Here is a 72,089-nt window from a genome sequence, read left to right on the forward strand (position 1 = left end):
CATAATTAAGTATTCTGGCCCTCCGTTTGATTTTGTTTCAATATAATCTTTGAGCTACTGGATAAACGATTTTAATCGTTTCACTGAATTTAAATTATGCCAAAACTTCTTGTGATTTTTCATCAGTTAAGATTTGCTTTCGAATTCATTGGGCGGGCCTCGCATCACTCTTGAAACGCTATTTTTACCTTTATTCAGCTTTGATGAGATTGGTAATAAAGCTCTCTGTAATTTTGTGGGAACTTCTTAATAAAACCTCTGAATCATCCACTACAACCTTGCTCGGGAGACACCGGTAAATGTCTAAGGCATAATGTACAAAACTTCTAAATTTTTCCCTGTTGATGTTCCATATCTTCTTCCCTAGGGATAAATGTTTGTTACTAACGCTCAGACAATCGGCCATTGACTGCCTATCACACTTGCTAAGCAAAAATATTTTGCAATATTCACAGCTATAATTTCTTTTTTTCCTTATTCGGTCTAAAATAGGTCCTTGTCTAAAGCCTCGTTAATAAGCGTCTTGCATAAAGAGTATGCAAAACGTAAGTTCCAGTTTAACTTAAAGACGTACGATTGTGAGAAAATAATTAAACTAAAGCACTTACTTCGTGTCGTATAGTCGTAAATGTATAGAGGACATTAAATATGAAACGAAGGACAAAATTATTTCTGGAACACACATTCATTTGGACTTCTTTGGTCATTGATGCTGTAATAGGCATTTTCACTGATTCCCTTATCTACGTTAATTGATGTTATTTAGGACATTACCATAATTTATAGCCAAGTGGCGGTCCAGTAGCACACTTGCATTCATGTTCATCCAAGTGTTCTAATGCTTTTAGCATAAAGTGATAGCTGGCACTGTAAAGATGATAAGTTGTGATCCAAAAATGGCGTCTCCCCTCCCCCCTCTGATGCAGTGTGCTCCTACTGGTCCTTTCCCCACCATCAATCCCCTTAGTGATCCCAGCATCCTGAGAGGGACGAAGCATTTTCAGTCCGTACCTCGCTCAAGCAACACCAACAGCAGCAGTAAATTCAGGCCATATTCGCAAATTTTCGGCAGAATAAGGCCCTAGCTTAGTTTTCGCAAATGTTCGAAAGAGTATCGCATCCAACGCTGTTTCCTGCAACATGCGACACTGTTCACGGTTTCGCAGAAAATTTTGCCGATTTTTAAGAAAACTCTTAAATGCAGGTTTCGTTGCCAATTTATCAGATTGTTTCCAGCTTTTGAGAACATATATATAAACGTGGTTTTCGTTTCTGTTTTCTCTTGGTTTTTAAGAAGATACATGTAGACATGGGTTCCATGGTAATTTTACCGATTTTTTTTAAGAAGACGCACCAAATACAGCATTCGTGGACATTTCACTGATTTTCTTAGAAGTTGTATGTGAATTAGCGTTTATAAACACCAACACTATAAATACCCTGCAGGCACCTTAATGCATGGCGCTATTTACAGTTTTGGGGTAATTCTTTAGATTTTTCTTTACTGTGAATGTTAAAAAAATTTCACAGTCTGTTTTCTGCAAGCACCCCATTGTTAAGTATACATTGATCATCCGGAACATTATGACCACCAGCCTAATAGCTGGTATGTCCACCATTGCTACAGATAACAGCGGCGATGCGTCGTGGCATGGAGCCAATGAGGCCTTGATAGGTCACTGGAGGGAGTTGGCACATCTGCACACACAAGAGCTCTGACGCCACGTTTAGTCACATGCCAGATGTGTTCGATCAGGTCGTGCAACCAGCAACCAGCAAATCAACTGGAACTTCCCACTGTGTTCCCAGCCTTATGATATGGCGCATTATCTTGTCGAAAAATGCCACTTCCATTGGAAAACATGATTTCATGAAGGGATGTATGTGGTCTGCAACAAGTGTTGGATATTTCTTGACAATCATGATGCCAATCACGAGCTCCACTGGACCCACTGATACCCACGTGAATGTTTCCCAGAGCGTAATGCAACTGCCACCAGCTTGTCTCCATCCTGCAGTACAGGTGTCAAGGAGCTGTTTCCCTGGAGGACGACAGATTCGCGCCCTCGCAATGCTCTGCCATTGCACCAACGCCCAGTACCGATGATCAAGTGCCCGTTTCAGTAATAGTTGCTGGCATCGTGGTGTTAACAGGGGCACATGCGTTGGTCATCGGCTGCAGAGACCCAGCGTTAGGAGTGTTCAGTGCATGGTGTGTTCAGATACACAAGTACACTGCCCACCATTAAAGTCTGAAGTTAGTTCCATCACAGTTCGCCACCTGTCCTGTTTTATCAGTCTGCCCAGCCTATGACATCCAACACCTGTAATGAGGGACGACTGCCTAAGCCCATGACATATGCACATGGTGTCACATTGGTTTTGCCACATGTTGAAGATATTCACCACAGCGCTCATCAAACACCTGGTAAGACATGCAGTTCCCGAGATACTCATGCCAAGCCTCTGATCCATCACAATCTCCCCTAGGTCAAACTCAGACAGATCACAAACCTTCCCTTTCTGCACATGGATAGCAGACTTACTGATCCTACATACACCATGCATGTGTCTGACTAGCAGCGATTCCTCACCAGGTGAGGCTGCTATCATCTGTATGGATTTATATCGATAGTAAGTCAGTGAAACTTCCTGGCTGATTAAAACTGTGTGCCCCACCGAGACTCGAACTCGGGACCTTTGCCTTTCGCGGGCAAGTTCTCTACCAACTGAACTACCGAAGCACGACTCACGCCCGGTACTCACAGCTCTCATTCTGGAAACATCCGCCAGGCTGTGGCTAAGCCATGTCTCCGCAATATCCTTTCTTTCAGGAGTGCTATTTCTGCAAGGTTCGCAGGAGAGCTTCTGTAAAGTTTGGAAGGTAGGAGACGAGGTACAGGCAGAAGTAAAGCTGTGAGTACCGGGCGTAAGTCGTGCTTCGGTAGCTCAGTTGGTAGAGCACTTGCCTGCGAAAGGCAAAGGTCCCGTGTTCGAGTCTCGGTCGGGCACACAGTTTTAATCTGCCAGGAAGTTTCATATCAGCGCACACTCCGCTGCAGAGTGAAAATCTCATTCAGTAAGTCAGTGGTCATAATGCTCTGGCTGATCAGTATAGTTACACAAATTTATTTCGCAGTAGTCCACAAAAGCCATATTTTTTGACACATGTAAAAAAGCAGGCGTAAAGCAATCACCTGTAAGAAATTATGCAGATCTACTAAAAATCCTCCCTTCATCAACTGGACAGACGTGTGGGACTGTGCTGTCGACAACAGTCCTCTGTGTACTATAACCAGTCCCCACCCCACCTCCCAGCCACTCACCACATGCAGACCTGCCTCTGCAGGCTGCAAGTTGCAGTGGCATCATTTCTTCAAACAAACTTTGAAAGTAATTACGAAACTAATTCAGCCACAGGGCGAATCTGCAACATGCAATTTGTATTCTACAGACTCTCTCTGGTCAAACGTTTCTCGAGACCTAATGATAATAACAACAATAGTAACACTGTTGTAGCATTGGAGAAACAGATTTCGCCTCCTAAGAGTAATGCATGTTATTATTATTAACAAGAGGAGCAAACATTTTACATTAACTCATGGCTCTGAGCACTATGTGACTTAACATCTGAGGTCCCCTAGAACTTCGAACTATTTAAACCTAACTAACCTAAGGACATTACACCCATCCATGCCCGAGGCACGATTCGAACCTGCGACCGTAACGGTCGCGTGGTTCCAGACTGAAGCACCTACATTAACTCATGTTATTTGCTATTTTCAGCAGTAAAGACGACCCAATAATCTTTGCTGCTACATGAATGTCGTGAACGATCTCTTTGTCTGCTTATATGGAGCAGGTTACATTATGTTCTGACCAGCTACCAGCCCTCACGTACATTTATGGTGTTAAGGCTTCTGGCAGTGGTGCAGAGAATGTTTAGTCATTTTGCGGTGCAATACTTATATTTATTTACTTTCAGGTAACTATTAGACCGTGGGCTGATCCCCCAGAGGTCTTCTTGCAGTTCACAGTTGCGTTTTTCCTTTACCTAATTAGACATGACTGTTTTAAGGAGTATGACTAAATGCAAGTTTTTCAAATTTATTTAACTTCAGTACAATGGTCAAACCATACTCGCATCAAATTACAGAAAGTTTACATGGCTAGTTTTGGTGAAGCTCTGTCATCGTTGTCAAACGTAACAAGTACAAAGTAAGCCTGCTATTAATTATGAGAATACGAAATATAAGAAACATCTAACCACAATACCTTAGTCATAGGAAGCAACACTATGAATTTATCATGTTACATTAAATCTCTTTATGTAGTAATGCCCAAAGTAGCAACATTATTGGAATTGATTGCTGTGAAGCCTTTACCTATACAGAATATTAAAATCCTATAGCCCGCATCACATAGGATGGCACTTCTGTGCATAGAGGCGGAGTGATAAGGAAGCGTAGAGGTATGAGAACTGACCATGCGTGGCAGCGGGGAGTGGGCAAACAAAGTCCAAGTTGCTGAAATGTGTTGTTGAAGACAACAGCCAGGCTCATATTTTGCCTGTGGCACGTAGTATTGTGTGTTCAAATCTATGAGGGGAATAGGAGCTTTCAAATTCTCATTTGAAATGCTGTAAATGATCCCCCTCGCCTGCTTGTGAAGCACTTCACATTTATTGCTGTCACGTGACCTTTTTTTAATCTCACTTTTAACATTTACAGATATGCATTCGTAGCTATACTCATACAAGACAAAAAGGAAACAAAAAACTGGCAGTTGAATGAATAATTCGGTTGTCGCGAAGTACGGCAACAGGGCAACATTTATGGGCTGTCTAGCTGTAATTCGCTGCTAGCCACTCGAAAAGAGAATGAATGCCAGTGGCGAGTGGAGGGGGATGCGCAGAGCGGCTGAAAATTGGGCCGCCTTACTACAAGACGCGCACTTAACGTCATATATGTTGGATTAGGATCGACGTTGTCCGACTACTTACATAACGAACATGACAATTGAAAATTCATGCCTTATTAATCTTAGCAGCTCTGGTGGATTTCTGAAATATATATATCCGAAGTATGATGCCGAAACTGTTAACTGAAGTATCAGATGAAATTAATGAAATAACAACATCTATGCATCAATACTGCATATTACTATCTGTATATATTGTCTGCAAACCAATTAGTTAAATCTGAGAAAAAAATCTCCACATCTCAAAGTCTTAAAGCTGAAAATACATCCCTTGTAACCTTGAACGCAGCACTCAATATCACTATCTCCAAGATACAACCGTTTGCTTGCACGACACATATACAGTCAAACTTAACAAATATATGATCAATACGATGGACGCAGCTCTCACAGCGCTCAGTAGCACTGTATCCAAGAAATAACTGTTTCCTTGGACGACATATATACAGCCGAGGTTACGATATGACTCAAGAATACGATATGATAACCTAATACAGACACACTTTGTTAGTAAACTTTGAGAATAGTAAACGCCTTCACAGTGAAGACTTGGGAACTATGACGCCCACTGCTTAGGTCATGGGTCTCTAAAAGCAGTATTTGCTGACTTTGCCCCACTGATTGAACAGATTTTTTACTACCCCTCTCCTCAAACGTTGCAGAGAAAAGAATTATTTTGTTGCGGAGGAAACTCCAATTACTAGTTACAGTCATTTCGTGAGATACGTGTGGTAGCGAGTAATATCTTGCTCACAACACAAGAACAACTACTTCTTACAGCAGTCATCGATCACATGCATGTCTTCCTGCAAATCGCTACTGGTGATGCAGCCATCCTGTATAGACAAAAACCTTAGATGTCTAAGACCACATTCCACAAGCCAGTGCATTTTGGGTCTATGCGATAGCAATATTACCGATCGCTATTTAACGAATTGTAGGTCGGATGTGTACTGTGTTTACCTGGTATGCACGCAGTCCACCACAAATTTATTAGAATATTCACACACTATGTAATTAAATCCCGTAGCCCCGTGAGTAGACAACATTCCATTAGAACTATTGACAGCCTTGGGAGAGCCAGTCCTGACAAAACTCTACCATCTGGTGAGCAAGATGTATGAGACAGGCGAAATACCCTCAGACTTAAAGAAGAACATAATAATGCCAATCCCAAAGAAAGCAGGTGTTGACAAATGTGAAAATTACCGAACTATCAGTTTAATAAGCCACTGCTGCAAAATACTAACACAAATTCTTTACAGACGAATGGAAAAACTGGTAGAAGCCGACCTCGGGGAAGATCAGTTTGGATTCCGTAGAAAGTTGGAACAAGTGAGGCAATACTGCCCCTACGATTTATCTTCGAAAATAGATTAAGAAAACGTAAACCTACGTTTCTAGCATTTGTAGACTTAGAGAAAGCTTTTGACAATGTTGACTGGAATACTCTCTTTCAAATTCTGAAGGTGGCAGTGGTAAAATACAGGCAGCAAAAGGCTATTTACAATTTGTACAAAAACCAGAGGGCAGTTATAAGAGTCGAGGGACATGAAAGGGAAGCAGTGGTTGGGAAGAGAGTGAGACAGGGTTGTAGCTTCTCCCCGATGTTATTCAATCTGTATATTGAGCAAGCAGTAAAGTAAACAAAAGAAAAATTTGGAGGAGGAATTAAAATCCACGAAGAAGAAATAAAAACTTAGAGGTTCGCCGATGACATTGTAATTCTGTCAAAGACAGCAAAGGACTAGGAAGAGCAGTTGAATGGAATGGACAGTGTTTTGAAAGGAGGATATAAGATGAACATCAACAAAAGCAAAATGAGGATACTGTGTAAGTAGGCTGTTTAGGTTTTCTTATTGGTAACGCCACATAGCGCTCTGTATGAAAAATCACTGGCTGTGCTGTGCGCAGTCTGTGGCTAGTTTGCATTGTTGTCTGCCATTGTAGTGTCGGGCAGCGGCAGCTGGATGCTAACAGCGCGTAGCGTTGCGCAGTTGGAGGTGAGCCGCCAGCAGTGGTGGACGTGGGGAGAGAGATGGCGGAGTTTTGAAATTTGTAAGAATTGGTGTCATGAACTGATATATATATTATGACTATTAAGGTAAATACATTGTTTGTTCTCTATTAAAATCTTTCATTTGCTAACTGTGCCTCAGTAGTTAGTGACTTCCGTAGTTTGAATCTTTTAGTTAGCTGGCGGTAGTGGCGCTCGCTGTATTGCAGTAGTTCGAGTAACGAAGATTTTTGTGAGGTAAGTGATTTTTGAAACATATAGGTTAATGTTAGTCAGGGGCCATTCTCTTGTAGGGATTATTGAAAGTCAGATTGCGTTGCGCTAAAAACTATTGTGTGTCAGTTTAAGCACATTCGTGTATAATTGTTCAAAGAGGACGTTTCACATAGACCAGTCGTGTATAAATTTTTCAAAGGGGACGTTTCATATGTCGACCCTTAGCCGAGGATACCTCACTGGAATCTTCTGATTTTTTTTTTCTTGTAGTTTGCGTAGTTAGTGTAACCTTTGTTTATTGATAGCGCGTAATCATAGAGAGAATTTCCTTTGTAGTTGCAGTCTTTCATTTTTGTACAGTAAAACAGTTTTGGCATGCATGTAGTTTTTGCACGAAGTATTTCGCAGCTGCGCTTGCAATTAACTAGTTATTATTTTCAGTGCTATGTTAATGTGTTCTCTTATTTTTGTTCTTCAAATTGTGTTTTTCTGTGTTATCGTGTAAAATATTGTGACAATAATGGCGTGTGAAAAACTTAATACTAGGCTCCAAAGTAAACTGAGAAATGACAGTGAACAGACGACACAGTGTTGTTATTTGTACATTCTTGCTTGTTAGTTGCACGATTACATAACGACTATAAGGCTTACATTCTTAGAATATATATTGTTAATGAGATTTTAATGCAACAATTTGGTTTACTTGAAAAGACATTCTTTATTTGAAGTACTTTCTGTGAGATTAAAGATGAGTTAGCATTTGGTTTCTTTGATAGCTACACGATTATATCACGACGCTAGTAATGAGTGACAATTTATATTGTTGCTTTTGCGGTGTTTCTCTTTTATATCTGCACAGTTGTTTTTTTTAATTATTCTGGAAAGTAAAACATGTTTTAGTAGTAACTTTTGTGGTATAGCTACAATTAGACAGCCTTTATTGTAGCACAACAATACGTTACATTATAGTACTTTCTTGATCACGGTAAGGTATGTAATAACTACTATATCTATACGGAAAGCATTTCACTTTCGTTTATGATGAGGTAAGTACATTGACTTCAGCAGAACTTTGCTTACAGAGGACGATAGCTACGACAGTTCCACAGAATTATCTTACAACAAGACGCACAGTTTAGCGCTACAGTACACGTATTTGAGTGATTAATTTTGTACTGAAAACATTTATTTTTAAAGATATTTGAAGTACAATGATACAAGGGTTTTCCGTGATACATTTCATTCCATTGCTGTAATCTGTAACTCCTGAGGATATAATTACATTAATCCTCAGGGGGGTACACGCTCACTTTGTGTACCATGTGTTTGGCAAGCACAAGGAGCCCTAGCTAATATGGTATTTACTTATACAACTTTACACATCGGTACCATATTTCTCTAAAACATAAATTACATAGCTATCTGGTCATTTAACTGAGAGAGACAAACATTTATTTTACTACATCAGTGACAGATGTTTACGTAATTACACCGTTGGATAACTTCACACTTATGAAATTGTATTTTGTCTGTACTTTGTGAACTGTTCATACATTTTCGGAACCATTGTGATACTATGAGAGCTTTGAATGACATAATTGGGTATGAGATCATGATTTTTAAAGTACGGTTGAGGTAGATGACACTTTTGACATGAGCAGAGAATTTTTTTTTAGTTTTTGAAATTATTGGAGGAAGCTACGACGATTTTGAGAATTGAACTGAGGTGTTATGATGTTGTTATTACGATGACTATGTGTATTATGCTGTTGTGGTTTGTTTATGATCAATAAGCTGATGCTATATGAGGAATTTGATTATGCTACTTATTTATTATGATTAAATATTGAAGATGTGTCTACGAATATGTATATGTGTAATAAAGCAAGGAATAATGAGTAGTCGTTAGGGACTCTGGTTTGTGAAAAAGGATGTTGGAAACCGAGAATCGTACTTTAAGTGTTATGAAATGTGTGTATATGCGTGAATGTATCACTATGGTGGCGAAAATTTTTTGGACACTATTATATTTATAGGATTTTATTTTCTACACATTTGCAACGGAGAGCCATTAGTGTGTGCCTTTCAGAGGCACAGGTAAAAAAAAAAAGGGGGGGGGCCATTATCCTCGCTATTGACATTCCTTCGTAGAAAGCACCGCAAATACGACACGCTCATTACTGAGAAAGATACTTACATCTGACATCTGATTATAACAAACGTCTTTCCACGAGAGTTGAGAGAATTCTACTAACTTATGAAATGTCACATGACTATTGAATGATATTTTTATGCTTTGTCCATAGTTGCTTATTTCATTTGATATCTGTTTTCCAGCTGTGTTGCAGCATTGGTTTTATAATATTAAATGCATTTGCTAATGTGAACACTTTCTGTCGACATATCTATTAAATAATAATTTTATGATCCACGTTCTTCAAAAAGGAGCGCTTGGAGAGGAAAAAACAATAAGGAGGGATTAATAACAATTACTGCATACACAATTTTCTTTTCAACAACTTGGTAATATCTTTTGCAGAATTAGTTTTGTGGTGCACCACTTTAATTACATATACTTTAAGATGTGAATGGATATTGTCCGTATCTGCATTGTTGTCTTTAGTGTACATTTTTTTCTGCTTGAGCTTTGTCATGTTTAGGTATAAGTTATAGCATTTGCTGCGGCTGTTTGCCATTCATAGTGCTACTGAATGTCACTTTGTATTACTAGGTTAAGCCAATTTTATTACTGATTTATTTTTCTTGTTTGGTGCGCATTGCCTTATATTAGTTGTAATATTGCTGCCTTTTTTTGCCAATTTCCATTTTTTTTATCATTGCTGTTTGTGTAAATTGTTTTGTGCTGCTGCATTGCCTCTTCCCTTAGTTAAGCATCTGAGCTCAGTAGATTTAAGTTAGCTTAAGAGGGGGTGACCTATATAAGAGAATGAGTTGCGATGGATTTGAAGAAATGCACTGAGAGGTTATATGAGAAAAGTACAGAAAGCAGGTATAGATAGGACTTTTTGGAAATAATGAAGAACGAAGGGAGATCTCCGAGAAGTAAAGAAAGTTATGTTTGCAAAATACAGCAGTAAAACAAACCCTGCCCTTTCCTTGTGTTATCCCACTATGTGTTTGTGTACCCTTGTGTATTTGTTTTCTTCCTGTCTCTGTGTGCTGTTTCACAGAAATTTTTCTCTTCTAATACTAAGTTACATTCACTATGATGAGGAATACTGTTATCCTCAAATATAATTTGAATTAATAACGTGTTATTTACTTTGTAAAGATGTTTACACATTATTTATTCTGTTTTGTTTTAATGCTCATGTGTGAAGTTGATGTTTCAAAAGTTATTCTGATCTTTTATGTATGTACTTATAATTTTTTAACACTGATGTATTTGCTATTTCGATTCTTTTGTAAAGCCTGTACTACTGCAAATGTTATCTGTATTGTTATGTTCTTTAGTGATATATTTTGTAGCTTTGTTATTGTATTCTTATGTTATAAAATTGTAATTGACACCAGTTCATCAAATTAAGTAACTTGTAAATTACATTTCACTGCACACGTTTCTGTTGGTCATAGTATATGGACAATATGTGAGAAGTAGGGACTGATAGTGTTTGCACGTGTGTTAATAATTCAGCAAGGGACTGGATAACAGCATTGCTGGTTCTAAGGACATTTCAAAAACAATTTTTGTGAGTGCACAAGTGGTGGTTATGGACTTGCTATATTATCCACAAGACTCTTCAATGGTGATTGTGCGCCTGCACAGTCAAACAGATGGCTGCTGGCCATCTCTACAAGGACTACAGTGGGTCTACACCTTTGATGACCAACCAATACCATTATTTCTACAAGGACTGCAATGGGTCTGCACCTCTGGTGGCCCACCAATACCGTAATCTCTACCAGGACTACAATGGGTCTACTCTATGTTGACCTACCTACCAATATTCTTCAAAACTTCGACTGACTCTGCTGTGGGTTTGCTCTGTTGTGGCCCATTACCTCTCTGCATGTCAAGAGTCGGCACTGTCTTTCCGTTGGAAGGACAACACTCCTTCTTCAAGACTGCGTGGAAATCCACTACTTCCATGTGCATTTTCTTGTACTACTCAGACTTTGAGAAGAACACTGCAATATTACTTTGATGAATGATCAGGACTGTCTTTATGGACTGTGAGAAAATTTTAGCTTTTGACCAACATTGTATCGATAAGTGTGTACATTTCATTTCTTTGTTATTGTAATTATGAAAAAAAATTCAAATCTGTATTGGCCACTGCCCAAAACAATTTGTAAAAATTTTTTGTGGGGAGCATGGGGGCTATGTAAGTAGGCTGTTTAGGTTTTCTTATTGGTAACGCCACATAGCGCTCTGTATGAAAAATCACTGGCTGTGCTGTGCGCAGTCTGTGGCTAGTTGGCACTGTTGTCTGCCATTTTAGTGTCGGGCAGCGGCAGCTGGATGCTAACAGCGCGTAGCGTTGCGCAGTTGGAGGTGAGCCGCCAGCAGTGGTGGACGTTGGGAGAGAGATGGCAGAGTTTTGAAATTTGTAAGAATTGGTGTCATGAACTGATATATATATTATGACTATTAAGGTAAATACATTGTTTGCTCTCTATTAAAATCTTTCATTTGCTAACTGTGCCTCAGTAGTTAGTGACTTCTGTAGTTTGAATCTTTTAGTTAGCTGGCGGTAGTGGCGCTCGCTGTATTGCAGTAGTTCGAGTAACGAAGATTTTTGTGAGGTAAGTGATTTGTGAAACATATAGGTTAATGTTAGTCAGGGGCCATTCTCTTGTAGGGATTATTGAAAGTCAGATTGCGTTGTGCTAAAAACTATTGTGTGTCAGTTTAAGCACATTCGTGTATAATTGTTCAAAGAGGACGTTTCACATAGACCAGTCGTGTACAATTTTTCTAAGGGGACGTTACAAATGGAATGTAGTCGAATTAAGTCGGTTGATGCAGAGGGAATTAGATTAGGTAATGAGACGCTTAAAGTAGTAAATGAGTATTGCTATTTGGGGAGCAAAATAACAGATGATGTCGAAGTAAAGAGGATATAAAATTTAAACTGGACATGGCAAGGAAAGCATTTCTGAAGAAGAGAAATTTATTAACATCGAGTATAGATTTAAGTGTCAGGAAGTCATTTCTGAAAGTATTCATATGGAGTGTAGCCATGTATGGAAGTGAAACATGGGCGATAAATAGTTTAGACAAGAAGAGAATAAAAAGTTTCGAAATGTAGTGCTACAGAAGAATGCTGAAGATTAGATGGGTAGATCACGTAACTAATGAGGAGGTATTGAATCGAATTGGAGAGTAGAGAAATTTGTGGCACAACTTGACTAGAAGAAGGGATCGGTTGGTAGGACATGTTCTGATGCATCAAGGGATCACCAATTTAGTACTGGAGGGCAGTGTGGAGGGTAAAAATCGCAGAGGGAGACCAAGAGATGAATACACTACACAGATTCAGAAGGATGTAGGTTCCATTAGGTACTGGAAGATGAAGAACCTTGCTTTGGATAGAGTAGCATGGAGAGCTGCATCAAACCAGTCTCTGGACAACAACAACAACATGTGATCAAAAGTATCCGGACAGACCCAAAAACATACGTTTTTCATATTAGATGTTTTGTGCTGCCACCTACTGCCAGGTCCACCATATCAGCGACCTCAGTCGTTTGAGAGCAGAATGCAACGCTCCGCAGAACTCACGGACTTCGAACGTGGTCAGGGGATTGGGTCTCACTTGTGTCACATGTCTGTACACGAGATTTACACACTCCTAACATCCCTAGGTGTATTGTTTCCGATGTGATATTGAAGTGGAAACGTGAGGCGACACACCCAGTGTACAGGCCGACATCATCTGTTGACTGACACAGACCACCAACAGTTGAAGAGGATCGTACTGCGTAATAGGCACACACCCATCCAGGCCATCACACAGGAATTCCAAACTGCTTCAGGATCCACTGCCAGTACTATGACAGTTAGGCGGTAGGTGGGAAAACTTGGGTTTCATGGTCAAACGGCTGCTGATAAGCCACGCATCACGCTGGAAAATGCCAAACGATGCCTCGCTTGGTGTAATAAGCGCAAACATGGGGCTATTGCACAATGGAAAAAGTTGTGTGGAGTGAAGAATCACGGTACACATTGTGGCGATCCGATGGCAGGGTGTGGGTATGGTGAATGCCCGGTGAACGTCATCTACCAGCGTGTCTAGTGCCAACAATAAAATTCGGAGGCGGCGGTGTTATAGAGTGTTAGCGTTTCTCATGTTGCTGTTTTGCGAGGCACTATCACAGCACAAGCCTACATTTTTGTTTTAAGTACCTTATTGCTTCCCACTGTTGAAGAGAAATTCGGGGATGGCGATTGTATCTTTCAACACGATCGAGAACCTGTTCATAATGCACAGCCTGTGACGGAGTGGTTACACGACAATAACATCCCTGTAATGGGCTGGCTTGCACAGACAGCTGACCTGAATCCTAAAGAACACTCTTGGAATATTTGGAACGCTGACTTCGTGTCAGGCCTCACCGACCGACTTCGATACCTCTCCTCAGTGCAGCACTCCTTGAAGAATGGGCGGCCATTCCCCAAGAAACCTTCAAGCACCTGACTGAACATATGCCTGTGAGAGTGGAAGCTGTCATCAAGGCTAAGGGTGGGCCAACACCATATTGAATTCCAGCATTACCTATGAAGATCGCCACGAAAGATTAAGTAATTTTCAGCCAGGTGTCCGGATAGTTTTGATCACATAGTGTGTGTTACCTGGCAGTGCATCAAGCGAAAGTTGCTTTCGTCCTTAACTTTTGCTCACCAGTGAATTTCTGGGATGAGCGTACCCTGCTGAATACATCATCAACATCATGCTGTAGTAGTTACATGACTTCGGCATAGCGCGATATGTCTACAATCCATGTAATATTTAAACTAAATATTATATGCATCTCTCCTGTATTAGCATTTGTTTGTTTGTAACTGCTATGGTGTACTATTGTTTCTATATAGGTATAATACCAATTAGTGGGCCTTTATATGTTGAAATACATCGAGACACAGTGAAACAAAGACACCAGTATCATTTGGCTTATTGTTGTGTTTATATGACCCTGAATTTATTATTCGAGAGACAGATAGGTGCGAGAGAGAGAGAGAGAGAGAGAGAGAGAGAGAGAGAGAGAGAGAGAGAGAGAGTCACTTAGTGATTTACATACATAATTCGATTCACGGCACTAAGAGAAATTAGAAAAGAACATTACACATATTGCGAGATCATTTTAGAGCTTTGGTGAATCATTCCTTCAGATTATTGTCTTCACCTTTTGATTAGTATGTTAGTAAATAAGATGCCATCTAACTCTTAAATAAGCTTCATTTTGCTCATTCTCCTATGTTTTTGTCACACTGACCTTTTCTTTGGCGGATGACACTGCAGGACCTTAATAAATTTTTATGTTATATGACTTTATAATGCACTTTATCAACGCATTCATTTCGTCCACGTGACGTTCGTTCTGGAATGTAGTGGACACCTGTACATAAAATGTCCCAAATAAACAGCTCAGCTTAAAATTTTGAATATTACTGGTTGATTGATCAAAAAATTGAGATAAATTAATAAAGAATTTTTTTTTTTTAAATTGACAAGCATATCGCATAAATTATAAAATTTTTGAAGCCATAACTCCAAATTTGTTTTTCTCGGGACCTTTTCAGCTGCAGCGGCGTACCTGGAAGCTATTTCACAGTACCGCCGCAGCATAATTTACTGGAGCAGAGACGCAGAAATATGATCAAGAGCAAAACAAAACAAAAAATAGAAATCTTAGTAACAGCAACATTTCGCTGTGACAGTTATCGCAAACAAACGAAATGCGCTTTAATCTCGCTCTTAAAGTCTTCATCTAAGTGTATTCCAGATACAAAATTTAAATTATTAAAATGCTTATGAAATCACGTGTACAAAATACGCAATAGATCTAAGCAGAGTCTATCATAGTTATCAGCAAAGAAATGACATTTAAAAACAGCAGAGCGCTTACGGACAAACGTTCCGCCACATCGAAAACAGGTGCCTGGGAGACAATACCATGGAGGTAAAAAAAGGATGGAGGTGGCATTACCTCACAAACTGGAAACCGATATCCGCCACCTCAGTTAGCCGACAACATTAGGTCCACCGCATTTACACCCCCATCGTTCATCGCGGTGACAATTTCCTGTGACTTCACTCTGACTCTGCCATATTAATAGCACAAATACACTTTCAACAACAGAGGATTTTTTAAAATTCCCTTCCTGGCACTATGTTATTCATGTAAGCCCTATAAATTTTAGAATATAAAACAGAATTTAAAACAGCACACAACAGAAATAATGAACAAGAAGCACTCGTAAACAATAGTCTTCTAATGTTTTGGGCTCCTTTAAATGGCGGCAGGCAAACCCACTCTGGCTTCAAAACAACATACAGTGGAAGCCCGTAGTGCCACTTTTATTCTTGTTTTACCTCCCTGGGCAACACATATGTTGACAAAAATCCAATTCTGCTAATTTACGTTTATTCCAGAGATACAGCTACTCCATGACGTTAATGAGACGACAAAAGCCTGTGAGTAATGTTATATTCGGTGACTCAGCGTTGTTCTTAGAGATTTCCAGTGAAGCGGATACGTATTAGTCGATTCATAGAAAGAGTTTCTCATGTTTATCTCTGATACCGTCTATATTCGAAAATGGGAAACAAAATAACTGCTTTCTTCCAGCGAGTGTGTGATTATCCGATAAAGAGAAAGCCCATATGTTTCCTGAGACAGGAAGATTACTCCTCAACAGGTAAGCATCGACCGCTTGCATATCTTCACTAACAACGCAACATGCTTTTAGTCGTTTCGAACAATTGAGTAGGTGTACACTTGATAACAAAGTTAGTTTTCTTCTTTCAATGTGTATAATCTCAATAAAATTTTGGTATAAATTTTTTTGTTCACGGTGCTTATGAATACAGGGTAAACCAGAAATTGCGGACAAAATTTCGGAAATTGTTCAGTTATATTTTCTGAATATTTTGATAAAACGGATCCGTGATCTGTTACAAATTAATTGCATTTTTTACACACATACTTAGCTGTTTATTTCTGATTTGACACGATTTCTAATGATAAGATTAACCTGGAACTTAGAGCAGTAGTTAAATTGCTGCAAATGAAAGGATTATCAATTATAAAAATAATGTTGTTTCTTACAATTTTTTGGCTGTTTTTGTAATGTGGCAAGCTTTTTCAGGATGAAGTTAGCGAGGCGCGTAAGTCCATATGCTATTCATGGTTTTGGTTTGTCTTATAATTTGTTTTTCTTCAAAGGTGACGTTTTTGAGTCGTTGGGTCTAGTTGTTAGCGGTGGGTCACTCTTGTAGCAGGTGTTTCCTTGATGATGTAGCTCATAGTAATGGCTTAGTTAAGTCGTTGAGTTTTTAGTATATATTGGTTACTTTTTTATAATTATTGAGTTGTTAATTTTCGTTTGTATTGCGATTTCAATTTGTTTATATGTTTTTTATTTCTGTTTATTGCGGAGGATATTGTTTTTGTTTCTCCGATTAAGTAGTTGTTTTCTAGGGGTGTGTGTGGTATCCCTGTTTTCGTTTCAGCTATACGTCAAGCGAAGAATGCTACTGCAACTGTACGATTTTTTCTGGTTTATTTTAGAGGCAATCGTTGTTTCAATTTTTGGTTGCATAGCTTTTCTGTTTGGGGGGGGGGGGGGGGGGGGCTGACGTACCTCTGTCTCCGACAGACATACGGTGTATACAGGTCAAGAGAAATATTTGATTCTAATTGCATTTTTTCGGTGTTTTTTCTGAAGGAACTTGCGCATTTTTTCGATCTTATAATGCCTTTGCTGTGGAGATGTCTGGTAGTTGTCTTCATTCGAGTTACGTAGGTCCAGAGTACCCTGCGATTCTAATTTCTGTTCCATATTTCGTAGTTTTATTATGGAGGAATTACTTTGTGTTATTATGCGAATAAGTCGAGTCTGGTGCTCGTGGGTCCTAGAGGTGTCTTCGTTTGACTGTGTAGGTCAGACAAATTATTCGATTCCAATTGTGTATTTTCTCAATATTCTCTTTCCGTTTACATTCGCGTGCCCTATTTTTGATCTCTTGGTTGCTCTGCAATTATCTTCATTAACCTTTTCTTTAACTCCCTCATTCCTGTGGTTGTCCCGTTAATTTTATTTTCTTTGCTAATTGATAAACTGTGTATTTTTTTACGTCTTTTGTTTACGAACAGAATTGTCTGTCTTGTCACCGCCGTTTTGAAGAATGTAATTGGCCTGTTACTACATGTTGTCTGTGGTTGCCTTAGTAACTAAAGTAAACGATCCTCTTTACGTGTAATATGAAGTGATTGATCAAAGGAGACAAATGTAATCGGACTTTACTATGGAGTTAGAAAAAAAAGGGAGATGGTGCTACAGACTACTGTACTTTGTTTTGAAGACGAAGTGTACGAGGAGTGGGGAGGGGGAGGGGAAGGCCTGTCACCAACTTATACAGCCAAAAACATTAACAGACTACTGTTTACAATTGCTTCTTATTCATTTTTCTCAACAACTGTTTTAAATACTAAAAATTACATGAAGTACAAAGTGTCAGGAAGGTAATTTCGAACGTTTTTCTGCTCTTGAAAGCGTATTTGCTCTAGTAATCAGCCACATTTGACCTCGTAATGTAATTTGTTTTTTGTTGATATATTTTGAATAAGAGAAGGAAGTGATGTGAAAAGCATACTTTCGTAATCCATTTAATTCCGCTTTTACTATATTTGTATCGATAGCAAATGAATTTGGAGCTCCGAAACCAATGCTTGGTAGCTTATTGGCCTGCTTCTTGTTAGTTACGCTTTTCAGCTCTCTTATCCTACACACAACTTTTTTAATGTTCACGTTTGTAAAAGAAACTTACCTACGTGTTCTCTCCTAATCCATAAACGTGTGCAAAGATGATATATCGTTTCATGTCTATGTCAGCAAAGTAAGCAGTTACTGAAATGTCAAAGAAAAAGAACTGCTTGGAAATATACCTTTATACGGAACAAAGTTCTTGTTTATTAAATTGTCAGTACATTAGTTTTACTGTGCGTCTTCTCGCTTCGAAATATTACCTATGAGCGTCATTCCGTGTGTGGCCAATAATAGCAATTTACAAGGTTAAAACACGATATAATTTTTTACAACATGTTCCAGCACTCCGTAATGCTATAAATGTGATTGAGGGAATGCACTAAAGCGCTTAGACCGTGAAAAATGGATGTTTTGTTTATGATGTATGTAAGTCAATTTTTAGTAAAGGTAGCCTAATCTGCGTAACATGGAGGCCTACATTTTCAACAGTAGCCTATTCGCTTTTTTTCTTGGAATATTTCTTGTCAGTAACTCTGCCACTCTTTCAAGAATAACCAAACATATCACTATTGGAATCTACACGCACTTTCATCATACGCTTCTTTTTACTTCTAAATTTAATTTTGAGATTTTCAGAGTGTGTAAGTCTGTACCATGCTTTGTGATATACCAACAGTTAGTTTCACATTCAGCGTATCATTTGCATGATAAATCGTAATGCTATGGAACGGGTCATTTTATATGAAGATCATTTTTTTGTAAATATGCCTCCATGCTGAGCATTATTATTTTTTTGTTTATTAAAGACAGACAGATGTTAGTAATTTCAACCTGTCACTATCCACATAGTACAGTAATAGATAGTCTTCTCCGGAATAGAACGAGTTATCAAAGAGAAATGTTTTCCGTTTAGTGTCAAATTTTTATTTCCTGTCTTTCAGGCAATTTGTGTCACTGGGTAAGTGATCAAAACTTTTCGCGGCTGAATTGCGAATCCCTGTTTGTGCTACAGACGGCCATAAGTGGCATAATGAACAGCACTTTTTGCTTCTGGTACTGTAATTTTGTACATCATTGTGCCTGTTGAAGGGCAGTGGATTCTTTACAACAAGCCTCATGAGGCAATAACTATACTGTGAAGCGCACAGAATGCTACTCACACTCCGAGCTGCAGGCAGGCACGACGAAAAGATTGTTCACATAAGTTTCCGGCCGAAGCCTCCTCAGAAAGGAACCACGCAACTCACAAACACATGACCGCTAAGTCTGCCTCTTGTAGCCAGAATCTTTTTTTAAAGAAAGGAAATGTGAAAAATGAATAATTACACTGATTTGATTGCATGGAACTTCTGAACGTTTCTAGAGTGAAATTTAGAATTCAGATTTGAACTCATGTTTCCTCAGAAATTACATTTCACGAATTTCAGTTATGTACAGTTTTCCGAAAACCCTTGTTTTCGATACTTGCAAATTTATGTTTATTTTTAAGTCTAATTTTGTGTGTTATTTTGCCTTGAGATTTGCCAGCGTTGTACGGCCTTGAAGCAGTGAGTTCCAGTGATTACTTCAAAATGTCGCAATGTGGGCGCAAAAACAGTCCTGACAATTTGTGTTACGTGTGCGGACGAAGCAGCGACGGAACGTAACTACATTTTTGGAGAAAGCATATTGTACTTACTCTGGCGTACAGCTTGGCGAACAGAACTAACTGCGATTGCGGCTGCTTGAGCTCAGTCCGCTGTGGATGGAGGCTAAGCAGGGACTGCTATTCTTCCTATCAGCTTGATGGTCGATTTGTAAGGTACCTCTCGTTATGGACTGGCCTAAAACTGAAACTGGAACATAAGATACAAGATAGCTATCAAGCTAGCGATTACAAAGCCGAAAGGGAGCTGGAAAGGCCTCTCCCTTACCGTCTGGTATTCCTTCTGCACCAACTTGACGGAGATCTCGATGATATAACCCCAGTCGGCGTCGGCGAAGATAAGATGGGCGTTGATAATCCTGAGTTCCTTCCTGGAGATGACGTCACGCATGACCCCATAATTTCTGGTGAGATTGTACCACTTCTAGGTAGCGGAACGCTCGGAAACGGCACGAGGGGTAACGCAGCGTTTCCACTACAGTGGAAAATTTCCCTTTTTAGGGAAATTGCGAGGTTCAAAGGGGGAAAAAGGCAAATAGTTCATGGACGCAGGAAAATGCCGTGCAACAGCATACAATCTAACCCAATATTTATTTATTTATTTCTTAACCTAAAAATTATCAATCTACACTCCTGGAAATGGAAAAAAGAACACATTGACACCGGTGTGTCAGACCCACCATACTTGCTCCGGACACTGCGAGAGGGCTGTACAAGCAATGATCACGCGCACGGCACAGCGGACACACCAGGAACCGCGGTGTTGGCCGTCGAATGGCGCTAGCTGCGCAGCATTTGTGCACCGCCGCCGTCAGTGTCAGCCAGTTTGCCGTGGCATACGGAGCTCCATCGCAGTCTTTAACACTGGTAGCATGCCGCGACAGCGTGGACGTGAACCGTATGTGCAGTTGACGGACTTTGAGCGAGGACGTATAGTGGGCATGCGGGAGGCCGGGTGGACGTACCGCCGAATTGCTCAACACGTGGGGCGTGAGGTCTCCACAGTACATCGATGTTGTCGCCAGTGGTCGGCGGAAGGTGCACGTGCCCTTCGACCTAGGACCGGACCGCAGCGACTCACGGATGCACGCCAAGACCGTAGGATCCTACGCAGTGCCGTAGGGGACCGCACTGCCACTTCCCAGCAAATTAGGGACACTGTTGCTCCTGGGGTATCGCCGAGGACCATTCGCAACCGTCTCCATGAAGCTGGGCTACGGTCCCGCACACCGTTATGCCGTCTTCCGCTCACGCCCCAACATCGTGCAGCCCGCCTCCAGTGGTGTCGCGACAGGCGTGAATGGAGGGACGAATGGAGACGTGTCGTCTTCAGCGATGAGAGTCGCTTCTGCCTTGGTGCCAATGATGGTCGTATGCGTGTTTGGCGCCGTGCAGGTGAGCGCCACAATCAGGACTGCATACGACCGAGGCACACAGGGCCAACACCCGGCATCATGGTGTGGGGAGCGATCTCCTACACTGGCCGTACACCTCTGGTGATCGTCGAGGGGACACTGAATAGTGCACGGTACATCCAAACCGTCATCGAGCCCATCGTTCTACCATTCCTAGACCGGCAAGGGAACTTGCTGTTCCAACTGGACAATGCACGTCCGCATGTATCCCGTGCCACCCAACGTGCTCTAGAAGGTGTAAGTCAACTACCCTGCCCAGTAAGATCTCCGCATCTGTTCCCCATTGAGCATGTTTGGGACTGGATGAAGCGTCGTCTCACGCGGTCTGCACGTCCAGCACGAACGCTGGTCCAACTCAGGCGCCAGGTGGAAATGGCATGGCAAGCCGTTCCACAGGACTACATCCAGCATCTCTACGATCGTCTCCATGGGAGAATAGCAGCCTGCATTGCTGCGAAAGGTGGATATACACTGTACTAGTGCTGACATTGTGCATGCTCTGTTGCCTGTGTCTATGTGCCTGTGGTTGTGTCAGTGTGATCATGTGATGTATCTGACCCCAGGAATGTGTCAATAAAGTTTCCCCTTCCTGGGACAATGAATTCAAGGTGTTCTTATTTCAATTTCCAGGAGTGTACTTAATTGAAAAGAGATATGACAGTGGTAGCTAAAGTACATGTCAATACCATATGTATTGTAGCCGACAATGCAGTTCCCAGTTATGTTATAGAATAGTAGAGCGGTCTGAATAGTTGATAATGAGTTCATCAATGTAGTACCGCTCGGTAGTAATCGCTGTACGTCATAATCGTTCGTTCCTCCACTGTTGCCAATCTTTGCGATGTACAGAGATTGATACCGAGTATTTCAGTTTTCGCTCGAACTCTGTAGCATGAAAAGTAAGTTTCCGCTTCTGTACACGGTGCTTCTGACGCATGCCTTGAAAGACAGGATGCTTCTTCCTCCCTCCTCTCAAAACCTCTTGAGGTGATATCACGTGTCCGAACTTTATTGCAGCATTGTCAAATAATGCCAGATATAATTTGCCCCTCTCTAAATATACCACATCGTGCTATGTCGGCACAAGTTGGAAGACTAAGGGTTGTCTGTCGTCTGTTTCCGATTGCTGACAGCATTAACGATCTGTAATATATACTTGCTGAGAATAGACCGGGAAGGCTTTCTTCCCCGTACTAACAATAGTAACAACCTCTAAGACCCTCCATAGATATTGGAAACGCCAAACAAAGTGCTTCGTTCTCAAAAGCTCTCGGGTGACGTCGGATCTTGTCGGAAACGTTCTAACACAAAAGTGTCAATGATCACTTAACAATTTACATATGATAATAAATTAAAATGGATACCGGACTGGAACGAATTTTAATTAGAGAATTCAGTATACGGGAGACTGCAGAGTACATTGACACTCTCCCTTAGTTCCCTAGTCCTCCTCTGCAAGAATGAGTACTGCTCTACATAATTGTCAGAGCTTCTGTGGAGATAGATTTGGTGGCGGTGCAGTTGTCGTATACACTATGTGATCAATAGTATCCGCATACCCCCAAAAACATGTGTTTTTCATATTAGGTGCTTTGTACTGCCACCCACTGACATATCAGCGACCTCAGTAGTCATTAGACATCGTGAGAGAGCACAGTGGGGCGCTCCGCGGAACTCTCGGACTTGGTGAACGTGGTCAGGTGATCGCGTGTCACTTGTGTCATACGTCTGTACGCGAGATTTCCACACCCCTAAACATCCCTAGGTCCTCTGTTTCCGATGTGATATTGAAGTGGAAACGTAAAGGGACACGTACAGCACAAAAGCGTACATGCCAACCTCGTATTTTGACTAACAGAGACCGCTGACAGTTGAAGAGAGTCGTAATGTGTAGTAGACAGACATGTATCCAGACCATCACACAGGAATCCCAAACAGCATCAATGTCCACTAAAAGAACTACGACAGTTAGGCGGGAGGTCAGAAAACTTGGATTTCATGGTCGAGCGGCTGTTCACACGCCACACATCACTCCAGTAAATGCCAAACGACGCGTCACTTGGTATAAGGAGCATAAACATTGGACAATTGAATAGTGGGAAAACGTTATGTGGAGCGACTATCACGGTACACAACGTGGCGATCCTATGGCAGGGTATAGGTACGGCGAATGCCCGGTGAACGTCATCTGCCAGCGTGTGTAGTAGAAACAGTAAAATTCTGAGGCCGTAGTGTTATGGTGTGGTTGTGTTTTTGATGTAGAAAGGCTTGCATCCCTTGTCGTTTTGCGTGGCACTATCACAGCACAGGCCTACACTGATGATTTAAGCACCTTCTTGCTTCCCACTGTTGAAGAGCAATTCGGGGATAGCGATTGCATCTTTCAACACGATCGAGCACCTGTTCATAATGCATGGCCAGCGGCGGAGTAGTTACACGACAATAACATTACTGTAATCGACTGGCCTGCAAAGAGTGCTGACCTAAATCCTATAGAACACCTTTGGAATGTTTTGGAACGCCGACTTCGTGACAGGTCTCAACGACCGACATCGATACCTCTCCTCAGTGTGGTACTCCGTGAAGAATGCGCTGCCATTTCACAAGAAACCATCCAGCACCTGATTGGACGTATGCCTGCGAGAGTGGAAGCTGTTACGGCTAAAGGTGAGCCAACTCCATATTGAATTCCAACTTTACCGATGGAGGGCGCCACGAACTTGTAAGGCACATTCAGCCAGGTGTCCGGATACTTTTGATCACATAGTCTATGACTGCTTCTTTTGTGAATTAGACGGATGCTGTGAAACTTTAATGCGGCGTCTGGATTTTACTTCTTTACAACGTAGGCCTATGTACATGCTAAATTTTCTAATTACATCTAACTCCTTAGCAGGTGGTTGAAAATAGAAAGGATCTGCCAATTTCCACTACACAGACTGCAATAAGCGCATTTTCATGACAGGTAAAATTCAATTTCTAGAAACATTTACAAATTAAAAGCCTCATATAATTATATGTAATTTAGCGTAAATGGACACTGCACTGCGTGACTCCGTCAAAGAACTGATAGACGGAGCTTCTCAAGATACACAGTTCACCATAGTCTCATAATATTACATAAAAATAGCATTTCAACTAACAGTGTACGGTTTAAATTTATAAATATAAATATTTTCCTTGTAAGGTTGTCCACAACCCTCTCTATTATTTTATTAATTTAACACATACATAATTAATATTCATATGATGTGTTAATACACATGTGGTGCCATGTATGAAGCAGCAGTGTAACTCATATCATTATCTCAGAAGATGTTTTCTTCCGCTACTGCTATTATTTGCACCTCTCAACTTAAATATTTTCACGAGGTGTTAATATATTATGCTCATTGTAGTGGTCATTCTCTACTTTAGAAAACGACGCAAATGTTAGCCTGGTTTTATTTATCTTTTATTAATCATTCTTGTAACAACGAATATTCATCTCGCTTGTTCTTCTTCTTTATCATGAGTACTAATGCATTGATTTCAAATATGTGCAATACAGAGTATTTTATTTCACATCTGTGTTGTAATACTTAAACATCTGCATCGGTCAACATCTGCTCGATGAGTATGCCATTGGTATCCTTATTTTGCCTCCTGGTTAGCTCAGTTATACCTGGATCAGTGTAATAAATTGATTCAAATTTAGGCATGGAAAGGTGTGTTGTTGTCAGTTCATCATTACCCACATGACCACAGCAGCAGTAGCTGTTCAGTTCACTATTAAATTATTTAATATGTTTTCTGTTAATGAAAAAGTGCTCATAGCTCCTAAGATACGCTCTATAGAGCCCATGCTCACTGTATGTTGTTTTTCTTGTTTTAGTCCATACTACAACCTCCCAAAATGTGTACAACAAAGAGCATGGAGTAGAAGAGATTTGTTTCACAGTATCTAGGATGAAGAAATTATAATAGCTCTTAAGATGTGCATTTTAGAGCTCATGTTTACTTGATTTATTGCTTTGAATGGTCTTTGCTGTCAAATCCCTGCATATAGAGCATTCCTTTTGGGGTACCTTGTAGAAGAATGTTGAAAATTAGGTAAAATACTAAATAATAACGAAGTTCTCTGCAGAATCGGTGTGGAAAATGTGTCAAGAAGAAGAAACAGGCTGATAGGACATGTTTTGGGACATCAATAAATAACTTCTGCGTTACTTGAGGGAGCTGTTGGTAAAACCTGTAGGGACCGACAGAGACTAGGTCATATACGTCAGTTACCTGAGGATGTAGGTTGGAAGTGCCACTTGAGATGAAGAAGTTGGCACTGGACAGGTAGTATTGGCGTTCCGCATGAAACCAGCGAGAAGATTGATGACAAAAAGGTGTACTGTCCTTCTCTTTGTATCTTCCCTCACTTCCACCAGTTTGTTGGTTCTACTTGCGGACTTACGATCCATGTTGGATTTGTTATTGATGGCAGTTAACGTCAGCTTAGGAATGTGTGCTTTTACTTGGCTAGAATGTTAGCGGTCGGGGCTTGAGCCCATCCATGTGGCCAAGCCGTCGCAAAATACAGTGTGTTAATTACAGCGTGTAATCCATATAATTCCTTCACATACTCAAAAATCTTTCATTTCAAGCAACGTTACTCTCTGAAAGGTAGTTGTGATATTGGGAAATGGATGTAAGCCCACCAGACAGAAAATTAGCCACTCCTAGAAAATCATTACACACATCATGTAATACTGTGTAATTCTGCCCTGGGAAAGGATAGCCATCTTGATTTCGTTAGGAAGAGAGTCCTCAAGGTTTTGCAGTTATATCGTATCCAGATTAAGCCACTTGTTTACGATTTGATAGTGAAATTCCACCAAACTGCGGAGATGCTGATGTTGGTGTTTTACCTGCTGTTCCAACATGCCCCAGAGATTTTCTATGGGCTTCAAGCCAGGTGATTTTGTAGGCCAGTCAAGATATAATAGTGTGGGGGAGCGTTTATAAAACCAGTCTACTTTGCTTATTTTCATTCGCTTATGTCATATAGTCTTATAACGTGGGGTAACTCTTCCCATTCTAAAAGGCTATATTTGTGGCTGATAAATGGGCAGCTCAGTCAATAAGTGGTGTAAGTTTGCGACCCCTGTTCACTGGTCTGGGTATTTTGACATTTCCCTCCCAACAGATATATTATTTATTGTCGTTTCTTGTTAACAATATCAGCTTATTCCCCAGAATTAGCAGCTTTCACTCAGTTAGTACTCAGCAGAAATCCAATCTGCATTTGGATTGCACTTCCTTAACTCTTGTGCAGAAAGGTGTGCAGTATACTGCTACATCCATTTTCAATAAAGTACCACAAGAATTCAAAAATATTAGTAGTAATCCATGCTCTTTCAAATTGAAACTGAAGAGTTTCCTCATGGTTCACTCCCATTCTGTTGAGGAGTTCCTTGAAAAATTAAGCTGATTGTTATGTTATATTGTTGATTACGTTTACTTAAACTTATGGCCTGACTTTTTTTGGGTTCATAAACACTTTATTTTATCTGTTGTTACTTTTATGTTTTGATTTCATGTACTGACACGCTTCATGACCTTTGAGAAACGCTCCTCAATTTGGTCCTACAGAACTTGACGTGTAAATAAAATATCAGGGGCTCATACTTTAGCCAGTAAATAGATTGTTATAATATCTAGAAAGAGTACTTTCTGTGCAAACATACACTTCTTTAAAAGGAATTAGTGCCGAGTGATATTAGCAGACTAAAATTAGGTTAAACTAGAACGTCAGTGGTTTTTGTTGCAGGATTTTGAAAAGTTCCTACACTGATACTTGTACAATACACGTGGTAGCACACACTAAAGAACAACAAAAGTCCATACACTAGTTATGGGAACTGTGACCTGGAACGAGACTATTGACCACCATAGGTTGTGTTCAAGATGACTACCAGCAGCGGCAACACACTTTTCCAGTCGGGTATGGAATGACTGCTACACATGTTTTAGCATTTCAGCAGTGATGTTGAGGCAGGCTGCAGTAATACGTCATTGCGTATCATCAGGTATAGTTGGCATGTCCTTGTAGATAATGTCTTTCAGCTTTCCCCCAGAAAAAAGTCTATAGACATCAAATTCCAGGAATGGGCTGGCCAAACATAGTGAAAATTATAATATAAATGTTAATATAAATGGAAAGACTATTAAAGAAGTAACCAGCACAAATTTTCTAGGAACTATAATAGACAAAAATTTGGCATGGGGGGAGCATATAGATGCACTGTGTAAAAAGATAAACAAACAGATCTTCATCATGCATAAAACAGCTAAGACTGTGGATGATAAAGTCCTCAGATCAATGTATTATGGACTTGTCTTCCCACATTTGTCTTATTCAGTTCATATATGGGGAAGTGCACAAGCTGGCTACCTAAAAAGAATCTTCACAATTCAGAAAAGGGCAGTGAGATGCATTGCAAAAATACCACCAAGACAGACCTGTAAGCAAGCTTTTGTACACTATAATATTATGACAGTATATTCACTGTACATATACCAAAGCATAATGTCAGTAAGGCCAAGTGATAAACACCTCCTAAATAAAGATGTACACAAACACGGTACAAGAGAAAATAAAAATTACTACATGATGAACAGAAATCTAAAACTGTCTATGACTGATCCAGTAGAAGCAGGTAAAAGGTATTTTAATAAACTCCCCAAAATCATTAAAAAAGAAACGGACCTAAAATGTTTTAAAAACCATTTGAAACTATATCTCACAGAGAAATGTATATACAGTTAGAGTGAATACTAAGATGGTGTTTAAATATGTTATATCATTACTGAAATGTACCTTTAAAAACTATCATTTCTGTATGTTGTTTGGATTTGTGTGTACATATAATGTGAAACATGTAAAACCTTTGTATGATTATGGACTATTTCTGTTTAATTATTTGTTTCATTTATATATAATGAAATCAAGTTTGATCTTAATAGCCTATTGTATGACACACCCAATACTCTCCACTGGATTTTCAGCTGGAGGCCATGAGCAAAGAATAAGTAAATAAATAAATGTACAGGTTCCCTGTGTCCAACCCAATGATTTGGAAACAATGCATGAAGACATGCTGCAATATCTCATGCACAGTGCCCTGGACAACTTTCATGTTGATACCACAGTTTCCTCCTAGTCTGCAGAGCAACGTCTTATAGCATCTATGGAAGATGGTCTGCTGTGAGGCAGCAATTCTTGTGCGCATTCAGTGATCCATCTGTGAAGCAAGGGCCTAGGAACTGATGGTTCGCTATCCCACACCACACTTATACACTCCATGAACGCTGATGTTTCACATGATGAAGCCAATGGGGATTGTCAACAGACCAATAGTGAATAATTCAGCGGTTTACCTGTCCATTATTGGTAAATGTGACTTCATCACTAAATGAAATACTTGATACATCTGGTGTATCTTATCTTAAGGCCCATGTATGGAAGTTAACATGATTCTCATAATGATGTCCATGCAGCTCTTGATGAACAGATATGTGATAAGGATGGAACCTATGCCGATGGAGAATGAGTAGGACACTTGCCTGACTCGTGCCACTTCCTTGTGCAGTTGTGGGGATAACATGCAGATCAACTGCAACAGCAGCAAGAACATTAATTTCCTCCTCTTCTTTCTCACTTGTTTCCTTCTGCTACATTGTCTATGGATTACACTGTAATGTAACTAGTTGAAGAGTTTGATAAATAATGGGCAATGTCTATTGGAATATCTTGTCACATACACCACACAAATACATACTGTGTTCTTCCTATATTCTTTGTACACCATGAGCATGTCAGCTTTTTCTGTATTGGTAAATCACATTGCCTGCTTGTGACCTACTGCTTGGACTGTACCACACTAATTACCTAGCAAGTTGCAATGCACTCAATCAACTACAAGTACAGTGTAAGAAAATATAACAACATTGTAACTAGCAACTACTCAGGCTGAATGGCACAAACATGTGTCAGTGTGGTAACTTTTCACAATACGATATCTGGTAAGTGACTTGCACTAGACTCCTGCAACAAACACCACTGCAATTCTGATTTGCTCTACTTTCGGTTTGTTAATGTCAACAGGCATTGTCCCATCTAAAAAAGTGTATGCTTACACAAAAATATTCTAAGTATTATTACACTCTTTTTATTGACTAACAATATGAGTGCCTGACTACCAGTCCATTCTGTGAAAACTGCATATCAGTAGCACTTCTCACTTCAACATTTGTGGTGCACATTTTAGGTGATTCACCCCGTGTGTGTGTGTGTGTGTGTGTGTATGTGTGTGTGTGTGTGTGTGTGTGTGTGTGTGTGTGTGTGTGTGTGTGTGTGTGTGTGTGTGTGTGTGTGTGTCTGTCTGTCTGTGTATGTGTGTGTGTGTGTGTCACCATGTAGAGAGCATCAACATACCAACCGGAAGAGAAAAGTAAGTTTTTCCTTAGTATGCATACACACACATGTATGGAGCAAACATCACTGCATGATATACATGCTTTTCCAAAACATACAGTTATTTAAAACAAAGTATTTGTAAGGTATCATGTAATGCTTGGTATGAAAAAGTCTATATTGATATGAAGATTGTTGTATGGCATGAACAGAGTAAGGTTTCACAGAACCCACAGTAAATTTTGAGGAAATACCAACCAGACATTTGACATTGACCAGGAAGAAACTGAACAGAACAAGTATGATATTGAAGTTGTATCTGCACAACTGACCTTTGATAACTTCATGCACATGCATCCTGCTTTTGATTCATTATAGATCATGACAGCCATGGCATTGCTCATACTAGGTGAGGAATATTTTAAATTTTTACTTGATCTGCTACTTCCACTCATCGTTTTTTACCCTATTTGCCTTGTACACTTCCATACGCATCACTTACTCTTAATGGTAGGCTATGCAAAGTACACAAAACTTATCAGTAATGTAACAATACTAATTACTGATTTTTGTTTTTAGCCTTAAGAGAGCTTGCAGTACCATAAACTGGACCAATTTTGTCCTACTTTTGCTGGTTTTTCGAGATTAAAGTTTATTATGTCTGTTGGAACTACTTATTTCTGAGATAACAAATAATATATCGAACATGATGAACTTGGATATTTATTTGATGCACAGTTACACACACAACATACTGGGAAGAATGGTTATGTATAATAACAATACAAAGATACTGGACTGCAAAGAACATGCACACAGCAAAAAGTTGTGAGAACCAAAGATAATAAATCACTGAGATTTTAACATAAATATAAGAAATACATTTGTCCTCCTTTTACACATTTTCAACACTCCCACTTAAAGAGGACTCAAGTGTATCACCGGTATTAAGTGTTCAGAAGTTTCTCATATATATTCTGAATGCTTTGGATGTTCAGCATCTTCATCTGCATCTTAAGTGTCACCTTTGGTAATGGCTTGGTTAGTAAATCAGCCTGTTGGTTCTTGGATGAACATGCTCTAGTACAAACTCATTCTTCTTGTACTTATTGCGCACAAAGTGATAACGTACTTCAATATGCTTACTACTTTGATGAAACTCTGGGTTTCTAATAAGTTTCACTGCACTTAAATTGTCAATGTTCAAAGTTGTTTTTATATTTCTGAACAAAGCCAAGTTATTGAGAAAACTTTTCACCCAAGCAATTTCTCTCACTGTCTGACTGGCTGCAATGGGTCCAGCCTCAGTTGTAGCAAGTGCAACCACTCTCTGCTTTGTTGAGGCCCAAGAAATAATGGATTCCCTGAGCTTTAACAACATACCAGTTGTGGATCTCCTAGTTTCCGCATCACCAGTCTGAGACATTGTAGGCATGAAGGTGATTCTCCTGCCTTGAAGGAAAATAAAGTCCACAGTCCATAGTGATTTTACATGTTTCAGGATCCTTTTCACAGCACTCCAATGTATTTTCATTGGTTTCTTGAGATGCTGACTGGCATTGTTGACTGCGTTAGTGATGTCTGGGTGTGTTCCTATTGACAAATACATCAGACTTCCCACAGCTTGCCTATATGAAACATTAGACATGTCCTTCTTCCCCCTTTTATGCAGGCCATCACACATCTGATGATGATGGTTTGCAGGTACTGTTACAGAGTTAGCATCCTCCATCCTCAAGCAGCATAAAACCTTCATGGCATAAGCCCCTTGATGCAGAAAAATAGAGCCATCTGCTAATCGTTCTACCTACAGGCCCAAGTACATATCCAATTTTCTGAATATGATGCGAAATTCTCTTTGTAGTTCACTAAGCAAAAGGTTAATGGTAGAAGGATCTTCAGCAGCTATCAGACCATCATATAGAAGTACTGCCAAGATTAATGGATATTTGTGTCCTGATTGGTGAATATACATTGATCTGCAGTTGTTGGCTAAAGTCCAAACTTGCATATAACTGTTGTGAAATGTTGGTTCCAGCACCTGGAAACTTGTTTTAGACCATACAAGCTTCAATTTAGCTTACACACATGGTCAGTCCCATCTTTGAAACCTTTTGGTTGATTCATTTAAATGTTCTCTGCTAAATTTCCATAAAGCAGTTCAGACATCATATTGTTCAAGACATATGTTTCTGGATGCTACAATGGATGATACTATACAAATTGAGTCAAATCTAGTCACTGGACTGTAAGTTTCCAGGTCACTGGACTGTAAGTTTCCAGATAATCTATACCTGCAACTTGCTTGAAACTTCTAGCCACAAGTCTGGCCTTGAAATGTGGAGCATCATCACTGTTAGAATACTTGATTTTGTACACCCAACATTTATCAATGACTTGGTGATGTGCAGGTGGATCCACTAATGTCCAGGTGTGGTTAGCTTCCAAGGAATTAATTTCATCATTCATAGCATCTTTCCACTTTTCCACCTTATCACATGTAACTGCTTTGCCATATGTTTCTGGTTCACCAATATCTAAAACAGATACATGATTCTCATGCTGACAATCGTAATGATCTGCGACCTCTTAATCGATATTTCCTATCAGACTAAACAGCTTCATCAGCTACTGCTTTCCGTTTACTGACATCATCAGAATGTGCATCATTGTCTCTTCACATGCTTCTGCAGAATTCCTCACCACAGGAATAGTTTGAAGGTTGGCTTCTACAGATGATAAACTCATTAAGCCTTTTGTGGCCAGTTGTTAACAATCGGCCTACTTGCTTCTGACTCAGGTTCTTCGGCCAAAGTTTGTCTGATGATTTTACTGACGTTTCGCCAGCACGAGTGGCTGACATTGTCAAAGCTTCACCCCCCCCATTGCCAGTGGTGAACTGGAGCCGAGCTCACGGCCGCAGACTATATGTACCTGGTGCACCAATTTCTGATGGTCATTTCCGGTGTGGTTCTCCTCTTGATACCTGTGATGGTCATTCACAGCAGTATGGAAGCCAGGATCCATTTACCTTAAGGCTTTCCTCTTTCTTTTTGGAGCTGTTCCCGTGTTTGTGTATTTCTACAGCTTCTCTAAACAAGCAGGTGTGATACTGCTTCTCTACAGCCAGACCTTCTGTGACGGAGAATTTTATTACATGGTCAGTCTCATTCAGTGCGTTCTCTGCCACTGCCAATTTCTCCACCTGCCCCAACCTGCAATGTCGCTTATGTTCCTTGATCCTGGTGTTGATTGATCATCCAGTCATTCTGACGTAAACTTTTCTGCGTGTGCATGGTAAGCAGTATATTCTCGACATTGGAAGTGGGTCCCTTTTATCCTTTGCCGATCTAAGACATTCTTTGATCTTCCTTTTCGGTTTGAAAATTGTCTTTATGAGGTGTTTTTGCAATCTACACACAATCAGTAAAATAATCAGATGAGCGTTGGCTGAAGAACCTGAGACAGAAGCAAATAGGCAGATGATAAACTATTTTCAGGTATTCACTGCTCTTGATGTTGATGTTTCACGTTTGCTGCAGCTGTTCTTAAACAGTTTCTCTGTAAAAGTAACATCTCTGTAGACTTTTACTTGCCGCAGGTCTGGAAACCACACACGATAACCTTTCGTGTTTTGGTCATAGCCAACAAAATAGCCTTTGCATCCCATTTTTGCCTCTTCTCTTTAGGAACATGGACATAAATTTCTTCACCAAAAGTTCTGAGGATTTTTAAGCTTGGTTTCTTCCCTAGCCACATCTCACATGGCAGAACTCCCCTTTCTTTACTTGTTCCAGTCCACTTGAGTGTGAATACTGCATACTTCACAGCTTCTGCCCACATTTCAGTTGGCACTCCACCTGCTTGCATACAAGTCCTGGCTAACTCAACAACAGTTCTGTTTTCCCTTTCAGTGATTCCATTCTGTGGTGGATTGTAGGGCACTGTTTTCTGATGCAAGATGCCATGCTGGTTTACCAAATTGGCAATCACTTCATTACAAAATTCTAATCCATTATCTGTTCTTAATGTCTTTATGCCTTTGCACAAATGTTTTTCACTCACTTTAAGGAAATTTTCCAAACATTCAGCTGTGTCCAATTTATTCTTGGTATAGTACACTACTGTCCAGTGACTATAATCACCTTTTAACATCAAGAAATATTTTGCACCACCCAGAGAGTCTTCTTGCATTTTACCACACAAATCTGCATGTACAAGCTCACCTATTTCTTTTGATTTTGTATCACTGGATGGAAATGGCAGTTTGAACATTTTACCAATTGCACAGTCTTCACACGGAAACTTCTGATCCTGGAAATTCATGTTAGCACTTGACAAAACTTGCTTAACTTGCATGATATTTTGATGTTCCATCCTCTTGTGCCACAGAAAAAGAGGTTCGATGCAGCAACATTTGCACAATACTCATGATTTGTAACAACCTTAAATTTCATTTTAAACAGCTTGTCGTGCCTCTCTCTCACTGCAATAACACTTTCATCCCTTAAAAATTTATGCAATCTATTGTCAGACTGATATGTCATATCTTTATCAAGGGCAGCACCCAAAGAGAACAGATTATAGGTCAACTCTGGAACATACAAAACCTTGCTAATGTGCTTCTCCTTCCATTGCTTTCCAGAGTAAGCCAGAATATTAATGTTTCCAGATCCAACAGCAGGAATGTATTTTCCATCACCAATACGGACAGGTCTTGCCTCTGGAAATTCTTCATAGGTGGTGAACCAAGAACATTGATTGGACATGTGGTCAGTTGCTCCTGAATCCACATACCATGCTTCTCCAGTTGTATCTGAATCACTTGCTCTAAACATTGCTTCTCCTATGAGAGCTGCTTCACTGGGTGAAGACTGGTTGCAATTGTGGCCTTTCACTTTTTGCAGTCAAGGATCCAGTGCCCTGGCTTATGACAATAGTGACAAGTACCTGATTTTCCACAATGGTTGTGTTTTTTACCACCTTTTTTATGAGAGCTGTTATTTGATGCATTTGCTGTGCTTTTAACTTGATCACTTACATTAATTCTATTTTCCTCAATGGCAAGTCTGGAGATCAGATTACTAGGTGTTCGTTCACTTGCCTGCACAAATTCCCATTCACTCACCAAATATCTGTATGCCACTGGTAAAGTCTTCAAAAATTTTGTAACAACCATTTGTGCTGGTATTTGCTAACCAATAACCTGCAATGATAATGGTAAACCATCTCCATCAGGACCTTGCCTAGTACGGCGATGCGGGTCTCCTGCATCATTTCCCACACTTTGTAAAGAAGCATGGGACTTCATTTCCATTTTTCCAACAATTCTTTCATTGTACATTTGTGAAAATATTGATTTTTATATGCAATAAGTAAGATGAACTTGAAAAACAAACCCCACTTTAATAATGGCTGCAGTACTTATCACAAGGAGAACTTCAGATTCCATAACATCACTTACAGCTTTACACTCAGACACCACTGTACATGGGGCCAAAAATATAATAAACTGCAAGGCAGGAACATTTTGAACATGGGCCTTTGCTCTTTGAAAAGATTACTCCATAACAGTGTAGTAGAAAAATGCCACTGTACCATTGAAGAATTCGTGGAAAACAATTTGAAACTTCGAACAACAGAAGTATGTAGACTATTAATCTGTAAACTGCTAATATATAACAAATGTTGTAGTGTTCTTGTATTTCTATTAGATACACTTGCATAACTTTTAATTTATAATGCATGTTTCAAAAAGCAATGTAAAAAGATCTTTTGTAAATAATTATATTCTTTTCAAACTCGATGTGTCTCCAGTACAGCAGATCACATAATCTGTACGTGTTACATAGTGGGAGTAATAAATCAAATTTCACATTGTTCTGTAGGTAGTCTAATTTGTTGATTGAGTATATTTTCCCATCATCCTACCAATAAAGCAAAGTTTGCCACCTGCTTCATCTACAACTGAGCTTGCCTGATCATTCAATTTAATATTCACAGAAATTGCTACACTCAGATATATGTGTGAATTTACCATTTCCAATTATGATTAATTGATACTATAATCATAGGATACTATGTTTTTGCATTTTGTGATGTGCACAGGTTTAAAATTTTAAAAATAAGAAAGAAGTTACCAATCTGTGTTCACTTTCAAATCTTATAATCTGACTGAATTTTAATGAGTTTTTAGACAGTACTCATCAGTGGGTAACTGCACCATCTGCAAAAAGTCTGAAGTTACTGTTAAAATTGTGTGACACCTAATTAATATACAATGTGAACAGCAGGGGTCCCAACACGCTTCCCTGGGGCACACTTGAAACTACTTATTCATTGGTCAATTACTCTCCATTTGAGATCACGAATGGCATCCTCCCTACTAAGAAATCCTCAATCAGCTCACAAATTTCAGTTTATGGACCAAATGATCATATTTTCATTAATAAGTGTTCTCGTTGTGATGAGTCAAATACTTTTTGTAAGTCAAGAAATGTAGCATCTATCTGACTGCCTTGAGTCATAACTTTCAAGATGTCATGTGAGAGAATTCTGAGTTGGGTTTTGCACGAGTGGTGTTTTCATAAACCATATTGGGTGTTATGTAGGAGGTCATTTTGTTTGACGTAACACACTACATTTGGGCTCAGGGTATGTTGTAGGATTCTGCAACAGAGGGATGTCAGTTATTTGGGTCATAGTTTTCTACTACTCTCCTTGTAGATGACTGCGACATATGATTTCTTCCAATACTCACCACAGCTTTTTTTTCTCTCTCTCTCTTTTTTTTTTAATATATATATATATATATATATATATATATATATATATATATATAATCTGATGCTCTGGAGCCTTGTTCAGTTTTAGTGAGTGTAAATGTTTCTCAGTGCTACTAACACTAATATCTGTAACACTCACCACTGCAGTGGTGCAAGAATTAAGCTGTGACAACATTCTAATATCCTTCTTTGTAAGGGAACATTTAAAACAAAAGAGTTAAGAACTTCTGGTTACCCCTTGTTACCTTTAGTTTGAGTTCCTGGGTATTTCCATGAGTGTCTGGAAACAGATTTTGCTGCCACCAACAAACTTTACGTATGGCCAGAATTTCTTTTGGTGTTGTGAGATCTTTCAATAATATTTTTCTGTGCTAGTCACTGAAGGTTTCATTAATTGCCCCTTCTGCATTTCATTCAGCATCTTGCAATCTGGAGCCCTAAACTTTTTTTGTGCCCATTTATTGTGAATTAGTGACTATTTCTTTTGAAATTAATTTGCACAATTTCTTTTGAAGTTAATTTGCTCAGACTGTAAGCCAGGAGGTTCCCTCCCATAATTAATTGTTCTACTGTTTGTGTATCTATACATTGCATGATCAATTGTTCTTATAAACTAGAGGCTCAGTGGGTACACATCTAGCTTGAAATTTCATGAGGTTCATATTATTTTGTAAATATGCTCAGACCAAGGGGCTCCTTCTACTTCTTTTAATCTCTATTACTGTGGGGAAGCACTTCATTTAGATTGGGTGATCACATAACTTTATATATCTTGTAAGTCCCAAAAATTGTTCATATTATAAGATAAATTTACTTTGCAGTCCTAACTTTGAACTCACCTGCATATAACTTGTGCAAGATATTTAATCTCTACTTTTTTGAGTTATTTCTAACCATACATACTTACTAGCCTACAGATAAAATATTTTGTTTTACAGGGCAACGTTTGCGACATGATGAAGCTCCCCTACGAGGTCCACCAACAGAATATGACAAGCTAGTTGAGGATTTCTATGCAAAACTTCAGGCTCACCGTAAAGAAGCCAAGCATAAGTTGGATGAGCGCCAGCAATCTGGAGCAAAAAGACTGGTTTCACGGTTTCCTGGCTGGAATGAAATGACAATTACCAACCTACACAACATGTTCCTTCTCTTTGACAGCAGTAATCTTGGAATGCTCAACTTTGATGACTTGTAATGAACAGAATATTAAATATGATCAATACAGCTTTTGTTCTTAGAATATCTGTGTTCATTTTAACCATTTCTGTGTCAGCTGTGCCATTCTGGGATGCCTTGGTGATGAAAGTCCCTACGATGTACGTAAACTTCATCATGATACAGCAGACAAGGACATGGATGGTTGTATCAGTTATGAAGAGTTCCTTTCGGTATGTACACTCATCATGCAAAGCTTTAGACTCATTCTGTAGCACAGGTTCTAGTACTGAAAGCTGTAACTCTTGTCCAGTAAACCACATACATATTTCATTCTCCTTCTTCTTCTTCTTCTTCTTCTTCTTCTTCTTCTTTAGCTTAATACATCTTTATCATGAATATCATTAAACAGACAACAATAGCACTTAGTACAGAGCTTTTGGGAAGTAAATGTCACTGATCTTACAGAAAAAACTCCCCAGGTATATCTGGCACACTCAGAGCTCAGTAGTGATCAATGCTGGCAATCATTTAGCACTGTAAACTTAGGACTTCCCACAATGTTTGGATGGACAGTGGAGCATCATATATGTTGGAGAGCATGGATATTGATAGAACCATTTGGCTCTTGAAGATAGTACAAACCTCTAAAAAAATTTATATAATGTTAATTATAAGATACAAAATAGTGTATTCTTGCCAAAGAGAGAAAAAGTAAGGAGGATCAGAATTTGACATCCTATCAATGACAGGAACAAACCACAAAGTCAGGTCAGGAAAAATGGAATTGGCTGTGCTCTTTCAAAGAAACAAAATTGTCATTTACCTTAAGTGATTCACGGAAGGCAAGAGAAATATAAATTTGGATGGCAGGACAGGTATTTGAACCACCATCCTTTCCGATACAAGTCCAATATCTGACCACGGCGCTACATTTACTGGTAAAGACAGCAAGAACTAACCAAGAAAATTATATCTGAAATATAAAGGCACTTAAGCTCTATGCTTCCATATGTGACACAGTATTGAATTATAATAAAAGTGGACATATCCTAAACATTGAAAAATCCACTTTAAATGGTTGTAAGGTACAACTGACAAACTTGAAGATGGCAGCAAAGTCTGTCAAAGCCAGTTGTTTTAAATAAAGCAATATTTATGCAATGTAGGCTGTTGAATAGTTTTGGTAAGTAAACGAGATCTCAAAATGAGAAAATTCAGTCTGTAAAATTAAACATGTTCTTACAACAATTAAAGAATACCTACACCATTTTTACAAATGCTTCAAAATTTAAATTAAGTGGATTGAAGCTAGCCTGGAGATCTAAATTGACTCAGGACCAAGGAAAATTAATTAATTTTTAAAATCAAATTACTTATAATTTTATTTAAATCTGCTGTTAATTTCTGTCAGGTTCATTTCTCTATTCAACCAGGCTAATAATCCACAGATACATTTTCACAATCATGTGAAATCATTAGTACAAAAAACATCAATGACAAATTCACATTATACAGGAGGTAAGCAAATTAACATCCTGAAAACAAATTTGCAACAGCATGAACCTTAAGAACTGGTGAATAATTATTTCATCCTGTATTTTCAAATATTTTTTTAATGTTTAATATTACCATTATATTTCTGAAAATTTTGGATAACTGTAACCAGAGTGCCATAATGTTTACATAAATCCTTAAAAAGTTGCCTTAAGTCATATAAATGTTCTTTCACAGCAAATTTTAGCTCTCTTACACAATAGCAGCTTAACATTTACCACTATGTGTTGTCCAAGTTATTGATTACTCATTATGTTACTTACAGTCTGCTAATGTATGAAGTCCTTTTACCAAAAATTACTACCACAAAGATGGGATCCACAGCAGTACATAATACTGCTTTCATTCTTCAGTACTAATCTCATTATAACTTTACATACCTTATCACTTTCTATTCTTCACATACCTCATTATTCCATTATTTACTTCTACATTAGACCATTATTAACTCTTGAGGAAACAGGCTGTTTTTCATAACATGAGCAGGCGTGCAGTACACTTTGGACACATGTAAAGAATAGATTTCTTTATGTTGCCAATATAAATATGGATTAACAAAATTGCAGTTTAATATTAATTTAATTAAACAACAATAAAATAAATTAACATTATATGAGGTAAACTACTTTTTAATTGAACTATAGTAAAATGGTCCTTTCACTGTATCATTCTGTTGCTACACACAAATGTCACCCCCAGCAACAACCCACTTGGAGCATTAAGCAGCACTGTTGCATCAGATCCTTGCCAATTGCTTATTTGATTAGTAGTTATCTCATAAGTGCCTCATTGTGGGATTATTCTGACAGCTCTGAATCTGGGTCATTTTTCTCTTGCCTAGCTTGCTGTTTATTTAATATCACTACAGCTCACTTGTTAGGTGAGTAAAAAAGGAAAGAATAGCTATGGGCTTGCAGTTGTAAAACAACATCGTTGAGCACCCAAAAACTTCAAACCACACACACACAGTACAAAACAATCTTACTTGTGATTGGTGTACTTTAAACACAGGCATGCCTACTCAAGAGTTAAACCCCACATTCCCTGCTTTGTTTTAACTCCCAAATACTGAGTAAAAAAAAAAGAAGTATAGCTACTACTGATAAGCCCAACTCTTCTTTGAACAACAGATAATACACAAGTTAATCAACGCATTATTTCACTCTATTTAACATACTTTTCTTTTCTCCAACCTGAGGAGCTACACTGTGACACATTTTACTCAAAACACACATTAGTACAGACAACTGTAATCAATTCACATGTAACTTCTTACATAAATGTCACTGAGTTCAGTTTTGAAATCTTTCCCTCTGCAGTTGCTATACAAATTTCTAGTGTTTTCTGAGTGATTTTCCATTAACATTTTCAAATTAATTACACAGTTTTCCATATTTTTGCTTGCCTCAAATTTTATGTTATTTATATCAGAAAGAGATTCATTATTTTGAACAAAATTTCGTCTTTATTACTACACCCCCAAAAGTAAAATAAAACATGTTTCCTCTTTAACTGCATTGAAATGTTCTTAACTTCCATCCTCTTCAACATTGTTAGTAATTACTGATATAGAAATTTTAATTGTACCAAAATGAGGATAGTAGAAAACAGTTATGTTACTCTTACAGTCTGGAAAAAGAGAGTGAAACAAAAGACGAGGAATGGATTCACCCAGCTGGGGAAGCACACTGTTTTCCAGGCACTGTATTCACTAGAGACCAGTGAGATTTCTACTTATTTATTTTATACACTCCAGACAGAGTTCCAGTCCTGTTTACAAAATTAATTTCCCCTAACTTCAGAAATGGTTCACTGTCTTTGTGCTTCACTTTGAAACATTTTGTAAGAACAACATATGGTTTTCACTCAACAATCTTCCTCAAAGCATACAATTCATTAAATTCCAAATAAACCAGCTCTCATGCATTGTTATGGTCAATACTGATAACTTAAATGGACCATGACATACATGTAGAAATTTACATAACTCCCCATTCACTTACAGGAGATTGAACCTCCTGCTTTGTGGTTTAGTTGGCTTCCCCTATACTGTCATGCTTTCCTTTTCAGGAGATCCCACCATAGAGTATTGCTCAAATGTGTGGAATCTGCACTAAGTAGGACTAGAAGGAGATATTGAATATAGACAGAGAAGGGTGCATGATTGGTCACAGGTTTGTTTGATCCATAGGAGAGTGTCACAGAGAAACAAACTGAACTGGCAGATGCTTGAAGATAGATGTAAACTATCCAAAGAAGCCTTGAGCATCCGCTGGTGAAGTATGAGTGCAGCAGCAGTGCAGTAGCGAGTTGCATATTTAGCTTTCATATTTGTTTTGTAATTTTATTCTTAATTTCTTTCTGAGTGTTTGTGCACTTGCATATTTAATTACATAAAATCCTTGTGTATTCTCGTATTTGAGAGGAGTAATATTGCTTATTGATAGCTATAGAGTATAAAGTCATGGAGTCATTAGTCAGTTGTTTGTTTTGGACAGCCAGTGCACTTTTGACACAGCTCAGTGAGCCTTGAGCAGCCGCTGGTGAAATATCAGTGCAGCAGCAGTGCAGTAGCAAGTCGCTTATTTAGCTTTAATATTTGTTTTATAGTTTGATTCTTAATTTCTTTCCAAGTGTTTGTGTGCTTGCATATTTAGTTACATAAAATCCTTGCATATTCTCATATTTGAGAGGAGTAAGATTGCTTATTGATAGCCAAAGAGTATAAATTCACAGGGTCGTTAGATATTAGCGGTAGGATGGATAGGGTGTGTGTGTATGCTGTGTGGCGGTGCAGGAGGAACTGGCCTCGGTTCGCGAGCAGGTGAGCATGCTGTTGGCCATGGTCAGCCGTCTTCAGGCTGCTGCCTTGAGGTGCAATGACGGCAGAGGGTCTGGCACGTCGCTTGAGACACCCCAGGTGTCGCTTGCTGTGTCCGCTGACTCAGCCGCCGAGCACCTTCTAGTGTACCTGGCGCGTTGGGGTCACCCTCACCTCAGATTGAGTGGCAGACTGCAATGTGTTCGCGTCGCTTGAGGCGGAGGGCCAATGTGGAGGCTGGCCGGCTGGCCTCGCCCGTTCATCCTGTCAGTGGGCAGGTGGGCGCTCCTTCAGCAGGGCCCGAGCAGGCACACGGGGGCAAAAGCTTGCTGGTTATTGGGAGCTCCAATAGGCGGGTGATGGAGCCCCTTAGGGAAATAGCATACAGAGCTGGAAAGAAATCCAATGTGCACTCAGTCTGTCTGCCTGGAGGCCTCATCTGAGATGTGGAGGCGGCCTTGCCTGCAGCTATCGAGTGTACGGGGTGCAGTCGTCTGCAAGTAGTTGCTCATGTTGGCACCAATGATGCCTGTTGCTTGGGTTCTGAGGCAATCCTCAGTTTGTACAGGTGACTGGTGGATTTGGTGAAGACCGCTGGCCTTGCATGCAGGGTGCAAGCAGAGCTCACTATTTGCAGCATTGTTCCCAGAGTGGATCGGGGTCCTTTGGTTTGGAGCCAAGTGGAGGGTCTCAGTCAGAGGCTTAGTCGACTCTGTGACAGTCTTGGCTGCAGATTTCTAGACTTGCACTATTGGGTGGGGAATTGTAGGATGCCCCTAGATAGGTCAGGTGTGCACTACTCAGGTAGCAGAGTACTTGTGGCGTGCACATGGGGGTTTTTTAGGCTAGGCAGTAGTGCAAGGTGTCCTGATGAACACTCACCAGTTGACATGCAGGCAGAGAAATCAGGATGCACTCAGTGAAAAGACACTTCAGCTATCAAGATATTAGCAGTAAATTTTCAAAGTGTTCGGAATAAAGTTCCTAAATTTACTGTGCTCTAGGAAGCGTGTGGCACGCAAATTATTCTCAGAGCTGAGACCTGGCTGAACCCTGAGATAGGAAGTTCTGAAATATTTACTGAGGTTTGGGACATGTATCAGAAAAACAGATTAGACACCGTAGGAGGTGGTGTCTTCATTGCAGTTGACAAAAATATCGTGTCTACTGAGGTCGAAGTAGAGTGTGATTGTGAAGTTATCTGGACACGTTTAAAGGGGCTAGGGGAAATAAAGTTAATTGTGGGGTGTTATTACCGGCCACCAGGTTCCACTGTGACAGGTCTAGAATCATTCAAAGGGTGTCTACATTCTGTATCTCAGAAGTACCCGGATCATGCTACATTAGTCAGAGGCGACTTCAACCTACCTAGTATAGGCTGGGATGTCTATGGATTCATTACAGGTGGCACAGACAAGCCGTTGTGTGTATTACTTTTGAACACATTATCCGAAAACTGTCTTGAGCAGCTAAATCGACAGCCAATGCGTAATAGAAATATTTTAGATCTTGTAGCCACGAACAGACCAGATCTCATTGACGGTGCCAGTGTTGAGACAGGGATTAGCGATCATTATGTTGTCATTACAACTATGGTTACAAAAGTTACAAAGTCAGTAAAGAAGGCTAGAAGAGTATTCTTACTAGAGAGAGCAGATAAGCAGTTGTTAGCATCCCACTTAGTAAATGAATCGACTTCATTTACTTCCAGTACAATAGACGCGGAAGAATTATGGGCACATTTTAAACACATTGTAAACCACGCCTTGGACAAGTATGCATCAAAAAAGTGGTTTATGTACAGAAAAGACCCACCGTGGTTTAACAATGCAATTCGGAGAATGCTCAGGAAGCAAAGGCAGTTGCACTTGCAGTACAAGAAAGATCAGGAGAATGAGGACAGGTAAAAGTTAGTAGAGATTCATGCTCTTGCAAAAAGAGCGATGCGTGAAGCATTCAACGACTACCGCCATCATACCTTATCAAAAGATCTTGCTGAAAACCCAAGGAAATTCTGGTCTTACGTAAAATCGGTAAGCAGGTCAAAGGCTTCCATCCAGTCACTCACAGATCAGTCTGGCCTGGCAACAGAAGACAGCAAAATGAAAGCTGAAATTTTAAATTTAGCACTTGAGAAATATTTCATGCAGGAGGATCGTACAAACATACTGCCATTTGAGTCTCGTACAGATTCCCATATGGAGGACATAGTGATAGACATCCCCAGGGTTGTGAAGCAGCAGAATGGGTTGAAAATAAATAATTGCCAGGTCCTGATGGGATTTCAATTTGGTTTTACAGAGAGTACTCTACTGCATTGGCTCCTTACTTTGCTTGCATTTATCGCGAATCTCTTGCCCAACATAAAGTCCCGAGCAACTGGAAAAAAGCGCAGGTGATGCCTGTATATAAGAAGGGTAGAAGGACGGATCCTCAAAATTACGGACCAATATCCTTAACATCGGTTTATTGCAGGATTCTCAAACATATTCTCAGTTAGAAATATAATGAATTTCCTTGAGACAGAGAAGTTGCTGTCCATGCATCAGCACGGCTTTAGAAAGCATCGCTCCTGCAAACCACAACTCACACTTTTTTCACATGATATCTTGCAAACCATGGATGGAGGGTATCAGACAGATGCAACATTCCTTGACTTCCGGAAAGCGTTTGACTCAGTGCCCCACTGCAGACTCCTAACTACGGTATGAGCATACGGGATTGGTTCCCAAGTATGTGAGTGGCTCGAAGACTTCATAAGTAATAGAAGCCAGTACGTTGTCCTAGATGGTGAGTGTTCATCGGAGGTGAGGGTATCATCTGTAGTATCCCAGGGAAGTGTGGTAGGTCTGCTGTTGTTTTCTATCTACATAAATGATCTTTTGGATAGGGTGGATAGCAATGTGTGGCTGTTTGCTGATGATGCTGTGGTGTACAGGAAGGTGTTGTCATTGAGTGACTGTAGGAGGATACAAGATGACTTGGACAGGATTTGTGACTGGTGTAAAGAATGGCAGCTAACTCTAAATATAGATAAATGTAAATTAATGCAGATGAATAGGAAAAAGAATCCTGTAATGTTTGAATACTCCATTAGTAGTGTAGCGCTTGACACAGTCACGGCAACTAAATATTTGGGTGTATCATTGCATAGCGATATAAAGTGGGACAAGCAAGTAATGGCAGTTGTGGGGAAGGAGGATAGTCATCTTTGGTTCATTGGTAAAATTCTGGGAAGGTGTAGTTCATCTGTAAAGAAGACTGCTTATAAAACACTAATATGACCTATTCTTGAGTACTGCTCTAGCGTTTGGGATCCCTATCAGGTCAGATTGAGGGAGGACATAGAAGCAATTCAGAGGCGGGCTGCTAGATTTGTTACTGGTAGGTTTGATCATCACGCGAGTGTTACGGAAATGCTTCAGGAACTCAGGTGGGAGTCTCTAGAAGAAAGGAGGCGTTCTTTACATGAATCGCTACTGAGGAAATTTAGAGAACCAGCATCTGAGGCTGACTGTAGTACAATTTTACTGCCGCCAACTTGCATTTTGCGGAAAGACCACAAAGATAAGATAAGAGAGATTAGGGCTCATACAGAGGCATATAGGCAGTCATTTTTCCCTCACTCTGTTTGGGAATGGAACAGGGAGAGAAGATGCTAGTTGTGGTACGAGGTACCCTCCACCACGCACCATATGGTGGATTGAGGAATATGTATATATATGTAGACTTATAAAGTTTCAAGAACTGGCTTTAAATGATGACTCTAAGAATATACTACAGCCTCCTGTGTATCACTCCCTTAGGAATAGAGAGAACAAAATTAGATTAATTGTGGCAAACAGATAGGCATTTAAATACTCATTCTTTGTGCACTACGTACTTGAATGGAATGGATAAAAATTAGTAATGGTACATGCCATGCATATCACATTGGTTTGCAGAGTATAGATGTAGATGAGGATTCTAATTTTTTCTTCTAGATATTTCACATGAAATCAGAAATTCTCTTTCTTCCTCAGTAATAATAGTAGGCTTTCCTCCAAAAATCAATTCACAAGGAGCAAAACCAGTACATTCATTCTGTAAGTTGCTTATTATATTTTCAAAGTTTTGTATGGGATTTTCTCAGGCAGTGAGTTTCTTGCTACAACAGATATGATACAAGCAGTTAACTTTTTTCAGTACTCTTTCACTCATACTTCCTCATGGTAGTAGACTGAAATACTTATACATTTAATTTTATACATCCTCATACATTGCATAAACCTTGCTGAAATCAATTGGGGTCCACTATCTGAAAGCTCAGGACCCCCTACCTTGTGAAAATAGTCTTATTGTAATCTTTCCACAACAATTCTTGTAATTTGCCCATTTTGTTGGATATAATTTTACATGTTTAGAGAAGTTAACCAATATAACAAATATAATTTTTCAACCCCTCCAGTAGAAGTAGATAATGATGCTAATAATTCATCTGTAACAAATTCCTTCAGCATATTGAGAATAACAGAGCGCATTAAATTTTTTGATGAGACTGTGTTTGTTTTCAGTCTCGTTTGTGATATCCAGACAGACAGTCCTTGACTCTTCTCTATAAATCATTAAATCTCATTGTTTGCTGTAATTTTACTATCATTTTCTTATTATATAATGACCATAACTTTCATGTATGTAATCAATAAATTTATCTACATGCTGTTCATAGAAACACAATTTCCTTTCCTGATTATTTATGGATATCTTTCTGGACAACAAATACAATTTTGAAAAAATATCTGAGTTGTAATATTGTTTAATTTCTCTAAAATTTTCATCCTCATTCTGTTCCCTGTGCATGTGTTTACAAATTTTCCAAATCAATTTTTCGTCTTTTATCACCTCCAAGTAAAATAATGTTACATCATCCCTATTTAGATGCTGATCATTCCCTTTCCTCTTTCCCATAGACTTTCTTGACAAAGTATCTGCTATTCATCATACTGTCTTTACCCTGTGGCATCAATAGTTCGTATCAACCATGAAACTTAATATCTGTGATCTCTCAAGCCTCCATCTTAACGTTACTTTAGTCAGTTCTTTATTATACTTCATTCTGTAAGGACGCAGTCTCAAATGTAAATATATATATGAGCTACAACATATATTGTAATTAAGTTTGCTATATTCTGATTACCAATCCTGTTTCCATAGTGGTGACCCCACAGTTCATTCGTGTTTGGCATCTTCCGCACCAGTGTTTATGCAACAGGTTATATGCCCTACGCAATGACCACACCAAACAATGCCTTGTTCGAGGATGTGGAAGCACAACTCTGCTCACCGAGTTTCGTCATTTCTTCACCAATGGCATATTCATCATTTATGCACAGTGATTCACATTCTCAACCAACACTGTGTGCTAACCTCATTAGTTTACAACAATCAACAACTATGCCATTAGCGTGAACAATGGACTCAGGCTACGCGTCACCGTATTATGCCCATCCGACAGTGAAATGTGAACTGAACAATATTTCGAACTGTGTCTCTTCAAATCAAGTGTTTCAAGAACAATGTGATCTCCATTCGAACACGTGTTTAGCCACCCACCGGCTTGCTACACCAGTTACTGTGAGGCCATGTGCAACACTGCCATTACTACAAATCATGCCGGAACCATTCTGCACACTTGGTGTTCCAGTTGTGTCTCATCTACATACAAAATTCAGTGTTTCGCATAACATGGACACCTTACCTCACCTCAGTGGCCCGCCACATGCACTACAGGCATATTATACATCAGATAGTTTCCACGCAGGTGGTGTTCTCGGTCCTCCCCTCCCCCCACCCCCCACCCCTCACCCCCCACCCCCCACCCCCCAGCCCGGCCTCACTTGTGAGGGTCCCCGTTTCTGGTCGCTCAACTGCCTGCCACTCCCACAGCACTGCCTGTGTCTGCCGTGCCAGTCTCTCGCCCTGTTCCGGAAGCGGGTCGTTTACATCCAGAACTTGTCACTCATGGTCCAGTTTTCAGGCCCCCTTCATGTGCTGTCTATCTGCCCATTTACATGTTACCATCCATGCCTGCCGTGCTGTTTTTTCGTGACACACAGTCAACTATGTGAGCTGCCACTACTACCGATTCGCTCACCTGGTTTAAATCCAGGCCTACCGTGCCAGCCTCCAACTTAACCTCAGTTCAGCCACTACCCCAGGAGACACCAAAGCCATTGCCACCCCCTCCTGGCTGCCTGCTGACGCTACCGCCCTTATATGCGGACAACCCGGCATCGTAGTTCACGCTTGTCAAGCATCTGTTCAAGTTACATCATGAGTCTGATGACAACTCAAAGTTTCTCTGACTCATCACACACCTCCACGACCACTCAGATTTTTTTTGTGACCTGCTCCTCTCTCTGCCGCCTGCACCAAAATACGAGTTTGCAAAGACTATAATGGAATGACCTGCCTGCTGGCCATAAGAATTAATAATCAAGATTCTCTACGAGGAACACCTGGGGGGGAATGCACTCTACCGCCTGCTCTTGTGCTTGCTACATTGTCACCATCACCACTGCAACTGTGCACAGCCAACAACACTGTACTCACAATTGCTGGAACTGTACACTTCACGCTTGACCTCAGCACAGATACACAACTACCTTGGACATTCCTAGTGGCAGAGTCAATTGAACCAGTGCTGGGAGCCAGTTTCCTCCAGCACTACCCCTTTATTACAATGAGATGGCCAGCAGCTGATCTGTGGTATGGTCAGTGATACGCTATCTGCTGGTTCTGTAATGCTCCCTGTCACACTGCCGCTGCTTAACGCACCACTCAAGTCGAAGATCCAAAGCGAAGCACATGTCAACCAACTACAATTAAAGGCAGCTGAGCACTCATCATTACATCATGACAATGAGGTCACATGTGCACCAACGAACAACTTATGGAGACAAATCAAGGATCCCACTGCATCACTAGACATAGGACAACAGCATCTCAATGGCCTTCATCATCTTGATACCGATTGCTACCACTGTGCTGCTGCTATGAACACTTCTCAGGTTAGTGAAGTGTCAAAATCCCCACTCAAGTGTCCTTCCAAAACAGTGCAGTGTGTCATTAACAGTGAGGGCGAATCACATCATGCACTGCCAGCTGGATTAATTTTCTGGTCCCCTTTTCTGGTCCCCATATGTGCCATGTGAGTTGCTGCAGTCCACCAAATTGCAACAGCACCAGGTCCTCCTTTCTGCCACTGTCCGTCATCTAGTGCCCCAAAATTTAAAGTGGCTAAAGCTGTGGTGGATGGACTCTTTTAAGCTGGGATAGTCAGTCCTCCAGGCAGTGCTTGGGCCTCCCCAATTAAACTAGTTCATAAAAAGAATGGTACTTAGCGCCTATGCAATGACTACTGCTACCTCAGTGCCCATACAGTCATTGACAGCTACCTCATTCTGACCTTGCACTATTTTTCCTACATCTTGGCTGGGGCAAAAATTTTCAGTGTCATTGATCACAAAACATCATACCTGTAAATTTGAATGTGGTCAAAGACATATCAAAAATTGAGGTAATCTTGCCATTCAGTCTCTTTGGGTTCCTCTACATACTGTACAGAAAAAAAAGATATGGCACAGACACAGCAGAGATTTATTGACAGTGTACTGCTAAATTTGCCTTTTTGTTACACCTATACAGGTGATGAGATAACCTTTTTGCAAAAAGAGTAAGACCATAATGGCCACCTGCCCGTCAACCTTGATAAGCTAGCCTCTCATGGGGTCATGATAACTGATGACAATCACAAGTGGCAACTTCAGCAACCCTATGTGACTTTTGTCAGACACTACTTCAACACATTTGGTGCATGTCCTACTCCTCAGAAAACTGAACGGAGGCACCCCCTCCAACTTACCAACACAGGTTTCTGAGGTAATAAATTTCTACAGGAACCAATTGCCACACACTGCTGAGACTTTAATACCTCTCGCATAAGCATTGCAGGCAAGAATATATATGGTAAACCTTGACTTGACTGGACCCTGCAAATCTCAGATGGCCTTTGACAAAATAAAAGAACACCTGTTACATACCACAACATACATCACCCAATGCACATCTAATTATCATGTTCAGTGCTGGTTTTTTGTGCAATAATCATGCACCAAAAGAGATGAATATACGGATGAGTTATAATGATGCAAGAGCCATGAATTGTCTCACCATATTTCAGGCTGTTTCTTTCTCTCATTTTCTCACTGGCATCGCAACGCATCCCAATAGTACCATTGATTCACATTTCGTTCCTGTGGCATGAATTCATGATTAACTAATCCTTCAAATTCAAAGAAAACTATCAGAATGGCTTTGATATTTGACCGATCTGATGAGCTTTTTTTGATCTTGGAAAAACTTTCCTGACTCACTGTGTAGATTGGACCTTGGTGTCAACATCACAACCATAGACCCCGTAGACCTATGTCTCATCACCAGTAATGATTCTCTTAAGGAATATCTCATTCTCATTTGTGCAATCCAAAAGATCTTCGCACATTGTGAGGCTAAGGTTTTTCCAGTCACCTTTAAATTTTGTGAACCATTTGTAACACCAAATACAGTTTAAGCACATACATCATTTGGTGTGTCTCAGCAAAGGCTTTCTTGAGTTTCACACAAAATTTAATGCAGATGTGCTGCTCCTCTAACTTTGCCATCTTGAAATTCTGAAACTGTGCAACATGACACTGCCCAATAACCAACAGACATACAACAATGAAACTTCTGGCAGTTACACATTAAACACAGGGTTGTGCAGGAATGCCAACTGAATTACGCTCCAACACACCATTGGTGCGAAATTATGAACATTGTGGAATTTTTTGAACAGACATTTTTTAATCTTCTTTTTTTAACATAAAGTATTTCACTTTTCCATTAAAGTGATTTTTTTTTGTTTTGAGAACATTGTTCTGTAATTCTGTGGATATCTCTCTAAGCAGTGCCTAGTCACAAGCAGACAAATCTGAATTAGTGTTTTCACTCTTTGCAGCTTGTGTACAATTTTGATCCTCCCGAGGACAATGAGATTAGAGGACTGGCAAAACTCTGCCTTAAAATGGCTGATGATATTAAGTTTGTTGGTGGACTCTCACTTGGAGAGCAGTTGGAATATGGACTGTTTTAGTATAAGATAGTGTGTATTTTGATATTCCTACTCAATTAGTCACAAAAAGCTGAGACTCTGTGATGTGAAAATATGATCTTTTGCTGATATGTATGTAATATGTAATGAAGGTATCTACCCATTAAATTATTCTAAAAGAAAGAAAACCAGTTAATGTTAACAACATGTCAGATCTGCTAATGATAGCGTACATGTTTGCCCAAAAAATTTTCAAAATAATTTTTTCTTTGATTAGAAACATCTGTGTGGAAAGACACTACTGTCTTCCATTGTCAACTGTTGAGTCTAGTGGTCTATAAAATGTTCATCAAAAGAATAAACCTGATGTAAACAAACACAAACGTGATGATTGGTCTGAAGACATAGTACATATACACTGGTGTTGTTACGCTCTTTGAAGTAGGACCTACTATGTATTAGATATCTTATTACTAAGTTACATTAAATAAAACTTAAAGATATTCAAATGCATTAACAGCCATCAATGTTTTTCTTGATCATGCTTTAGCCATGTAGTTTTTATTTAAAAAATTGTGTACAGTCACAACCTCTTCAGCACTGCACTCTGATGGTCTCACTGTTAATGCACAGTATGAAAATGACAGACTGCTTTCTGTTCTGTAGTGAAACACGCGTGTGGAACATGATTAAAAATTTGCCAGGAAATAGGCTCTTCTTAATGTTTTACATAAATTTACTTTGAAGTTTTCCCAACGTTGTATATAATACAGTTGATCAACTCACATTGAAAGTGAAGTGCAGTTGGTAGCAGTGCATTTGTTCAAATTTCCCCAGTATCACTTTTTTCTTCTCATTCAATTTGAAATGCCTACATCTTGTATTTATGAAATCCATCATCATTTTTTATGAATAAGGCCTGTCTTCTTATTTCTAATTACATATTGGACACAAAATTCCTTTTTCCATTTCAAATAAAAATTCTTAATTATCGAAGTCCAATGAAAGACTGTTTGTAAAAGTTGTTTAAATTAAGAAAACATAATTTAATTTTTAAGGCAAAAATGAAAAACCAAATCCTCTTTTTTTGGACTGTGTCCATCATTTTATAACACAGAGGTAGATAAACATCGTAGAAACATTTTAAAAAATCATTTTCGCAGCATCAAGGACGCCATAAAAATGCTGCATTTGCTACTGTACCACTACAATATCAACCCAACAGAAGTGATCTGGAGCCAAGGTGCGAGATTTCGCCTGAGAAGTAACAAGACTGTTAAGATGCCAGACGTATGGTACTGGAACTAACGCATGCAGCTTTTTCAAATGCTGGCGGGATATAGAGTGGCTCATCATAAAATAAGAAAAGAAAACACTGCTACTGGTTGGCATCATGGATTCTGTTGTTGATAGTCTCTCATTATCCATGTAGCCGGTGACACTTCCAGAACTGAAATGTATTTCTCAAATTCAGATAAGGAAATAGCTAAGTGATTACCATATGACTGACTGTAAGTAATAGCTTCAGTGGCTTCTATATTTAACTATACGGCGAAATCCTTGAATACTCTCTTACTTTACGCACAGATTATGCAGAAAAATTACACTGTGGTTAAGTCAGGAATTTTCATCATTCTTTTTTTTAGTTAAATATTACGTTAGCTATAAACTATAACATGTTGCAGTTTTCGTCTAGTCATCTAACGAGCATATTGTGGGAGATTGGCAATGTATTCTTTCATGGTGCTTGAAAATTAAATGACATTCAAAGCTGTATTGCTCCTCTGCTCATCTCATTTTACATGTGAACTGCACCTGGCCACGTCACTGCAGGCTAGCTGTAACAGCTGATCAGCCAGTGATAAGTTAAATACACCAGTACAGCTGTTGTCCTGTATTATTGCTAAGTCAATGTGCATGTAATGCACCATTCAAAACATACCGTTATTATCATAGTTGACAGTACACGAGAGAGCTTGGTTGCAGTCCCATGTGAAACTGAAGTCCAATGAGGTTCTAGCAAACGTGGAAGGATACATAGTGCAATGTTTACATCAGGTTGATTCTTATGATGAACAGAATATAGTGGAAAAGTACATATCTGGAAAATGAGATGTTGTGGGACTGAATACTGGATGGAAAATGCAAATTTTCAGTTGGCCATTAATCTAGACTTCACCTCTCAACAATGTGAGCAGTCATCATGTATGATGTGGTTCAGATTTCACATTTCAAAAGATTTCCACCCAGCCACTGGGTCACATAACTTACAAACTTCCAGCTCACTGGAATACTTATGAGTCAGCAACTTCAGTTAATCAGTACAATGAAAAAATAGACGAAGTTGCAAAGTTCACTTATTTTATTCACTCGATGACTACTTTTAGGCTGGGACCCATTTCCAAATCATCGTAACAGACAGTCAAACTGGTATTTCTGAAAATGCAAAAACCATGCCAACAGTGCTGTAACATTTACAGTGCTGTAACTGTTCATTTCCACATTTTGACATGGTTTTTGCATTTTCAGAAATACCATTTTGACTATATGTTAAAATGATTTGAAAATGGGTCCCAGCCCAAAATTACTCATCAAGTGAATGGAAAAAGTGAAATTTGTGAGTTTGGCTGGTTTCTCATTGTAACTGCCAATTACTATTGACATAACATAAAAACTGTCAATTCAAATGTGTACATATGTTAAAACAGATGTTTCACTGTTAATGTATGGGGTAATTACTTAATGCTATACACCTTAGACTAAATTAAGCTGAACTAGTAACTGTAATTGTGGTGACTAAATATATCTCACAGAATGATGAAAAATATAAGCAAATGATTGAACCATAGTGGTATACCCATTTTATCGGAAAGAAGCAATCTTGAACAAAGACTACTTCCAGAAAGAGAAAATTGTGGTGACTAAATATATCTCACTGAATGATGGCAAATATGAACAAATGATTGAACCATACTGGTATAGCCAGTTGACAGTAGACTGCTCCATTCACACCATCAGCAGAACAGGCTCTGCTAATGGTACACTATGCCTTTGACATTGCTGGCATTGGGCTTTACACAATGGAGGTGACTACTTTGAAGGACAGTAACAGGTGCAAACATGTAACTCTTTTGTATCAGCTGTGAATAAATAGTTGCTGCTATTTAAGTTCCAACCCTCATATCATGATGAAAAATCCAGCATGGAATGTAATGTAGATATGAGGATAGATAAGTATGCAAGAAGGTACAGTGATCAGTGCTCATGCATATAGGAAAAGCAGAAAACTGTTCAACTTTACACCCTTCCTTCCTGTGCTTTCTGTTTCCCACTCCTTTACCCCTTCTATGCTCTTTGCATTTCTCCACCACCCAGTTCAACAAAGATTATTAGTTATCAGCAGCAGCATCTAGACACAAGGGTCACAGTGTGTGTTTGTTCAGCTTTGTGAACTTGGAATGGCTTTGTCTAAAAGCAAAACGTTTTTCTGGTTCTTCCTCATGCCTGTACACAGTTCAGAACACCTTATATTTTGTGAGCACTGATTTATCCTCTCATACATATTTGGAGTTACCAGTAGGCAAGACTTTTGATACATACTTAGGAAACTTTTTACCTGAGATAAGTTGGAACACAACAACACAGTATACCTTCAGGAAGAGGGTGGAAGGAAAGTAGAAATATTGGAGTTTTGTTTCCCATTGCAAGTGACCTAATTACAGATCAAGCAATAACACATTTGTAGAAGGTTAAGGAAAGGAAATAGGTGTAACATATTCATCAAATTTACCTGTAATGACTTAGGAAAACCATGACAGCCCTTAGTTAAAGTGGCAATAAGAGTACATGAGACAAATGTTCTAAATACTGCGCCAACTTACTTGGTTTAAGAAGAGTACTCACCAAGAAATGTCATTTAGATAAGCTAATAAATGGGAAATTCCTCATGTAACAGAGCTCTGGGAGTATCTTGTCTTAACTACCACTCTGGTTATGAGTAAATCTGGCGCAAAGTCCCAGAATTGTGATTTACTGAATTATATTATGTGACATGTTATCAATAAGATGAAGCTGTTCAGCCACTGTCATTAAAATGCCCCAAGTGGGAGGTAGTTTTTTGGAGATCAAAAAGAGATTGCCTGTTAGCAGCAACAGCAGTAAGTGACCATTATCATTTGCTCAAAGTCAACTGGCATAGGAGGCAGAATGCTAGTCAATTGATTGTGCGGAGTCTTGCTAAGAGCCTTTATATGAAGGTAACCTCTGCAGAGTCATCGTCCCCCCTCCTTTCTCAGCCCCTGCTACACACACAGTATCATCTGATGCTTTACATTCAGTGGAGGATGATTTTGAAATGAGTAAGTCATGATTTTGTATTGAACATGATGGCATTACTGTCTCATGTGAGCATGAGATTTGAAACAGTCTTACATTTATGAGTAATAAAAACTCCCATCTCATTATGACTGACTTATGGTTCATTGAAAGCTCAAAAGTAAGTTATCATGTAACCTTTCATTATATCATATTCAATTTTAACTGTCAATGATTTCTTTATTTTATAATAGAATAGAATAGAATAAAATATTTTTATTAGCCTTTCAGTATTTTTCATACAATTGGCTTCATCAAAGTTTACAGAGGGTTTTAGTTTAAGTGCGATATTCAAATAGTTACAGAAAGGGGAGAAAAGGAACTAAAGACCTTTTCTTCAGCATTATGTAAGACAGTATTTTATACAGTAATTAAATACACACATAAGAAGAGAATCACAGTAAATAACTAGCTCATATAATATCAAAACATTTCTTCATAACTTAGGTAAAACATATATTTTGATGATTAGTTTCTAAGAATTTTTCAGTTGTATAGAATTCATTGTTTTTTAGCAAGGTTTGCAATGTATTCTTATATTTATTTAGTGGTACTGTACGAGCTGACCATGGTAAATTATTGAAAAAAATTTATGCTTAAGTACTTCCAGTTATTATGGAAGGCAAGTCTTGTGGAAGGCAAGTCCAGCAGGTGACTGTTTCTTGTACTGTGCACATGCTCATCACATCTCATGTTAAATTTGTTCAGATTTTCTCTGGCATATATTAAACAGTTATATATGTACATGCTTGGCACTGTCATTACGCCAAGAGATTTAAAATAATTTCTGCAGGACTCTCTGGGTGCTAACCCTTCCATGCACCTGATTGCTTTCTTCTGCCATCTGAAAATACACTCCTGGAAATGGAAAAAAGAACACATTGACACCGGTGTGTCAGACCCACCATACTTGCTCCGGACACTGCGAGAGGGCTGTACAAGCAATGATCACAAGCACGGCACAGCGGACACACCATGAACCGCGGTGTTGGCCGTCGAATGGCGCTAGCTGCGCAGCATTTGTGCACCGCCGCCATCAGTGTCAGCCAGTTTGCCGTGGCATACGGAGCTCCATCGCAATCTTTAACACTGGTAGCATGCCGCGACAGCGTGGACGTGAACCGTATGTGCAGCTGACGGACTTTGAGCGAGGGCGTATAGTGGGCATGCGGGAGACCGGGTGGACGTACCGCCGAATTGCTCAACACGTGGGGCGTGAGGTCTCCACTGTACATCGATGTTGTCGCCAGTGGTTGGCGGAAGGTGCACGTGCCCGTCGACCTGGGACCGGACTGCAGCGACGCACGGATCCACGCCAAGACCATAGGATCCTACGCACCACCACTTCCCAGGAAATTAGGGACACCGTTACATGTATCCCGTGCTACCCAACGTGCTCTAGAAGGTGTAAGTCAGCTACCCTGGCCAGCAAGATCTCCGGATCTGTCCCCCATTGAGCATGTTTGGGACTGGATGAAGCGTCGTCTCAAGCGGTCTGCACGTCCAGCACGAACGCTGGTCCAACTGAGGCGCCAGGTGGAAATGGCATGGCAAGCCGTTCCACAGGACTACATCCAGTATCTCTACGATCGTCTCCATGGGAGAATAGCAGCCTGCATTGCTGCGAAAGGTGGATGTACACTGTACTAGTGCCGACATTGTGCGTGCTCTGTTGCCTGTGTCTATGTGCCTGTGGTTCTGTCAGTGTGATCATGTGATGTATCTGACCCCAGGAATGTGTCAATAAAGTTTCCCCTTCCTGGGACAATGAATTCATGGTGTTCTTATTTCAATTTCCAGGAGTATACATTCTGCCCCTTTGGAGTTACCCCAAAGCAATATTCCATATTGCAGTTGGGAATGAAAAAAAAAAAAGCAGAGTGTGAGTGGAGTAGCAATTGATTGCTTGCACTGTTTCATAATTTATACAATAAGGAAAATACTCATGCTAGTTTACTACATAGATAATTGGCGTGTCCTTCCCATGAGAGCTTTTGGTCTATGATTAGTCCAAGTAATTTCACTGCTTTGTTTTCATTTTTAGTTACTTTGAGATTAAATATTACTTCTCTTTTTTTGTTTGATTTATGCACAGATGGTTAGCCTGGTACCAGTAATTAGTCATTTGCATCATTTCTCTATTTTTGTCCAGTACACTCTTTAAGTTCTCTCCTGTACTTATTAATGTCATATTGTCAGCAAATAGTATGTTCTTACACGGTGTGTAATTCGAGAAATCATTAACATAGACAAGTACAGAGCCTTGGGGTATTCCTCTTTCTATAGGGAGTATTTCTGACCTCTGCTTATTTGCATATTCAAGTTGTAACCTATTGCTTAGATAAGATTTGAATAGATGGAGTGTGTCATCTTCAGTGCCATAGCATTTTAACTTTTTGATGAGTATGTCATATGACACCGAGTAAAATGCTTTACTTAGGTCAATAAGTGTTCCAGATATTCATACCCTTTTTTCATACCCTTCATAAACATTGCTCACCAAAGCTTCTACTGCTTTTACAGTTGATAGGTGTGACCTGAAGCCAAACTGTTGTTCATTTAAAATTTTGTTGGTTTCAAAATACCTGTATATCTGCTTATGCACACAATTTTCTACTAGCTGTGCCCATGTAGAGTCACTTACAGAACATCACTCGGTTGTTTGGCTAGTGCTCTGCTCCCTATCCTGTTGGATCTGTTTAGCATTCACTTAGAAGAGACCCTACAGCTATGTCACCAGCTGTCAAAACAATTTCACTGAAGCAGATAGCTTCTTTTGAGCAATGGCTAAATATCTCATTCACTCCACTACATAAGCTGGCATTACAGTTACCTCATACAATATTGGAACAGTAACTATAATCATTACACCACGTTCTGAGCTATTCCACTAATGCCCAGTACGTTATTCCACATCTGAAAATATGTTTCCACTACAGCATTGAAGTAAATTAGGAGCTTACCTTCAGAAGATCCTTGACATCTCATATGATGCCATAAATGTCTTGGCCAGTGTAGCTCACCAAAATCTAGATGATGGAAAATTACCTTTTGAAGTATTTTGATATCATATTAGCTTTTTGAACTCAACATATGTTAGCATCATAACTTCTCAGGCCTTTCCTTGCTGCTTTTCTTTGCATTCTTCTGTATGTTACTATTACTGCAGCATTAATTAACTATATCCTCATGGAATATATTTTGTGTTCACCTTAATTTTTGCTGATTAGTTTGGCCTCATTTTTGTAGTATTTCCTTAGTCTTTCTTTGTAATGTTTTGTTGACACCATTCTTCCTGTATGTATATGTAGATCTTTTGTTTGGTTAGTAATGTAAAATTACTATACATAGAATTTTCTTGTGAGTTTAACAGCAATTATACTGATGTAAAATATCATTGTGAAGTAACCACTGATGAAGTAAGTTTATTGATTATTATAAATGCAAACTAGTGAAAGATGAGAGTTATGTGTGCAGTCAGATATCACTTAGCTTTCTGAAAGAATTTATGAACTAAGTGAGCAGCCACAATTAATTCCTTGGAAGTAAGTCTTTTGATGATGGAATATTGTAATAAGTACTGATTTGGATGGACTGAGAAGAGAATATGATGGACAGACCATTTATTTGTAACTGTGACAGTTTGGTGGGAATTTTTTCACTGTGAAGCTTAAATTGATGGAACAAAGATCATAAATGGATCAGAAATGATCTTAAATACTGACTGGCAAAGAAGAATATGGTGCTTCAATGAGCCAAAACATTACTACCACTGCTCACCATGAGGTTGAATGCCTCCTGGTGGTTTTGCAGGCATGTGATGGAGTAAGGAAAGAATGTAAGCAGAAGAGAGAGGACTGTACAGTCGTTATTGCAATGATATAGGCTGCAAATGTGGAAATTCACTGGTACAAGCAGTTTAGACAGAGGGCACATTGTTGTGACACTGTGGCTGGAAACAAGAATCTCTGAAACAGTGAAGCTGGTTACCTGTTGGTGTATTACTCTCATGAACACCTTTGGAAAATGGTTGAAGGATGGTGAAATAACAAAAACGCCATAGGTGTTGGATGACCATTATTCATCACAAAACACAGAGATCATATGATCCTCCACTGTGTAATCTGCAACAGATCTGATGACAGAGTAAAGTGCTGGTACAGGCACAAGTGCTTGAGAGCACACTATTAAAAGACCATTGTTCAACATGGAGCTCCACAGCACATGACTCCTACTCATTCCTGTGTTGACCCAACATCATCATCAGTTATGACTGCAGTGGGTACACCATCACTGAGCTTTCACTGTGAATCAATATAAACATATTGTCTGTCAAATGAATCACATTCCTTGTTACACCAGGTTGATGACTGGATCCTTAAATGACTTCATCCAGGCAAATGGCTGCACAAAGCATGCACAGTGCCACACATGCTGGCCAGTGAGAGCAGAATTATTCTGTGAGGTACATAGAGTTCAGCTTCCATGGGATCTGTGTGGTGGTAATCGAAGGCATCATGACAGCAGTGAACTATGTGAACATTATTGCGGACCACCTGCGTTACTTCATGCTTGGAGTCTCCCCCTACAATGATGACATCTTCCAGCAGGATAATTGTCCATGTTGCAAGGTCAGAATCATGCTACATTGGTTTGAGATGAATTATAGTGAACTCACATTGATGTCTTGGCCAGCAAATGTACCTGATCTGTAGCCACTGGAACACGTATGAGGCACCAACTGCATGCCCCTGAACCACCATCCCATAATTTGTGAGAACTGCTTGGCCTGAGTGTAGACATCTGGTGCCACATACTTCTGACAGCCTGCCAGGAACTTATTGAATCAATGCCAAATCTCCCTTGTACTGTATTTGAAAAGTATAACAATGTGCTATTAAACATGTGGTCATAATATTTTGGTTCATTGGTGTATACCAGCTTGCTGAATGTAACCTACAAGGTACCATCCAACATAGGTAAAGGAGAATGGAGGAGAAGCAAGAATGAGCAAATCTGACTCTTGATACAGCAGCTAACAATCCTACAGAAGCTGAAGAGCAAAAGAATCGAGTGGGCAAAGCATTTAACCCATATGCCAGAATAGAGATAGGTGGAGAAGGCATTTGAGGGGAAACCAAACAAATTTTCCCCACGGGACAACAAAGGCACTGCTGAATGGATGTCCTTGTGAAGTACCTGGCACCCCTGGGGTTGAAGACACCTGGGGGAACTGGCCAGTGTGGCTGAGAAGTTCTAGGTGCTACAGTCTGGAACCGTGCGACTGCTACAGTCACAGGTTCAAATCCTGCCTTTGGCATGAATGTGTGTGTGATGTCCTTAGGTTAATTAGGTTTACATAGTTCTAAGTTCTAGGGGACTGATGACCTCAGATGTTAAGTCCCATAGTGCTCAGAGCCATTTGAACACCTGGGGGAATGAAATACAAATCTGAAAGGAATGGAGGCAGTTTGTGGAAGCAGCATGTTGTTTGCAGGAACTGCGATCACTAGATGTGTGTATGTGTACATATATTCAAATTAGAGTTATCTGCATTATTTGATGGTCTATGCACAATTTCAGTGGAGTGTGGTGACTTTAACAGTGCACTTCACTTTCCATAATTTTGGTGTTTGCTTTTTATACTATTGCACCACAATTCTAGCTCAACTGAAATTAATCCACCATGTTTTGGATAATTAATTAATTATGCTGCACTTTGCAACTTTTCATCTCAGTTTCAGCCTTCATATAAAAACAAGATTGTTATTATACTTTGTATACATTCACTCAATTCTGTTGTATGGCATAATCTTATTGGGGATTGCAGCTTAGTGAAAAAGTTTTAGTTCTACAGAAGCATGAAATAAGGATGTTTTATAAATTTTATAACCAAACACCTTGCAGAAGCATTTTCAGGCACCCTCAAGATTCTTACACTTGCATACTAGTACATTTACTCTCTAATTGTATTTGCGGTCAATTAAGGTAGTCAATCTTGGACATATTCAGCAATTCACAACCACTATACTCGAAGTAGAAATAATTGCCATATAGTCTATGTAACCCACTCTATGGTTCTGAATGAAGTTTTGTATCTAGTGCAAATGTCTTAAAAGGTTACTACAGGACATCAGGCAAGAAACTGAATGTCTCAAAACATTTAAAAAGTAAGTAAAAGATTTACCTTATAACCTGATTGACCTACTTTTGGGCTCCTTGGTAGTCTTCTTCTGACTGACACTCATATGCATATTAAAAAGGATTTCAAATAGTTCTTAAACAAATTTTGCACTTCATTATAGGATTATATTGTCGATATATATAAAAATTTTCTATAGATATTATCACTGGCCAAGAAAGCAATTCTCCATAGAAGGATCTATTTGCAGCAAGCATAAATTCAATGACTTTCTTCACACTTCCATCTTCATTCTAGAAATAGGTACTTGGTTTCTTGGGTAGGCCACTGGAATGCTGTCCATTATCACAGAATGATGGGCTCATGTCTTTTTCTTTAGTGAAAAGTATGTCTTACTAACCCATCAACATACAGATTTGAAATACACATGAATTCATCACTGCATGTACATTCAGGAAAGATTTCTTCCAAACCAGTTTCCTTTCACGTCCAAGCATTATATGGTAAAGAAACATTGCATCCCTACAGTTTTCACAACATTCTGCATCAGATTTCTGAGGACGCCTGTGCTTTATTTCCTTTGCTTCAAAGGATGCAGATGTGAGTCCTGTGCATCTTTGGTACAAAGATCAAGAAATCTTGCTAAAATATTATTAAGCTGAATATGTCAATGCAGTCATAACATTTCATTCTGCAGCTGAAAGGAAATCAAGATTCTCTAACTGCTTTCCCTGGATTGTAATCTCCTCTCTAATTTTGATAAGGCAGTCCTTTGCTATGAGCTGCCTTTACGTTATTTATATCATAACCTATACTATTATTCTTCCTTTTGGAGCCATAGTAATACAACCAACTGCCACTCAATGAATATCAACAGTGACTGTTAGTGCCACAACGACATGCCACAACAAAAGGCTATTGAACACATAAGCTTTCAGCCAGAAGTCCTTCTTCTGAAATAAACAACAGACACACACATATTCGTGCAAATGCAGCTCACACACACATAACCACTGTAAGTATGTAACATTGTTTATTTAACTTTCTTTGCAAGTCTAAATAGCAGTCCACACCAGTCCATTACATGGGAACGTTCATCATTAACAATAACAATAACAGAGAGGCAAGCTACTAACACTGGTGAAGGCTCCAAATGAACTTCACAAATAGATGGGCTTGCATCAGTGTGGCATGTTCTTAAGCCAGCTCTGTGGTGGGGTTACAGGATTCGAACCTGTGACCATAGCAGTTGCGAGGTTACAGGCTGAAGCACCTAGAATGGCTCAGCCACATAGGCCGGCTGCAGACACCCAGTGAAGAATGTTAGACATGGCACAAGTATGAAATCATGTTCTAAGTGCACACATCAGCACTCTGGTGTAGCATATATGGCTGTTACTTCAATTGTTTTCTACAAGTATCTCAGTATCTGAACCTAGTGTTGGTTGCTATTGCCAGTATGTGACTTGTAGTTTTTATGTTGCAAATTGTATGTCACCAAATGTAACTCATGCCTTTACGCCAATTACAAAACATATATAGTGCAGAATCTTAGTGGCAATTGAAATGAACCAAGGTTTGAGCTATTTAAACTAAATTTAATCGTATGATATCACCTTTCCTTTGAATACTTGGAGGCCGCTTTAGTTGAGAATTACATGATGCTGGTTTTTGTGAGAACTTGATCAATAAAATAGTTTATGGCTGTTACTGTTTCTTCATTTATTTTATGTTGACAAGAATGTTTTGTATTTTAAAATTCAAAGATATGAAGACCACATTTCTACAACACATATAAACAAAAGTAAATAAAACACAATTTTAAAAAATTATGCTAATTGCATTTCACAGTAACATGTGAGTTTTTATTTTATGTATGTTCAATACAAATATTTTCAGTGAAGTTACCATGCCAGGAGCAGGTAAGTTGCAGGCAGCTCGTTTGTTGTATCAGTTGGAAGTAAATGTTAGCACTTGGTGCATACTGCCATGATGATGTACAGTTTGTATATATCATGATTTTATGCTTGGAAGCTATTTCTAGTGGTTTTGTTTCCCAAAAATTGAGTGTGTGATTTCATGTTGATGAATGATATATGGAGTGAAGCTGAATTTTAGTTCATTGGAACATTGTGAAATCACTATTACTTTCATCAACTAAAATGAAGTGTTGTATTTCAAGTTATCAATAAATGGTTGTATGTATGTGTTGCAACCACACAGTATTCATTTCTAAAATTAAAACCTGGATCATACCACCTGGACGCTGTTATTTCACTGCGCATTAATTCAACATGGAGCCATTAACACATGAGTACTAAACAATGTTGCTCTTTGTGCTGCCATCTTTCTCATACGCTGTGGCTTTACTGTACTAGCAAACACACTTGCATCAAAGGACAGTAATTACTGTTTCAAAGATTCTACGTTGTGTGTTTATGAGTTACTGAGGAGAGAGTCATCACAATTGTTGGCTCTGTCTGGGATAATTTAAAGACGATTTGATCACAGTTATGGATTTATATGTTTCAGATGAAGAAGATGAAATTACATGTGAATTTTGAATGAAAAGGTATTTCTGAAATTCATGAACTTATGGTTAGATTGATTCTCAAAATTAACAATCAATAGTGGCAGATAGCAATAAAACAACCAATAATCAATTGGACCGCAGGTGAAGATAACATGAATGACCTTAAATTTTTATTTTCTTAAGTTTTATTTGTAACCTTGTAGTCATCAGCATTGCAAAAACTGGCATCAAAAGACCTTGAATACAATGGGGTTGCTGGAAATTGTTAGATCAATTTTCAGACAGTTTATAAGAATGAAAACTAAATTTTGCAGGTGTATTGACAGTATTCAAGTAAGTGAAAGTTTCAAGTTTTCCAAGCTGTAAACAGTGCCAAAGTAGGTGAACAATTAGGTGCCAGAGTTAAATAGTGAACAACTACAGTTAAAACTTAAAGAATATAATGACCAGTTAAAATTGAGCAATGCACAGTTGAAAACAAAGATAACAAGGACAATTAACAGCTAGAACTAAGATTAATATAAAGCAACAGTGAATAGTTTCAGTCTTTCAAATATGAAGTTAGCAACCGGGTAAAAGAAAACAGTGAGGAACTAGCAAACCTGAAGGTGAAATTCTAGCAAATATTAATAAAATTGAGAAGTTAAAAACTCTTCTTTGAGATTTACTTACTGGACATGAGTTCCAGGATGGAGGCAGTTCAAAACAGAATGGTTATGTAGGAGTGACGCAATTGACTAATTGATATGTGACAAGTAGAGTTTATCATTAGCTTCTCATGTTCTTTGTTGCTTCTTGTTCTCTTTAGCTCATTAATGTTTTCACACATTTATTTTGTGTCTGTATTTAATAACTTGTGGATAGGTGATGTGCTACAGTAAGTACAGATGTTTACAGTCACAACTATCATCGATAACATACTGTACATCACTGATGGCACCATCTAGGGCATCAAAAATGTGATTGAGGTTCTGCAACACACATCTGCTGTACTTCAATCACTGTATTCCACACCACAACTGTGCCAGTCATGGCACCAGTTACAGTGAAGCAACCACAGAACAATGTTTTGGACAGCCATTTGATACTGTTAAGTGAGATTAAACCAGTGGTGTCATACACTGTTGAGACCACACTAGACATTCTACATCCAGAGGTTGACAATAAATCATGCAACTCCCCTGACAGTTCACAGCTAGCTCATAGACAGACTCTCTGCTGAACACACGAGTAACCCCACCACAGAGCTGGCTTAAGAACATGCCACACTGATGCAAGCCCATCTATTTGTGAAGTTCATTTGGAGCCTTCACCAGTGTTAGTAGCTTGCCTCTCTGTTATTGTTATTGTTAAGGACTTCTGGCTGAAAGCTTATGTGTTCAATAGCCTTTTGTTGTGCATGTCTATGACTCAACATCTCTGCTACATGGTAAGTAGCAATCTGTCCTTTTCATTATATTGTCGTTGTTCTGTTTGGCATTTTCCACTGTTTGATTTCACTTGCGTATTGTGTGGTGGTCTTTAATCCAAAGATTAGGTTGATGCAGCCCTCCATTATACTCTATCCTGTGCAAGCCTCTTCATCTCTGAATAACTACTGCCACCTACATCCTTCTGAATCTGCTTACGGTAATCATCTCTTCGTCTCCCTCTGCAATTTGTACACTACATACTTCCCCCAACACAAAATTTATGATCCCTTGATGTCTCAGAATGAGTCCAGTCAACTGATCCCTTCTTCTGATCAAATTGTGCCACTTCTTGTCTGCCCAATTCTATTCAGGGCTTCCTCATTAGTTACATGATTGAGCAGTATCATGTGCTTCTAATTGAGTTGCAAATTGTTGAAACCAAATAAGTCAAAATTGTCAGTTTTCGTTGTTTGACTGAATAGTACATTTAAGAGTACAGGCTATCATTTACTGTTGAAATGAAACATGTGATGCTCCTACAAATGGTAGAAAAGGAGGTGCACTTTACACTGTTTGTTGTTGAAACCAAATAAGCCACTGACTTATTTCTTTTCAACAGATACTGCTCATTCCTGCACAGACTCTGTTTTCCTCCAATACTACACATTTTTGGTGAAATTATCCACTTCCTTTGTTGTGGCAGATGTCTGCTTGTGTCTGTATATGTATGGATGGATATGTGTGTGTGTGTGTGTGTGTGTGTGTGTGTGTGTGTGTGTGTGTGTGTGTGTGTCTGTCTGTATATGTGTCTGCTTGTGTCTGTATATGTATGGATGGATATGTGTGTGTGTGTGTGTGCGTGTGTGTGTGTGTGTGTGTGTGCGCGCGCGCGCGCGCGCGCGCTCGCGAGTATATATCTATCCTTTTTGACCCCCTAAGGTAAGTCTTTCCACTCCCGGGATTGGAATGACTCCTTACCCTCTCCCTTAAAACCCACATCCTTTCGTCTTTGCCTCTCCTTCCCTCTTTCCTGAAGAAGCAACCGTTAGTTGCGAAAGCTAGAAATTTTGTGTGTGTGTTTGTGTGTTATTTTATTGTGCCGGTCTACCGGCACTTTCCCGCTTGGTAAGTCTTGGAATCTTTGTTTTCCATATATTTTTCCCATGTGGAAGTTTATATATATATATATATATATATATATATATATATATATATATATATATATATATACTAACGGTTGCTTCTTCAGGAAACAGGGAAGGAGAGGGAAAGACGAAAGGATGTGGGTTTTAAGGGAGAGGGTAAGGAGTCATTCCAATCCCGGGAGTGGAAAGACTTACCTTAGGGGGAAAAAAGTATAGGTATATACTCGCACACACACACACACACACACACACACACACACACACACACACACACACACATATCCTTCTATACATATACAGACACAAGCAGACATCCTTTCATCTTTCCTTTTCCTTCCTCTTTCCTGACGAAGTAGCCGCCGGTTGCGAAAGATCGAAATTTTGTGTGTGTGTTTGTGAGTTATTTTATTGTGCCTGTCTACCGGCGCTTTCCCGCTTGTTAAGTCTTGGAATCTTCCAAGACTTACCAAGCGGGAAAGCGCCGGTAGATAGGCACAATGAATAAAACACACAAACACACACACAGAATTTCGAGCTTTCGCAACCGGCGGCTGCTTAGTCAGTAAAGAGGGAAGATCGTTCTTTTAATTATAACTTTGAAGGTTATTAGTTTGATTAACTTAAATCCTTAGTATAATGAAATTAAGGTTGATGTAGAAATCAATCCTGTTGTTGAAATTACTGTTACAGGAAGAATAATTCTTGATTTTTGAGACTTTATCTTTATAGATCATAAATTTTCCGTGTATGATATAATTAGGGCTGTAGTTAATACAACTATAATGGTTATAATAGTTGTTATATTGTTTTCTATTATGATTGTATTACAATTCATTTTGGTAGGAATCCAAGAAATGGTGGTAAACCACCTAGAGAAAATAGAGATAAAAATATTATGAATTTAATTTCGGTTTTTATATTTCTGGCTGAATAAATTTGGTTTATGAAAAATAGATTTATTTGCTTAAATAATAAAACTATAATTAATCTTAGTAGTGAATAAATAATAAAATATAGTTCTCAGATGTTTTCTCTGACTGTTAATGATCTAATTATTCACCCTAAATGTCTAATTGAAGAATATGCTAGAAGTTCTCGTAGAGATGTTTGATTTAAACATCCTATTGCCGCAATAATAATTCTTAAGATGATAATTGTTCAAATGAAAGTTCTTAGTTGAATACATTAAGATAAGACCATTATTGGGGCAATTTTTTTCATGTTATTAATGTTAAACAATTATTTCATCTTGAGGCTCCTATCACTTCTGGAAATCAGAAATGAAAAGGTGCAGCTCCAATCTTTAATAATAATCTAGATCTGATTATTATTGATGGGATAAATTCTGTTTCCCATCCTATTGGATATTTTATTTGAATCAGCAAAATTGAAAAAAATAGTATTGTCGATGCTATTGCTTGGACAATAAAATATTTAATTGATGATTCGTTTATTATTATATTTTTATTTCTTGTTAGGAGCAGAATAAATGAAAGTAAGTTGATCTCAAGTCCTATTCAAACCCCAAATCAGGAATTTGATGAAATGAACAGGATCGTTCCTATCATTAATGTTGATAGGAAGAGAAGTTTGGTAGAGTTGTTGGTCATTAAAAAGGAGAGGATTGATACCTCTATAAATGGGGTATGAACCCATTAGCTTCATTAGCTTACCTTTTTACATTAAGGTGTATGATGCACATCAGTTTCCCTCTTTCCTGACGAAGCAGCCGCCAGTTGCGAAAGCTCGAAAGTCTGTGTGTGTGTTTGTGTGTTTTATTCATTGTGCCTATCTACCGGTAAGTCTTGGAATCTTTGTTTGTAATATATATAAAGAAACTTCCACATGGGAAAAATATATTAAAAACAAAGATTCCAAGACTTACCAAGCGGGAAAGCGCCGGCAGACAGGCACATGAACAAAACACACAAACACACACACAGAATTACTAGCTTTCGCAACTGATGGTTGCTTCTTCAGGAAGGAGAGGGAAAGACGAAAGGATGTGGGTTTTAAGGGAGAGGGTAAGGAGTCATTCCATCCCGCAACTACCCTCCCAAACTGGTACAGAAGCAGATAACCAGAGCCACTTCCTCATCCCCTCAAACCCAGAACCTCTCACAGAAGAACCCCAAAAGTGCCCCACTTGTAACAGAATACTTCCCGGGACTGGATCAGACCTTGAATGTGGCTCTCCAGCTGGGATACGACTTCCTAAAATCCTGCCCCGAACTGAGATCCATCCTTCATGAAATCCTTCCCACTCCACCAAGAGTGTCTTTCCGCCATCCACCTAACCTTCGTAACCTCTTGGTTCATCCCTATGAAATCCCCAAACCACCTCCCCTACCCTCTGGCTCCTACCCTTGCAACCGCCCCCGGTGTAAAACCTGTCCTATGCACCCTCCCACCACCACCTACTCCAGTCCTGTAACCCGGAAGGTGTACACGATCAAAGGGAGAGCCACATGTGAAAGCACCCACGTGATTTACCAACTGACCTGCCTGCACTGTGATGCTTTCTATGTGGGAATGACCAGCAACAAACTGTCCATTCGCATGAATGGACACAGGCAGACAGTGTTTGTTGGTAATGAGGATCACCCTGTGGCTAAACATGCCTTGATGCACGGCCAGCACATCTTGGCACAGTGTTACACCGTCCGAGTTATCTGGATACTTCCCACCAACACCAACCTATCCGAACTCCGGAGATGGGAACTGGCCCTTCAGTATATCCTCTCTTCTCGATATCCGCCAGGCCTCAACCTCCGCTAATTTCAAGTTGCCGCCACTCATACCTCACCTATCTTTCAACAACTTCTTTGCCTCTGTACTTCCGCCTCGACTGACATCTCTGCCCTTACTCTTTGCCTTTAAATATGTCTGCTTGTGTCTGTGTATGTGCGGATGGATATGTGTGTGTGTGTGTGTGTGTGTGTGTGTGTGTGCGAGTGTACACCTGTCCTTTTTTTCCCCTAAGGGAAGTCTTTCCGCTCCCAGGATTGGAATGACTCCTTACCCTCTCCCTTAAAACCCACATCCTTTCATTTTTCCCTCTCCTTCCTTCCTTCCTGACGAAGCAACTGCCAGTTGCGAAAGCTCATAATTCTGTGTGTGTGTTTGTGTGTTTTGTTCATGTGCCTGTCTGCCGGCGCTTTCCACATGGGAAAAATATATTAAAAACAAAGATTCCAAGACTTACCAAGCGTGTGTTTGTGTGTTTTGTTCATGTGCCTGTCTGCCGGCGCTTTCCCGCTTGGTAAGTCTTGGAATCTTTGTTTTTTTATATATATATATATATATATATATATATATATATATATATATATATATATATATATATATATAAAAACCCAGGATGATAATCAGCTGTAGATTAGGGTTTATATGTTTCATTTAATAGGTCAGGAAACTTACATACAAGTAACAACAGCATTCTAGTTTTCACACAATGATCCATGAACCAACTGACAGAATTTTACATAATGTTTCTAAATACCAACTGACTTTAAGCTGTTGAGTAACATAGTTTTTGCAGTGGTTGGATGTTAGTTACAGACTAACTGACACAGAAGTTTACATAATGATGGCTAATGCAGACTTAATGGCTTTGTGCATGATGTCTGCTTAATGGCACACACAGAACATTCGTCACACAGTGTTAGAACATAATGCTATTATATTTTAGATGTTAACATAAAAGAAAATGTATAGAATACAGAAATTCATTAGACAGATAAATCACATTGATTAACAATAACTTCAGTGTTCTTAAGTGGTTGCAAATGATGGTTCAATTTTATGTTGTGAAAGTTTTGGCTTGAACTGGAATTAACAGATTACTGTCTGCCACATTCTACTTGACTGTCCTTTATTCTCTTACGAGAGGGCGGTGGTTTCCTTGCCACCAGATTTGCCATATATTTTGCAAGACGACGCAATGACTGTGGTTAAGGTCTTATGGTTTTGTGTCCTGTCCAATTTGTTGCCTCGGCTTTTAGGGAGAGGATTTTAATGTGCTGCTGGGTGACTGGCTCAGTCAGGTTTTAGGTAAGAGGTCCGCCAGTCACAATTACCTACTTGTTTCACTTCGATTTCTGTTCTCTTTTCCTTGTGTTTCCTTTCCTTTTTTAGTGTGTTTCTTCTCATCTTGTTTTGCCTCTGTATGTGAGGATTTGGAACTGCATCAGGTCTGTGTCTTTTAGCCGTTCTCCTTGTTCGCTGTCCATCTTCATCCCTTCACCGCATGTGTTCCTGTTTCTATGCATTTGGGCGCTGATGACCATGCTGTTTAGTGCCCGAAAAGCTCAAACCACACACACACACACTGGAATTTACAAAGTGTACCAAGAATTTTCTAGAAACTCAAATTTTCTATTTGAAATATTTTATAAACTAACATCATATTCTATGAAAATTATACATTTCTGGAAACAGAACAAATAAGAGTACAGAATAAAAACACTGACTGATGTGTCAGTCCTAAAGAAACTATGTGTTGGATTGAATTTTGACAGTGCAAGTGATTTTCAAGAATTCTAAATTCTGAATATTTTTCTAAGTAAAATGTTTCTATATGAACTATCTACATTATTGTTATCAGCAGACTGTTTTGAAAACTAACCAATAAGAATTTGGAGATTTCATGTATTCACATTGCCTGTACTACATGATGGGGTTAAAGCTGAAGTGGTCTAACTCATGTTTTTAAAATTATTGACTTAAGTGCTGCAATACAATTTTGAAATATAGATCTGTTAAATGGAAGAATGGTGTAACTCACAGTTTTGTTCTTACCCCCATAGATGGCGTTAGCAGTTTCACTTGTGAATGAAATAGGCACTTTCTTTAGAGGCATTGCAGTACAAGTCTGATTTATGCCATTATTCCTCTAAGTGCTTCTAAGGTGTGCTTTCGTACTGTGTAGTTTACATGTTTTGGTGAAGATGGATCCTTAATTTGAGGAAGACACAAGTAGTGAACCCAGTATATTGCAAAACGTAGGATCTAGTGATGATTATGATCCTTCAGAGAATGAAATGTTTGGTTCTTCAGGTAAGTTTAACTCACGTAGTCTATCATTAGTAACACATCATGTCTTTGAAGTTTAACAATGACTGGCCTATAAACGTAATTTCACTGAAAATAATAGCAAACATGGAGTGAGCTAAACAATGTAGCATAATTTCTGCAAAACAATTCGTAAAAATAATAACAGTCTTGATACACAACCTCAAAACGTCGTAGCATAACATTCGGAAAATAATTATGCGTGTTTGTTTGGTTGCAGAGGAAGAAGTGGAAATAACACAACATGAATTACCAAATCGAAGTAGAAAGAGGCAAAAAGGGGGGA

At 39.2% G+C, this 72,089-nt stretch overlaps 1 protein-coding gene across 1 annotated transcript; it reads left to right on the plus strand.

Moving 5' to 3' along the window:
* Positions 1 to 15,935: 15,935 nt before the first annotated feature.
* On the plus strand, positions 15,936 to 51,307 carry LOC126306438 (uncharacterized). The gene is made up of 4 exons (XM_049992065.1): positions 15,936 to 16,097; positions 37,397 to 37,652; positions 37,735 to 37,849; positions 51,032 to 51,307. The coding sequence occupies exons 1-4, from the start codon at positions 15,998 to 16,000 to the stop codon at positions 51,164 to 51,166; spliced, it is 606 nt and encodes a 201-aa protein (XP_049848022.1). The 5' UTR covers positions 15,936 to 15,997; the 3' UTR covers positions 51,167 to 51,307.
* Positions 51,308 to 72,089: the final 20,782 nt, after the last annotated feature.

The sequence above is a fragment of the Schistocerca gregaria genome, chromosome 1 (assembly GCF_023897955.1).
Source record: "Schistocerca gregaria isolate iqSchGreg1 chromosome 1, iqSchGreg1.2, whole genome shotgun sequence".
NCBI classification, from domain to species: Eukaryota; Metazoa; Arthropoda; class Insecta; order Orthoptera; family Acrididae; genus Schistocerca; species Schistocerca gregaria.

What these genes read in the sequence shown, in the direction of transcription:
- LOC126306438 (XM_049992065.1), top strand. Translation starts at nt 15,998, where the DNA reads ATGGGAAACAAAATAACTGCTTTCTTCCAGCGAGTGTGTGATTATCCG. An exon ending in GGAAGATTACTCCTCAACAG is followed by an intron (nt 16,098 to 37,396) that starts GTAAGCATCGAC and finishes TTTGTTTTACAG; the next exon opens with GGCAACGTTTGCGACATGAT. An exon ending in GTTATGAAGAGTTCCTTTCG is followed by an intron (nt 37,850 to 51,031) that starts GTATGTACACTC and finishes CACTCTTTGCAG; the next exon opens with CTTGTGTACAATTTTGATCC.